At 37.5% G+C, this 72,089-nt stretch overlaps 3 protein-coding genes across 4 annotated transcripts; 2 read left to right on the top strand and 1 right to left on the bottom strand.

Moving 5' to 3' along the window:
- Window positions 1-8,422: 8,422 nt before the first annotated feature.
- On the top strand, window positions 8,423-11,620 carry LOC104098282 (tubby-like F-box protein 5). Of its 2 annotated transcripts, none has more exons than XM_009604976.4 (5): window positions 8,423-8,699; window positions 9,431-9,810; window positions 9,908-9,995; window positions 10,330-10,459; window positions 10,738-11,620. In XM_009604976.4, the coding sequence occupies exons 2-5, from the start codon at window positions 9,460-9,462 to the stop codon at window positions 11,405-11,407; spliced, it is 1,239 nt and encodes a 412-aa protein (XP_009603271.1). In that variant the 5' UTR covers window positions 8,423-8,699; window positions 9,431-9,459; the 3' UTR covers window positions 11,408-11,620. The 2 variants fall into 2 exon arrangements, with proteins under 2 accessions (XP_009603271.1, XP_009603272.1); XM_009604977.4 differs by having other exon boundaries at window positions 8,449-8,699; window positions 9,436-9,810.
- Window positions 11,621-32,025: 20,405 nt separating this feature from the next.
- LOC138904678 (uncharacterized) lies at window positions 32,026-32,933 on the bottom strand. Its single transcript, XM_070193185.1, has 2 exons — window positions 32,481-32,933; window positions 32,026-32,352 (listed from the first exon to the last, which is right to left on the bottom strand). Exons 1-2 carry the CDS (start codon window positions 32,931-32,933, stop codon window positions 32,026-32,028), a joined length of 780 nt encoding a protein of 259 aa, XP_070049286.1.
- Window positions 32,934-44,010: 11,077 nt separating this feature from the next.
- Window positions 44,011-50,397, top strand: LOC138904677 (uncharacterized). Its single transcript, XM_070193184.1, has 4 exons — window positions 44,011-44,136; window positions 44,239-44,326; window positions 49,192-49,914; window positions 50,144-50,397. The coding sequence occupies exons 1-4, from the start codon at window positions 44,011-44,013 to the stop codon at window positions 50,395-50,397; spliced, it is 1,191 nt and encodes a 396-aa protein (XP_070049285.1).
- Window positions 50,398-72,089: the final 21,692 nt, after the last annotated feature.

Raw genomic sequence — 72,089 nt, 5'->3', positions numbered from 1 at the left:
TAGTATATTTGAACAAATAAAAGGAAAAGAATTAGACCTCAGTGTCGAAAAAATATTTGAAGTACCTACAATAAAAAATTGGTTCAAAAGACAAAAAGAAGAATACTACGTAGTTAGCCAAAAAGAACATATAATTGACTGTAAATATACAAAAGGAAAAGCCAAAATACCAATAATAAACAAAAGAATAATAAACAAAGAAATACAAGATATAAAGGCAAAAAACCCAATTAAATATGTACACCTAGGAGGAACTGAAATATTAATAAAAGCATGTTTTAGAGAAGGAATAGATACCCCTATAGAAATATATTTAGCAGATGATAGAATAATCCAACCTATAGAAAAAAGCATAATAAGTGCAATAAAAGGAAATCTTATATACCAAAAATTTAAATTCATAATAAGCGCCAATTATTCAATAGCAATAAACGATAGGAATATAGATAAATCATTAGTATTATACTGGAAAATGTCAGGAATAGAATTAACACCTGGAAGTAAGATATTTACAGCTAGATGTAAAAACTTATACGTTTTAACAACAAAACATAAAATAGCAGCAAAAAATAAAATTAATAAAATAAAAATAGAAAATCCATTTGAAAGAATAGTTACAGTTATTGATAATAATGAATATAGTTATAAAGAAATTGACATGGAAGAAGACTTAGAAATAGTAAAAGAAAGATTAAGTACATCAAGTATACCAAACCAATTAACTTATGAAACACCAACATCATCAAGGATAAGTACATCAAGAAGGGAATATATAATCCCAAAAAACTTAATAAGAAACACAAAAGAAAAAATAAATCCATACCATTACTATATAACTGGAATCATGGAACAAAGAAAATATCAAATATTAATAAATACAGGTCAAGAAGAAAATTATATCACAAGAGAGTTAGTAACAGAAACTGAAATAATAACTACTGAACAACTATGCCCTGAATTACCCAAGGAATTAATAATAAATGAAGAAATAACAGAAAAAGAAATAATTATTGGAGGAATACCTTTGATAATACAATTTAAAATATATCAAGAAAACGAAAACGAAAATATTACATTAGGAATAAAATGGTTAGAAAAAGTAAAACCATACAATCTAGGAGATAAACAATTAACCATAACACACAAAGATAAGAAAATAATAATAAAAAGAACAGAAGAATGAAAATATATATACTCGCAAAAATCATAGTAGAAGGATATTATAATAGATACTATACACCAATGATAGATACAGGAGCAGAAGCTAACATATGTAAATATAATTGTTTACCAACAGATAAATGGGAAAAATTAAAAACACCTATGGTAGTAACAGGATTTAATAATGAAGGTAGTATGATTAACTACAGAGCCAAGAATATAAAAATACAAATATGGGATAAAATATTAACTATAGAAGAAATATATAACTTTGAATTCACTACAAAGGATGGTGTCCATTTTTTATTTAATCTACTATCCCATAGTGTATTATATCTATCATGTTGTTCATAATTGGCTGTATAATAATTTGGGTATAATCCTTTTGGATTTTTTACACCTGATGTACTAGGTTTTTCTTCCATTTTTACATCTCCTGTATTTACTTCTACATTTTTTGTTTTTTCTATATTTTCTAAAAGTTCTGTATATGTTTCACTTATTTCGCTTGATTCTGACTCTTGGTCATCTATATTATTATCTATTTCTTCAATTCTGAGGGTTTCTTCTGTTTGTAATATTTGTTTAAATTTATTTATTTCATCTGTTAATTCTATTTCTTTATTCTTTTCTCTTTGCTTGTTTTCATATAGTGCTTTTAACATATTTAACTCTTTTTCTAATGCCATAATCTTTGTATTTTTGGTTTCTTCCAATTCTTGTATTTCTTTGCTTGCTTGTTTCTTAATAATTTCAATTTCTTTTTTCTTATCAATTTCCTCATTTTCTCTACTTATTCTTGTCATAGCTGTTAAGCTATCTTCTAATCTTGCTGTTAGCCTTTCGTTTATGAAATAAAACAGGCTACATCTTCAGGCCAAGGGCTTCTCTCTCCTCTCTCTTCTCTTCTCACAAGAAATACTTACAGATAAAATACTTAAAGATAAAATACAGGAAAGCTATGGAAGATAAGCAAGCTATGAATCAGCAAGAAAATATGAAAGATCAACAAGAAGACACCAAGAATCTACAAAAACAGGTATGTAACACTATAAACATGACTAGCTAAACTAGTATATTCCTGATAATCTCATACATGTAGATTATAATTATCCATCATATAATAGTACTGTTATAAAAATCATCTTGAGTAAGTTTGCCATGAAAATATGCTAAGAGTAGGTAAGCCCAGACTATGCATCCTAAAGTTGAAACCGGTAGGCAGAAGGCCGTTTAGGGGAGTAAACAAGAGTTGAAGCGCTGTTAGGGTAACTGATTGAAGCAGAAAATCATGGTAGTGACTAAAAAAGATGATTAAAATAACTTATTATAATATGATGAATAAGGATAATAGACATAGAGATTAAAAAGAATATGTTTTAGCAAATCAAGCAAAGAAATACAACAATTGGAAGAAACCAAAAATACAAAGATTATGGCATTAGAAAAAGAGTTAAATATGTTAAAAGCACTATATGAAAACAAGCAAAGAGAAAAGAATAAAGAAATAGAATTAACAGATGAAATAAATAAATTTAAACAAATATTACAAACAGAAGAAACCCTCAGAATTGAAGAAATAGATAATAATATAGATGACCAAGAGTCAGAATCAAGCGAAATAAGTGAAACATATACAGAACTTTTAGAAAATATAGAAAAAACAAAAAATGTAGAAGTAAATACAGGAGATGTAAAAATGGAAGAAAAACCTAGTACATCAGGTGTAAAAAATCCAAAAGGATTATACCCAAATTATTATACAGCCAATTATGAACAACATGATAGATATAATACACTATGGGATAGTAGATTAAATAAAAAATGGACACCAAAATCAATATCAGAACAATATAACTTTTTAGATTTAGATTGCGTAGCAGATATAAATAAAACAATCCAGAATCTGACTCTTGACTCTTACTATTCATGAACGACCTTTATTGTTCATGAAACTGACTCTTGACTCTTACTATTTCATGAACGACCTTTACTGTTCATGAAACTGACTCTTACTATTTACTTTACGACTTTTACAAAAAACAAAATAACATAAAGAAAAGAAAGGAATCTAATATTTCTTTCATATTATTTTGTCTGCCATATTTCTTTGTCTAGCTTGTCGTCTTCTTCTTCAGTAATCTTCTTCTTGTTTATTCCAGTTGTACGTCTGGAACAATATTATCTTCTCCTTTGCATTTTGAGCATATGTGATCTGGATATTTGTGACTGATTAACTTGCAATATCTTGTTAATAATTCTGGAGAAATAAAATTTGTCCTTATAGCTCTTGTGGTTGTAGATTGTTCTGGCTTCAAAAGACTCAAGACCCATTGTCTTAATTCTTCCATATCTGGTTCTCGTATTTCTCTGCAGTTTGAATATATCATTGTCTGTTCTCTTGAATAATAACTCCAAATAGCATTCTGGTTTAGGTAGTTGTTTGCTAGTTCATTTAGTATAGTGGATATTCCGATAATCCTTTTATTTGCATAAAAGTCTGGAATATTTATTTTTTCTATTTCTTCTTGTTCTTCTATTTTTTCCGGTACTAGCATTTCTCTTGTAAGTCCGATCTTGATAACTTGTATGATGGGTTTTATTTCTTCATATAGTATCTCTGCTGTAGCTGAATAGAATCGTATATAGAATAGTGTTCCTTTGGTTATTCTTTTGTACTGCATAAATGCTCTGTATACTTCTGGTACTATGAACTAGATAGTGAAGATAGTGTATATGAAATATCAGATATAGAAACAAAGCAGAAATTATGAAGAATCAGATAGAATTTTTAGGTATACAAATAGATAAAAATGGAATAAAAATGCAAACACATATAGTACAAAAAATAATCAATCTTAATGAAAACATAGATACAAAAAAGAAATTACAATCATTTTTAGGACTAGTAAACCAAGTAAGAGAATATATACCGAACCATTTGGGTTTTGATGGATTTAGTATATTGATGGTTGTTTGTGGATTATAACTCTATGTTTATGTATTTGAATCGTTTTTGGAAGATTTAATTATTGTATCTATGTTCACTTGTTCTTGTAATCAAAAGAGGCATAATTTATGATATATTTGCACTATATTGTTAGTTGAGTTCATAGATTCTTCTAAGTAATCGAAAGAAGCTAGTTGAATCCTTGATTAAACCTAGTTAGGAGGATAATCGAAAGAGGTTCTCCTAAAGACCAATCCATTACGAATTCTTGCATATATTCACCGAGCTTAAATTGGTTCATATTTTGAGGTTGAAACTTAATCGAGAGAGGAGTTTTTACCAAATATTTGTACTGATAATTATGTGAATTCAAGAGACTCACTTGAACATTAGAAGTGAATTATCTAGACTTAGATCCCGAACAATTATCTTGCACCTATCCTATCAGCCTATATTTTCTCCCATTGATAACTTCCTTGCTTACCTTTGTTGAGATTGTTATTAGTCAATAGTTGTAGATTTTAGATTATTAATTATATCCTCCTGGATAGCAATCTAGCTACAAACTATGATAATACTGTTTAAATTCAATCCCTATGGACACGATATTATATTGTACTATCTTTGACTAGCGAGCACAATTTAAGTGTGTGTTTTACGCTTGTCAGTGGTGCTCACCAGCAATAGTATATTTTGATGTTTGCCACATTCCAGTTTCTCGACAACTTTACTCCGTCTCGATTTTCTAAGTCGTATGACCCTTTCTCGATGACAGCTGAAACCTGGTAGTGGCCTTCCCATGTCGGACCTAGCTTTCCTGCGTTGAGCTCCAGGGTGTTATGAGTTACTTTACTTAAAACTAAGTCTCCTACTTTGAAATAATGGAGGTTAGCTCTTGGATTATAATATCTTTCCACTCTCTGTTTTTGGGCTGCCATCCTTATATACGCCAAGTCCTTGTGTTCGTCGAGCACCTTTAAGTTGACCAATAATGCTTCGTTATTTGTTTCTTCATCCGCCCAGAAGTATCTCAGGGTAGGCTTTCCTAATTCCACCGGGATCAAGGCTTCTGCTCCATATACGAGAGAGAAAAGTGTCTCCCATGTGCTTGATTGGCCGTTGTTCAATATGACCATAGTACTCCTAGTAGCTCTTCGGGCCATTTGCCGTTGGCTGCTTCCAACCTCTTTTTGAGATTTCGGATAATCACCTTGTTTATTGATTCTGCTTGACCATTTGCGCTTGGGTGATAAGGTAATGTTGTGATTCTTTTGATTTTCAAGTCTTTAATGAATTTTTTAATCTTAGCGCCTATAAATTATGACATGTTGTCGTAGGCTATCTCTTTTGGTATCCCAAATTTGCAAATTATATTCTCCCACAAGAAATCTATCACTTCACACTTGCCAATTTTCTGGTAAGGACCTGATTCAACCCATTTAGAAAAATAGTCAGTTAAAATCAAAATAAATCTTACCTTACCGGGGATCGGGGGCGGCGGACCAGCTATATCCATTCCCCACTTCATGAATGGCCAAGGTGATAGAATCGAGTGCAATAACTTTGCCGGTTGGTGTACCAACGGTGCATGGTATTGACACTTATCGCATTTATGAACATAATCCTTGGTGTCTTGTTCCATCCGGGGCCAGTAATATCCTGCCCTAATCAACTTTAATACCAATGAGTCTGCACCCCATTAACATCCGTAGATCCCTTCGCGAACTTCTCTCATGACGTAGTTAGCCTCGGAGGCTCATAAGCATCAGGCCAACGGGCCTTGAAAAGATTTTATAAACAATTGATCTCCCATAAAGCAGTATCGAGATATTTTCGTGTGGAACACCCGAGATGCCTTAGGATCTTCATATAGCTTTCCCTGCTCGAGATAGTCAATAATCTCATTTCTCCAGTCCCAAACCAAATTGGTCACGTTTACTTCGTAATAGCCATATGCGTCCAATATCGAATGCATAAGATGCACGACCGTACCATTCTCATTGTTGTTACCAGATCTGCTACCGTTCCCCAGGTCCTATCGAAGCTGACTTCGCCCCTTGGGGTGTAGTTGTCTACCCTCTGTGTTGTTTGGTTTGCGGGAGCACCAGGAGGAACTGGACCCTGTTCATTCGCGTTGTTGAAAGCGCCTGACAACGCTTGCCTCAACTCCGTCATGACCTAATCTTGTCGTGAGAGGTGGCCCATAGTAGCCTTTTGTTGCTCCCTCAGGATCCTTACTATTTCAGCGACGTGCTCATCTTCAGCATCAGCAGGAGTTGCCTCTCGAACATATCGTAGATATTGCCCGCCATGGACCGGCGTGGCCTTATCTCCCTCGTTGCGGGTATCACTGATCGAGTCTTCGTGCTGAGGCTGATTTTCTTGGGCCTCAACGTTCTGTGATCATTATCTGTCATTCTTTATGATTTTTGCTAAGAACAAAGAATCAAATAGGTTAGTAATAGATGCAATGATCAACTCAATTACACAAATGTCTAGGCCCCACGGTAGGCGCCAAACTGTTTATCCGTAAAATATTACAGTTGAATTTATACGTGGTTTATAGACAAGTGAATCGATTTGATCCCAAAATGATAAATAAATTAAATAAGAATGTAAGACTTAGGATTTGAAGTCAAGATAAAACAACAGAAATCTTGATTTTGGGAGCAAAGCTTCCGGAGGCAATAATAGCGATCTTAATAAGTAAGAAGATAAAATATTATTGAGCTTTGACCAGTATATAGCATGAGCTTGTTAGAAAATCCGTGTCCTTTACAATGGTTGTTGAACTCATTATTTATAGTTGCTCGTAGGGAACAAGGTCCTAAGATCAAGCCCTTCTTAAATGATAATTATGGGGGCTATTGAAAAATGTGTAACGACATGCTATGAATGCCATATTCTCTGTAACGAGCTACGTACTTAATGCTATAGAATATTCTCCATTAAATATTACCGGATGACAAACATTTATTTTGTCTTTATGTGCAGCATTCTCTTCGGGAACAAACGAGATTGCTGCCCTCGGACTTGATTGCCGCCTTGGACTTGATTGCCTTTTGCCTCGCTTTACATCTGCTTTCGGCTCCACGTATCGTTTTATTATACGAGCATTTAATATGAATATATTTTACCCTATACAATTCCAGATTAGGTTCCCAAACAAACAGAAAAACATTTATTGTGTAACTCAAAATTTGAAATAGTATAATGTATATCCTATGACAAAATTCGTACCAGAAAAATAAATAATCAGGAAATGGAATATAATCTCAATTTATTATTTGGATATTACATATTCAAACCAAAACACTTTTGAGTCATGATTTTGTCACGTTGCATGCTTACATACTTTACCATTGTTGTCCTCTTAAAATACCATGACCGAATTAAGGACCATCATACCTTTTCCTCCATAAGTCACTTGTTATGTCCCCCCACCACCTCCAACGTTAAAACATTACTCTCCGTCCCACTTAAGCTTAATAATTGACATAGATGCTCCCAAAAAAAAAAAAAATTACCCATATTTAATTTCACATTAATTATCATAACAAAATCATGTACTCCTATTGAAGTAAAAATTCCTTTTTATAATCATGATAAGTGATAAAGCTTATACACCTCAGTAAGGTTTTTTTTACCTTATGCTGATCTCATCGCTTCGATTATTCTATCAGCATATCTCACCTTATCTTTCTGATGTTACTAAATACTACGTGTTGTGTTTGCTTCTTTTACCTTTATCTTGACCCAAAATTTTTCGAAAACAATCACTCTATCTATACAAGATAGGGGTAAGGTCTACGTATACTTTACCCCAAACCTTACTTTATGGAATTACACTATGTCTGTTGTTGTTGTACTCCTCACCTACGTTAGTTGACAAAGATGTGAAATTAACATATTAATTTAATTTTGCAAATGTTACTAACAACATAATAAAAAATTAAAATGATGGCTGAAAAGTTTGCTCGACATAGAAAATTACACTTCAAAGTTAAAATCTGAATAGTAAAATGAATTTGAATTCATGAGAATTATATAAAATATTATTGTCAAAATATTTTAAACGTAATTAAATAAAATTAGTGTTAATATAATTGTGAATTGGAGTAGTATCTTTTCTATAATTATAAGTCTAATCATAGCCAATAATTTTGTTTAAATTTTGACCATTTCTATTTTATTTTTTAGCTCATTAGGAAATGAAAAGGAAATAAATTTTAAAAGACTGAATAATGGGGGGGGGGGGGGGGGATAGGTGGGGCTACACTTAATATCCAAATTAAGGGCGTGAAAACATTTGGGTGTGGGAAAACTTTGATAGATACACACACAGATATAGGAGCCCCTTTTCTCTTCCTAGCTCGTGACTTTTTTCCTTTCAATTTGTTGGCGGAGTTAACGACGGTTTCATTGGTGGTACTGGTACCACTGGTGGTTCCGGCGATATGATATAAGTCTAAAGTTTTGCCGATCCAGGGTTCCGCCTGACCTCATTTAACCGCGTTTTTATCTTCATACCTTTTTCAATCTCTACATTCCGGAGCTTTATTCGATCCATTTCATCTTCTTTGTTCAGGTTTTCTTCTACCATTTCTATGTTTTTGATACATTTCTGTTTTATTTTTTGGGTTTTCTGGATGCATTCCTCTTCTTTTTCTTATTCTATTCTTCTCTCCCCTAGCTGCATGTCGGCTCTGCTTTTGGTCCTAGGCGGAGACAGTAAAAATGAAAGCTTTTGAGATCCCACATTTTTATTTTTCTTTGGAGGAAATGCGCATTTTGATTTTCGGGTTGTTATTGGTGCATCCGAATGGGAACATTTGAGTGCTAAAGTTTTGATTTTTGAATCGTGGGATGTGCTAGGAATGATTTAAATTTCAATTGTTGCTAGATTATTCGTCCCCCATTTGTGCAATTTCAGTTCTGATCATTGGATGGTTACCTGTTTATTACCTTATTGCAGATCTTCTTTTTACTCCATCAGAAAAGAAAACAAAAAGCATGTTTATTTTCAATCAAAATATAGAGGATAAACCTCCATGTTAGATTTAAAGAACATATATATTTAGTTAATATCTAGTTTATCTTAAAAGACAAATTTAGTATGGAATAAATGGGATGGAATAGAGCAGAATGGTTACAACCTAAAGGAAAATCATATAATTGAATCAGCAAATTTGGATTTGAGGCTTAGTTAATTGATTGGTTGATGTGGTTTAAAGGTGAAAATTGTTGGAAAATTCTTTCCTCATGTACATTCAGTCAATGCTCGAAATGTGGTAAAGTTCCTTTCTTTGTTTATTGAAGGAAAGGTTCAATTCATGTGATTGATAGAAATGTCATTCAAGAGCTTTGTTCGTGAGTTGAGGGAGATGAAAGATGGGATAGGGAATATATCAAGGAGGGGAGCAGAAAGAAAGCAGCATTGGAGCAACAGAACCCGGGCACATATTGTCCCTGATGTGGCCCTCTCTGATCCCATTGAACAAGGGCAATGGGCAAATTTACCACCAGAACTTCTTTTGGATATCATCCGCAGGGTTGAAGAGAGTGAGGCATCATGGCCTGCTCGTTCTGTGATTGTCTTTTGCGCATCTGTTTGCAAATCATGGAGGGAAATTACCAAGGAGATTGTTAAGACCCCTGAGGAATGTGGTAGGCTTACCTTTCCCATTTCACTGAAGCAGGTAGTCTCCTTAATCTATTTCAGTCTCCTTTTTATTGCTATTGTTGATGTTAATTTAAGCTTTTAGAATGATTTTTTTGTTTCCAATTTTAAATCAGCCGGGTCCCCGTGAATCCCCAATCCAGTGTTTTATCAAACGGGACAGAGCTAATTCAGTTTATCGCCTCTACTTTGGCATGACTCCATGTAAGTAATATCTTCTGCCTATCCTAAACTTCTCTTCTTTTAAGACTTTAAATGCGAGAGGGATATCCTCTTAAAATGATTCCTTGTCTGTGAACCAGCTTCGAGCTTTCTTTTGTATTCGATTAATTAACAGAGTTTGTCTTGTAAACATTTGAAGATCCTACTTTAACGGGGAACTTACTTTTAGGCTGATGTCTGACATTCAATTTAGTACACCGGATCGGAAATGCAAAACCTTTTATGACTTCTGGTTAATATTTGTGGTCTATGTTTTTCATTGGAAAATATTCCTAGTCAATGAAAGATGCAAAACTGATATTTTACTTCACGACAGCTGAGGATGAGAGGGATAAACTATTATTGGCTGCCAAAAAGATCAGAAGGGCAACAAGCACAGACTTTGTAATTTCATTGGTTGCAGATGATTTTTCTCGGGCTAGCAATACATATGCTGGCAAACTGAGGCAAGTTCTATCAAATTTCCAATTATATTTCCTTCACTCACTCCTCTCCACCCCTTCAAAATAGCAGGAAGCAAAGAAAAGTTTTTTTTTTTCTAAATTTTTTGTTTTATTACATTGAGGGAGGGGGAAGGGAAATGCTACGCTACTGATGGGGTTTGAACCCTCCACATCAACTGTGGAAGACAGGAAGCTCACCAAGTGAGCTGGCCCTCAACCCCAAGAAAAGCTTCTGCGTCACTTAATTTTATCTTAATAATGTCTGAAAACAATTTGACCAGGTCTAACTTTCTTGGAACCAAGTTCTCCATATATGATAGCCAACCTCCAAGTGATGCAGCTATTCAACGACATGGTCGACTTAGTCGGAGATTTCATGCGAAGCAAGTTTCTCCGAGAGTACCTGCGTGCAACTACAAAGTAGCTACCATCTCCTATGAACTCAATGTTCTTCGTACAAGAGGGCCTAGGAGAATGCATTGTCCCATGCACTCCATCCCTCTCTCTTCAATCCAGGAGGGAGGCAGTGCTCCAACACCTACATCATTCCCACAATCGTTTGACGAGAAGACATTTTCTGCACCACTCTCAAAAGCAAAGGAGTCAGCTATAGATATCAACTCCTCTGGCTTTTCAAGGTCAGCAGTGACAGTGACTTCTCAAGAGCTGCTTGTGCTGAAAAACAAGGCTCCTAGATGGCATGAGCAATTGCAATGCTGGTGCTTAAATTTTAAAGGCCGTGTTACAGTGGCTTCTGTAAAAAACTTTCAGCTAGTGGCAGCAGTTGATCCTTCTCACAATATACCAGTAGCAGAACAAGAGAAAGTAATTCTACAGTTCGGAAAAATTGGAAAAGACATCTTCACAATGGACTACCGCTACCCACTTTCTGCTTTCCAAGCTTTTGCGATCTGCTTGAGCAGCTTTGACACGAAACCAGCCTGTGAATGATTTCAGGCAGATTTTAAATCATGATAAACTTTCTTTCTTCTTTTTTGTTGCTTTATGATGTTCTGAATTCATGTTCATTCTCTGAGAAAAGTTCTCAATGCACGGCCCTTTATTTAAATGAGAATTTTAGTTGTGCCGTGTATAGTTTCTCTAATAGTATTCTCATGTTTACTGTTTCCTTGAAGTAAATTTATCCTTTAGCTTTTAAATCCATCATTCAGATTTTTGCCCCTTAAATTGAGAAAATATCGTTGATCTATATAGCCACATTCATGCGCTGAAGTGATTTATGACATACAATCTCCTTCCAATATTTTCATGAGCAGAAGCTCAGTCCAGACCCTTGAGTTTTGCATTTGTACTCTGAACAACAAGATTTCATTAGTTCAATGTTGTGCCTTGGTCATTATAATCAATTAGCTTGTTCCTACCATTTGATTCTCAGCTGTATTCCCTGGTTTGGTACTAGAAGGATGCTTGAGAAGTTGACAGGTTATTCACCTAGTTTTTTTACTATCAATCCTTCGGATTGAACTACTTTAAGAGCATATCCCACTATTTACAACTACATTTTCCTAGGTAGTGAAGCTATACGCCAAATGTCTCGTTAATTCTGTAAGACTCTTCTTTGTAAGCAAAGGTTTTAGCTGATTTAAGAGACTTAAAGAAACCCGCAAGCATAGAGGGTTTTTGTTTGTTTAATATCGAGACAGTTTTCCCTTGGACTTGCCTGGTCATATAGTCCAAATAGATGCATTGAAATTTCAGATGGTTTGTGGAGTAATGGGGTGGTATCTGGTTGAAGCTGATATTTTGGACCAGTTCCAGTTCCAGCTAAGATACATAGAGTTGGGTTACTTTGTCCCAGAGCTCTATTATAAATAAAATCAGGCAACGTTTATACTGAGGAACAGAGAAAAGTGAATAAATGAAACGAAAAATATGCTTACATATAAAACCAAAGCAGCAGTATTAATGTCAACGAAACAAAAGAAGAAAGCGCAGTAGCATTAAGGTTTGCGGAAGGGAAAAGGCCAAAACAGAGAAATTTCCTTATCATTACTGGGAATCATGCCTCGTTTGCTGCCTTCCCTGGCAGTAAGTTTACTTTTCTATGAGATAGAGCCAAAACAAAAAGGAAACAAACAAATATAGCTAACTCGACAGCAACTTTAACCTAGAAATCCCCAATTATTCGTCAATTTATTGAACAAAAAGCAAAAAATGACACGTATGTAATATGTTCTGTCAAAGTTCGGAAAACATCTTTTCCTACCTAGTTTTGTTACTACTTCTAAGTTCTAATCAAAGTTTCTCCTGTGCTTTGTTAAGCCTTGGTGTTATTCTTTTAAAATGTTTGACTACTGAGAATTACTAAATGGCAAACACTCTGCATATCCAATCTAGTATCTGAACACCAAAATGTACCTAACAACTCCATCTTTTAATCAAAGGTGAGATCCCTTTGAAAAGTTAATACTTCTTTTATTAAACACTAAATGTTCAGGATTTGTGGTGTATTCTTTCAAAAAAAATTGAGCTTTAATACATGAATACAAGAAATCGATAGAAAGTAACGGGCCGAATAGTTAGGATTAGCAAGTATGAAAACGATAAGGTTTATCATTGAATTTGTCTAGGTAAACTAGCATATAGTAATTGAAAGCTTAATAAAAATGTCATTTTTACAAAATAAAAATAAAAATAAAATAAAATTGGATATTACTTCTCTAAAAGAAAACTCAAGAACATGTCTTTAAACTAAACGCATTGCTCGACTTTGCCCATTTCCAAACTAATTTTCACTTCTACCTTTCTTGCAATTTATAATACTTCAACTTGTTTGGGTGGGCGTGATTATTGTTGTTTTTGGTATACTTTTTACAAAATTTATTGGATAATTTTTAAAATAAAATTGCTACTTTGATTGAGCCGAGAGTCTAGCAAAAATGTCCTTTCTATATTCGAAAGATAGGCGAACACACTATTCTCTCCAAATTCCACATGTGGACTTACACTAAATTTGTTGTTCTTGTTAGTATTTATAAAATAAAACTGTATAGATCTCGAATCATAGAACAAAAGAATGTGTTTGATAATAGTTGGTAATGTTGGGAACAATTCCCCTACAGAAATAATATTCACAGTAATAAAAGCGGAATAATAACGTAGCTGTAACGACCTAACTTGTCATTTTAAGAATTAACGTTCCATTCAGCGATTTAAGGTCCCGAACAACTTCGTAATATGTATTATGACTTGCGTGTGCGGTCGAATTTGGTTTCGGAAGATTCGGAATTTAATTAAAAAAACAATTCTTATTTTTGAAGTTTAAATGAAAAGAGTTGACAGGAGTTTGACTTTTGAGAAAACGACTCCGGAATGAGATTTTTACGGTGTCAATAGTTTCGTATGGTGATTTCGGACTTAGGCGTATGTCCATATTTGGATTTGGAAGTTTGTAGGACAATTTGACGTATTTTGGCGAAAGTTGAGAAAATGGAAGATTTTATGAAAAATGTTGACCGGGAGTTGACCTTGATGTATCAGGCTTGGACTTCGATTCCCGAAAATTGAATAGCTTCGTTATGTCAGTATGTGTGCAAAATTTAAGGTCATTCTGGATCGATTTATTATGTTTCAGCACAAGACTTAACTTAGGACGAGTATATATATATATATATATATATATATATATATATATATATATATATATATATATATATATATATATATAAGGAGTTATGTGATGGACAACTTATCAAATGAAAGATCTTCGAGTCTAGTTTCTAATGCTTCAAACCGTTCGTCATTTGGACATTTCTATAAGAAGTTACGACCAAATTACCAAAGGCTGGAAGACGAGACTATGGATGCGAAGCATCCGGGGCTGCATCCGAAAGAAGGGTTGGCAGTGAAGTGCTGCCATAGCATCCGGGGCAGCATCCGAAACCTAGAAATCTGGGCCTATCGATACAATTTTGGGGTTCATTTTTTCCACTTCACTTAGACGGATTTTGGAGCTCTTCTTCACTCACTCAAGACCACCAACTCCTCACTTCTTCAAGGTAAGCAATCCCCATTATCTTGATATGAAATTCCATCATTTCTACACTAGTATTGATGAAATCTACATATAAAATACTTAGATCTTCAAGAACTCAAAGGTGGATTTTGCAAGATTTCTTCCAAAAAGGTAATCCTTCACCCTTAGACTTACATGTATGGATTTATTATGAGTATGTGAGCAAGAAATAAGTATTAACACTTATTGGATGATGCTTGGAAGCCATAAATACTTAAACTAGATTATTGGGTGTTGTAGAGATTTTTGTAATGAATTAATTAGCAACAATTGGGTGGATGTGAGTTCATTGATGATTTTAATGGTGCTAAAGAAGGTTGTTTGTAGACAAAGGATGGTTTAGTATCTCTTGTTGGTGGGAAGGATGGATTGTTGGATGAACAAATACCATTACTAGAGGTAGTAAAATGCTATGTTCTCTAGGTGTTTGATAAAATGCCTAAATGACCAAAAATCTAGAAATTTATTTATTAATATTGATGCAATTGTGTTACATTATTGTAGATTGAAGTTTGTTTAGTGTGGTAGACCATCGTAGTATTATTAAGGGGCGAATTTTAGATTTGTGTCGTCCGGAGGTGGCTTCACTCGCGAAGATCATTTAAAGCATTGACTTAGTTTCGTCGAGGTAAGTATCTTGCCTAACCTTGAGTGGGGGAATTACCCCTTAGGCATTGAGTCTTGTGTGTAAATTGTGTAATTGAAAACTATGTACGCGAGGTGACGGGTACGTACTTAGTTTATATGTACAAATTACATTGGTTGAAGTTCGTAGACGCCCTTATGTGTTAAATTAAAAAATTATTGAAACATAGTAAATCCTTTATCTGTCATGCCTAAATCCTTGTTTGTTGAATTTATTTTTATATGATAATTTGGTATGATTGCCACCTTGATTTTTATGTGAATCCCGTATTTTTGTTGAGTTGATATTTCCTAGAGAAAATTTCATTATGGATTATTCATTTGCAAATAATTTATTAAGTAAATTTAAAAAGGAGGCATTAATCTATTTTCCAAAAAATTGGATTTAAAGAAGGCGTTGTTCCTTAATGAATTACTTTCCAGTTCATGTTGTTGAAATTAGTGTTGAGTTATAAAGGCCGTAAATGATATTTGAGGCAAAGTATTAAATTGTGAAATCTTATTTTGTTGAGTTGTTCACTCCCGAATATTTTTGTTAAGATTTTATGCATATTATGATCGAGCCATGGGCTCATTATTATGGAAAATAATGTATTGTTGATTTCTCTGACAAGTTGTGATATTTGAGCACTTGATGTGCAATTTGTGATATGTTATAATATTTGAGTATTTGATGTACAATTTGTGATATGTTATAATATTTGAGCACTTGAGGTGCAATTTGTGATATGTTTTGATATTTGAACACTTGATGTGCAATTTATAATGTGCTGTGATATTTGAGCACTTGAGGTGCAAGTTGTGTTATGATGTGATAATTGGACACTTGAGGTGAGAATTGTGATATATTTTGATATTGATATGCATGCGGTGGTACAAGGTTAGGGTGTTGAAACAGATGCGGTGAAATAAGGGGGGCTTGATACGCGTGGCTAGGAGGGGAACTACTAGAAGTTATGTTGTATGATAAGGGTGGCTAAAATACTGTAACGACCCGACCGACCATTTTGAGCTCTAGCGCATCTTTCAGCAGTTTGAGGCCTTGAGTAGCTTCACTTCAAGTATTATGACTTGCACGTGTGGTCGGAATTGAATTTTGGGAAGTTCGAAGTCGATTCAGATGGAAAATTCTCATTTCGGAAGCTTTAAGTTGGAAGAATCGACCAATGTTGGACTTTTGAGTAAACGATCTCAGAATCGGGATTTGAAAGTTCCAATAAGTTCGCATGATGATTTCGGACTTGGGTGTATGTCTGGATTTGATTTTGGGTGACCCGGGTGCATTTCGGTGCTCATTATGGGAAGTTGGCATTTTGGAAGAATTTCATAAATTTGGGATTGAAGTGTATTTTAATATTATCGATGCCCATTGGGATTCCGAGCCTGGGAATAGCTCCGTATGGTGATTCTGGTCTTAGGAGCGCGTCCGGATGTGGATTTGGAGGTCCGTAGGTTATTTGACGAAAGTTGGAAATTGAAGGTTTTTGGAAGTTTGACCGGGAGTGAAATTTTTGATATCGGGTTCGAATTTCGATTCCGGAAGTTGGAGTAGGTCCGTAATGTTAAATGTGAGTTGTGTGCAAAATTTGAGATTAATCGGACGTGATTTGATAGGTTTCGACATCGAATGTAGAAACTTGAAGTTCTAAAGTTCATTAAGCTTGAATTAGGATGTGATTCATGATTTCAATATTGTTTGACGTGGTTTGAGGCTTCGACTAAATTCGTATTATATTTTGGGACGTGTTGGTATATTTGGTTGAGGTTCCGAGGGCCTCGAGTGGATTCCGGATGGGTAACAGATCAATTTTCGTACAAAGGAAGTGCTGAGGCAGTTGGTATTTGGTGTAACCGCACCTGGGAGGTTTTGGACGTAGGTGCGGAGCCGCAGAAGCGGCCAAGAGGGGGCGCAGAAGCGGAATTTGCTGGAGGAGGCTGGGACTGCAGATGCGGTCAAGTTTCCCAGAAGCGGGACCGCACCTGCGCACGAAGAGTCGCAGAAGTGCTGCGGGGCTGCAAATGCAGGAAATGAGGAGCCTGAAGGAGGACCGCAGAAGCCGTAATTTGGGCCGCACCTGCGGAACTGCAAAAGCGGTCAAGTGACCGCATATGCGAGATGTCGCTAGGCAGAAGGCTTCTTTAAGAACGGGATTTTGCTCATTTTCTTTCATTCTTTCTTGGTTGGACGATTTTTGAGGAGCTTCAAGTGGAGATTTTCGTCATCTATGGCAAGGTAAGTTATCCTCACTTATTGTAAGTTAAATACATAGACTTTATAAGGATTTAAGCATGAGAATTTGTAGAAATTGGGATTTTTGTAGAAAACCTAAGAAATTGGCATTTTTGAATTTTGACCACGATTTTGGAAATGGAATTAGGAGTAAGTTATATATTTGAGTTCGTGGTGTTATGAGTAATGATTATCTTCAAAACATGTAACGACCCTACTTGTCATTTTAAGAATTTACGCCCCGTTCAGTGACTTAATATCTCGAGCATCTTCGCAATATGTATTATGACCTGCGGGTGTGGTCAAGCTTGATTTACTAAAGATTCAGAATTAAATTAAAAGAACAATCCTTATTTAGAAGTTTAAATGGAAAGAGTTGACCGGAGAGTTGACTTTTGAGTAAACGACTCAGGAATGGAATTTTGATGATGTCAATAGCTGCGTATGGTGATTTTGGACTTAGGAGCGTGTCCGGAAAATTTTTGGAGGTCCGCAGTGGAATTAAGCTTGAAATGGCAAAAGTCGAATTTTCAAAAAGTTTGACCGGGGGTTTGACTTTTTGATATCGGGGCCGGAATTCGATTCTAGAAAGTTGAATAGCTTCGTTATGTTAATTATGACTTGTGTGCAACATATGAAGTCATTACGGATTGATTTGATGTGTTTCGGCACAAGATATAGAATTTGAAAGTTCAAAGTTCATAAATTTTGATTTGGGGTGCGATTCATCGTTTTGATGTTGTTTGAGGTGATTTGAGAATTCGACTAAGTTCGTACGATATTTTAGGACCTGTTGGTATGTTTGGTTGAGGTCCCGGGGGCCTCAGGTGTGTTTCGGATGCTCAACGGATCATTTTGGACTTTGGAAAGATAGTAGATTTTTCTGGTTTTTGTTACAGAAGTTTATTCTTCATGTTCGCGAAGAAGAGCTCGTGTTCACGAATGTGTGGCTAGTGGAAGCATCGCGAACACGAGTAGGACGTGTTCGCATAGAGGAAAAAATGGAATAGCTGGGACCCCAAGTATTTGTTCTACGCGTTCGCGTAGAGGAGAACGCGTTCGCGAAGAGTCTGGTAGGTAAAGCTACGCGTTCACGAGAGGACTCTCGCGTTCGCGAAGGTTAATTTCGATCACTGGATTTTTTCTCTACGCGAACACGATGAGATGGAAGCGTTCGCAAAGAAGGCACATCTGGGCAGAATTAAAAGTCCCAAAAATGGGGGTTTGAGTTCATAACACAAATTTAAATTGTGAGCTCGGTAGAAGGCGATTTTTTGAGAGATTCTTGCGTGGGTGTTTGGGGTAAGAGATTCTTATCCAGTTTTGATTAATTTTCATGATTATGTCTTTGAATCCATCATTTAATGAGTGAATTAAGTTGAAAAATTTAGAAAACCCTCTTGGTTTAAATTTAAGATTTGGAGGTCGAGTTATTATTGGAATTCGATAAAATTGGTATGGTTGAACTCGTATCGGAATGTGTGTTTGGATTTCATAAAAAATATGTCGGATTCCGAGAGGCGGACCTCGCATTGACTTTTGTTGACTTTTTGGAATAAATTTTAAGTCAACGTATTATTATTTGGAATTGTTTCCGATGAATTTTAATGGAGTTATACAATTAATTTGGATAGATTTAAGAGGTCCGGAGATCAATTCAAGAAAGAAGACGATTTTGGAATATCGGCATAACTTCAAAAAGGTAAGTATCTTGCTTAACCTTGAGTGGAGAAATTACTCCTTAGGCATCGAGTCTTATGTGCCATTTGTGAAATGTGAAAAACCGTGTACGCGAGGTGACGAGTATGTACTCGTGCTTATATGTGCAAAATTCATTGAGTTAAAGTCTTAGGCATATTATGTAGTAAATTGGATAATTATTGGCATATATTTAATCATCTATTTGTCGTGCCTAAATCCTTGTTGTTGAATCTGTTGTTATATGACAATTTGATATGATTGTTACTTGAAATATTTATGACATTTCGTGAGTATTGTTGGTTTAATAATTCTTGAAAATTAATTTCAATATGAATTTTCCCTATGCAAATAATTTATTTAGCAAGTTTAAAAAGAAGGGTTAATATAATTATCTAAATTTGGACTAATGAAGGTTTTGCTTTATGCTGAGTAATTTCTATCTCTGTTGATTATTTTTGGGGTGTTATACACATTGTGTGGAGCCTTCGGCTATTTGTTGTGAAATTAATTAATTTGGTTGTGGCCATTGGACAAATTGTGATATGAATTGATTTTGTTATGTTGCCATGATAATTTTTCGTGTAAATTATTATGTTGTGTGAGTTATTATTTTGAGGAGATAATGGTGTCATTTTACCGTTGATATTATGTAGGTATAAGGGTGGCATTTCACTATTGTTGTGTTTGTTGGAATATTGTCTGGGCGGAGTGATAAGGGCGGCTATAGGAGCGATAATGGTGGCTATTGATATTGTCAGGGTGGAGGGATAAGGGTGGCTATAGGAGAGATAAGGGTGGATATTTTCAGTGATGATATATGATGATGTGGAGTTGAGGTGTTGGTGATTTTCATGTGATGTTGTGATTTTCTTGTGTTTAATTTTGTATACCTTGTGCAATTTGTCTTGTTGTTGGTAAATTGATAATAATCTGATTTATGTTGAAATTGGAAGCCTGTGGCTATTGCCAGGCGGATTATAAAATGAAATGTGGGCACGAGGTGCCATGAGTAAATAATGAGGATATTGGCACGTGAATTGTCTGTGCAGTTATGATATGAAATGAGGGCACGAGGTGCCGGAGAAATATGATGATTTAATTATGGGCACGAGGTGCCGTGAAAATATGAAAAATGGGATGAGACCCATATTTTTATGATTATGAAACGAGGTGTCACATGGTGACTTCTTAATTGAAAGAATTATATTCAAAATATTTATTTGGAAGGATTTTTATTTAGAAAGTATTATATGAAAGAATTATATTTGAAAGGTAATTATTTGAGAAAATTATATTTGAAAGAGAGTTATTTGAAAGAATTATATGTGAAAGATATTTATTTGAATGACTTGATTTAATTGGGTGTAATTGTATTTATTAATTGTTGAGCGATATTAATGGTATTCTTGTTGTCTGCTGTGCATGTCACTGGTTGTTTTATGTTTCCCTTATTGTTATTTGTTTCCTATTATTTTGTATATTATACTGCACAGGTTATTAGACTAGTGGGTATCTTGACTGTACCTCGTCCTTACTCCACTAAGGTTAGTCTTGATACTTACTGGGTACTGACCGTGGTGTACTCATACTACACTTCTGCACATTTTTGTGCAGAGCCAGGTATTGGAGATATCGGATTTGAGTAGAGTTAAAGCGGGATCGTAAGGATTCAAGGTAGAGCTGCTTCGTCGTCGCAGTCCCTTGGAGTCTTGTCATTTCATTGTACTGTTAATTTGTAATAAAACAGTATTGTATTTTCGGTCCTCGTGATCATTCCATGTATTCAGTTAGAGTTCGTGACTCAGTACTACCAGTCTTGGGAGGTTGTATATTCATATTTGTCCCGCTGTTAGTTTTGATTACTTATTTAAATTTTTTTTAAAATGGTTTCAAAATGTAATTGAAATCGGCTTACCTAGTCTTAAAGACTAGGTGCCATCACGACGCCTGTGGTGGGATTTTGGGTCGTGACAAGTTGGTATCAGAGATCTAGGTTCATAGGTTCTACGAGTCACAAACGAGTCTAGTAGAGTCTTGCGGATCAGTATGGAGATGTTAGTACTTGTCTTCGAGAGGCTACAGAGCTGTTAGGAAAATTTTCCACTTTTTTCATTCCTGTTGTGCGGATTTGTTGATTGTGGAATTTGAGATTTTGTATCTCTATTCTTTCACAGATGGTGAGAACACGTACTACCGGGTTAGCTTAACAGGCATCCGCACATACTGCTAGGGCTGCAAGAGGTTGGGACCGAGGTAGAGGTCGAGGAAGGGCACGTGCCACGACTAGAGCACCTGTCAGAACAACAATTGAGGAGCCACGAGTAGCTCCAGTTGGGGGACAGGTACCAGAAGCACATGTTGTTACCCCCGGACTTTTGGAGACTTTAGCACAATTCCTAAGTATGTTTGGAACATTAACTTAGGCGGGATTGATCTCTGTTGCACCAAACATTCTGCAGATTGGGGGAGTAGCTCATACTCCAACCACAACTCTAGATCAGCAGGTTCACGTTGGTCAGGTTCCGGGTGTACTACCGGTACAACCTGTTTTTCCGATTCGACCTGAGGTCAGGCCCGAGGCATCAGAAGAAGAACAAAAGAGATTTGAAAGGTTTAAGAGGTATAGTCCACCTACTTTCAGTGGCACAACTACATAGGATGCCCAAGAATTTCTAAAAAATTGTCACAATATTCTCCGCACCATGGGTATTGTGGAGGTGGGCGGAGTTGCCTTTACTACATTTCAACTGTCAGGCGCAGCGTATCGGTGGTGGCAAATCTATGAAGAAGGTAGACCAGCCGATGCAACACCACCAACTTGGGCTCAATTTTCGGAAATGTTCTTTAAAGAGTTTGTTCCCTAGACTCTCAGAGATGCGTGGCACACAGAGTTTGAACGGTTGCGTCAGGGCACTATGACAGTGTCAGAATATGCTATCAGGTTCAGTGAGTTAGCCCATCATGCACCTATCTTAGTTCCTACAATCAGAGAACGGGTCCGCAGATTCATTGAGGGGCTCAATTATGATATTAAAATATGCATGGCTCGAGAGTTGCAAATTGATACTCCATTTCAACAAGTAGTGGAGATTGCAAGGAAGATTGAGGGTGTGTTAGGCGAGAAAAAGGAGTCTAAGGAGGCCAAAAGGTCTCGAAGATCTGGAGGATTCAGTGAATTTTACTCTTCAGCTAGGACCCATTATATCGGAGGCTCGAGCAGTCGGCCAGTTCAGTCCGCACATCGAATTACTTGAAGTGCTCCAGCAAGTTCTTATAATGCACCACCGACACGAGCTTTCTATAATGATTATTTCAGTTATCCGGCATAAACTCAGTTTGAGCAACCACAATGAGTGTGGTGATACTAGGCACATCATGAGAGATTGTCCGAGACTTGGGAGGGGTGGATTTCATCAGAACACTCCAGCTACAAGCTTTATTCTAGTTGATACTCCACGTGCACAGTCAGCTGGAGGTGGAGGACATGCAGGTAGTGGGCGCCTAAGAGGTGGAGACCCGACCCATTGATATAATCGCTATGATTTGGCTGAGGCCAATACACCAGATGGTGACGTTACAGGTACGATCCTGATTTTGTTATAAAAGTATATGTTCCCTTAATTAGATTCAATTCTGAATATCGAGGTGAGTCCTCCTATTATGCTCCGCTTATGGGTGAGCTTCGTAACTTTGTGACCCACTTATATGTTATCCATGTTGGGAAATTTGATTATGATAGCCCGAGTCTATCTTTTTTATTTTTGTACACCATTGAGGGCTATAAGTCCAAAAGTAATTTTTATTATTAACTACAGTGAGTTTTGATGTGATTTCGGAATAATTGATTTTAATTTTATGAATTTTTATGCCTTACCGGGATGAGGGTTCATTATTTGTTGAGAAAATTGTTTACGACATTTATTGAAAAGAGGAAAGAAAGGAAATTGAAAATTTCAGTTGGCACAATGTGCAAACTACTTATGATTCGGAGTTGAGGACGAGATCCTCGCACTGTTATATATTATGTGAAATATTTAAACCGGTCTACGAGCCGTAGTGGAAGTTATATAAGGATGAGGTCCTTGTGATGAAAATTTTCATGAGTTTAAAATTATCCCTTTGTGAAATTAAATTTGTACAATAATATTAATAGGAAGTTATGCTTCTTAGGCTTATTTGATAATTCTTGTATATTTTATGTTCATATTCTGTCATTTTCGTGCTGTAAACATTGCGTTTTAGCCTATGAGGTGAGTGCCCAGGTGGCATTAAATGTGACTCATTAATCCGAGTAAGTAATCATGAGGTCTTCATGCCTCACATTCTATTGTCAGTGTTATGAAAATTTGAAACGAGGTGGTGGTTAATATGAGATTAATTGATAATGTTGGAATTAATTATAAACAGATTTTAAGACCAGAGATGTGGCGATGAGCATACATATGATGTGCTTCATGTCCTGATATCATTATGATAATGTAGTGCTTGTAATGCTGAGATTAGTGTTATCGATATATACCTTGCGATATTTTGCTGGGTTATTGATGTGTTGTTAGGAGTTTTTTTGGTGTTACTCTGACAGGTGGATAGGCCCAGTAACAGGGGAGACACTGCTGAAAATTTCTTAAAAATTTGGGAGTTAGTAAAAATTTGGGGGATTGAGACGTGCAAAATAAGAGATAAGTTATGTTATGTATTTGAGTGCAAATGATTCTAAGCGGGGGAGAATGTAACACCCCGGAAATTTTAAGTACTCTAACACTATCAAGAAAGTTGATGTGTGCGTAGGCACAGATTGCTATAGCCAGTTGACACTAATACTGTGTGTTGTTGTTAAAAAAACCCAGGTCTTTTGAAAATGTTTGGAGCGTAAGAAATTGGTCTTAAAGTTTATAAATATGGGTAAAAAAAAATAATCTCAATTGAGATGGAATTGTTGATCTTATCTCAAATGCGGTAACGTGGGATCAACCGTGAGTATATGTGTAAAAGTTAAATCATCAATTTGGTAACCTCAGAATAATTCTTAGCACGTTCTAGGACGAACGTTTGTTTAAGAGGTGGACAATGTAATGACCCGACTTGTCATTTTAAGAATTTACGCCCCGTTCAGTGACTTAAGGTCTTGAGCAGCTTCGCAATATGTATTATGATCCGCGGGTGTGGTCGAATTTGATTTGCTGAAGATTCAGGATCAAATTTAAAGAAGAATTCTTATTTAGAAGCTTAAATGGAAAGAGTTGACAAAAGAGTTGACTTTTGAGTAAACGACTCCGAAATGGAATTTTGATGATGTCAATAGCTCTGTATGGTAATTTTGGACTTAGAAGCGTGTCCGGAAAACTTTTTGGAGGTCGGTAGTGGAATTAAGTTTAAAATAGCAAAAGTCGAATTCTTGGAAAGTTTGATCGGGGGGGGGGGGGGGAATTTTTTATATCGGGGCCGTAATCTGATTTTGAAAATTTGAATAGCTTCGTTATGTCAATTATGACTTGTGTGCAAAATTTGAAGTCATTCCGGATTGATTTGATGTGTTTCGGCACAAGATATAGAATTTGAAAGTTCAAAGTTCATAGATTTTGATTTAGGGTGTGATTCGTCGTTTTAATGTTGTTTGAGGTGATTTGAGAATTCGACTAAGTTCGTATGATATTTTAGGACCTGTTGGTATGTCTCGTTGAGGACCCGGGGGCCTCGGGTGTGTTTCGGATGCTCAACGGATCATTTTGGACTTTGGAAAGATAGCACATTTTTTCTGGTTTTTGTTGCAGAAGTTTATTCCTCGCGTTCGCAAAGAAGAGCTCGCGTTAGCGAAGGTGTGGCTAGTGGAAGCATCGCGAACACGAGGAGTAGGATGCGTTCGCATAGAGGAAAAGATGGAACAGCTGGGACCCCAAGGATTTGATCTACGCGTTTGCATAAAGGAGAACGCGTTCGCGAAGTGTCTGGCAAGTGAAGCTACGCGTTAGCGTGAGGACTCTGACACTCGCGAAGGGTCTAGCAAGTGAAGCTACGCGCTCGCTATAGGACTCTCGTATTCGCGAAGGGTAATTTCGATCACTGGATTTTTGCTCTACGCGAACGCGAGGAGATGGACGCGTTCGCGAAGAAGGCACATCTAGGCAGAATTAAAAGTCCCAAAAACGGGGGTTTGAGTTCATAACACAAAATCAAATTGGGAGCTCGGTAGAAGGCGAATTTTGGAGAGATTCTTGCGTGGGTATTTGGGGTACGTGATTCTTATCCAGTTTTGATTAATTTCCATGATTATGTGTTTGAAACCATCATTTAATGGGTGAATTAAGTTGAAAATTTTAGAAAACCCTCTTGGTTTAAATTTAAGATTTGGAGATCGAGTTGTTATTGGAATTCAATAAAATTGGTATGGTTGAACTCGTATCGGAATGAGTGTTTGAATTTCATGAAAAATATGTCGAGTTCCAAGAGGCGGACCCCGCGTTAACTTTTGTTGACCTTTTGGCATAAATTTTAAGTCAACGTATTATTATCCAAAACTGTTTCCGATGAATTTTAATGGAGTTATACAATTATCTTGGATAGATTTGAGCGGTCCGGAGATCAATTCAAGAAAGAAGACGATTCCGGCATGACTTTAAAAAGGTAAGTGTCTTGCTTAACCTCGAGTGGAGGAATTACCCCTTAGGCATTGAGTTTTATGTGCCATTTGTAAAATGTGAAAAACCGTGTACACAAGATGACGAGTACGTACTCGAGCTTATATGTGCAAAATTCATTGAGTTAAAGTCTTACGCATATTGTGTAGTAAATTGGATAATTGTTGGCATATATTTAATCATCTATTTATCGTGCCTAAATCCTTATTGTTGAATTTGTTGTTATGTGACAATTTGATGTGATTGTTACTTGAAATATTTATGAATTTCGTGAGTATTGTTGGTTTACTATTTCTTGGAAATTAATTTCAATATGAATTTTCCCTATGCAAATAAATTATTTAGCAAGTTTAAAAAGAAGGGTTAATATAATTATCTAAATTTGGACTAATGAAGGTTTTGCTTTATGCTGAGTAATTTCTATCTCTGTTGATTATTTTTGGGGTGTTATACATATTGTGTGGAGCCTTCGGCTATTTATTCTGAAATTAATTGATTTGGTTGAGTCTTTGGAATTTTGGTTATGGCCATTGGGCAAATTTTGATATGAATCGATTTTGTTATGTTGCTTTGATAATTTCCCCTGTTAATTATTGTATTGTGTGAGTTATTATTTTGAGGAGATAAGGGTGGCATTTCACTGTTGTTGTGTTTGTTGGAATATTATCTGGGCGGAGTGATAAGGGTGGCTATAGGAGCGATAAGGATGGCTATTGATATTGTTAGGGCGGAGAGATAAGGGTGGCTATAAGAGAGATAAGGGTGGCTATAAGAGAGATAAGGGTGGCTATTGTTAGGGACTATATGTGATGATGTGGAATTGTGGTGTTGGTGATTTTCATGTGATGTTGTGATTTTCTTGTGTTTAATTTTATACCTTGTGCAATTTGTCTTGTTGTTGGTAAATTGATAATAATCTGATATATGTTGAAATTGGGAGCTTGTGGCTATTGCCAGGCGGCTTATAAAATAAAATGTGGGCACGAGGCACCGTGAGTAAATAATAAGGATATTAGCACGTGAATTGTCCGTGCAGTTATGATATGAAATGAGGGCACGAGGTGCTAGGAAAATATGATGATTGAATTATGGGCACGAGGTGCCGTGGAAATATGAAAAATGGGTTGAGACCCGTGTTTACGAAAAATATGGGAATGGGCTGAGACCTGTAGTTTTTATGATTATGAAACGAGGTGTCACATGGTGACTTCTTAATTGAAAGAATTATATTCAAAATATTTATTTGGAAGGATTTTTATTTAGAAAGTATTATATGAAAGAATTATTTCTGAAAGGTAATTATTTGAGAAAATTATATTTAAAAGAGAGTTATTTGAATGAATTATATGTGAAAGACATTTATTTGAAGGACTTGATTTAATTTGGTGTAATTGTATTTGTTAATTGTTGAGTGATATTAATGGTATTCTTGTTGTCTGCTGTGCATATCACTGGTTGTTTTATGTTGCCCTTATTGTTATTTGTTTCTTATTATTTTGTATATTATATTGCATAGGTTATTAGATTAGTGGGTGTCTTGACTGTACCTCGTCTCTACTCCACTGAGGTTAGTTTTGATACTTACTGGGTACCGACCGTGGTGTACTCATACTACACTTCTGCACATTTTTGTGCAGAGCCGGTATTGGAGTTAAAGCGAGATCGTAAGGATTCAAGGTAGAGCTGCTTGGTCATCGCAATCCCTTGGAGTCTTTTCATTTCATTGTACTGTTAATTTGTAATCAAACATTATTGTATATTTGGTCCTCTTGATCATTCCATGTATTCAGTTAGAGTTCATGACTCAGTACTACCGGTCTTGGGAGGTTGTATATTCATATTTGTTCCGCTGTTAGTTTTGATTACTTATTTAAATATTTTTTAAAAATGGCTTCAAAATATAATTGAAATCGGCTTACCTAGTCTTAGCGACTAGGTGCCATCACGACGCCTGTGGTGAAAATTTGGGTCGTGACAAAACATTTCTAGAATCAGGGCACGTGGGTCCGAGGGTGATTATCGACTTTTCTAGCGGAGCTGAGAATTTGTCTAAATCGATTTGTTATGTGTATTAGAGTATATTTTCATTGGTTTGCACATTGTTTGACTAGTTTTGGAGCAACGAGCATCAGGTTGAGTTGTTAGAAAAGCTTTGCATATGAGGTGATGAGAGTACGTACGTAGCTACTAATTATGCTTATGCCCGGGTAGTTTAGGACCCAAATCATGTTATATTTGCGATATTTGCAACCTACTTGCTAATTTAATTTCTTAAATTATATTGGAACTTGATAAAGAAATGGTAAAAGGTTAAATTTCACTTACTTGAGTTTTGGACGGGCACTTGATCGTTAATTACAATTGGTGCTTCGTTGAATATTAGCCTCTTAATAAATCTCAAATCAGTTGTTTAAAAAGTATTTTCCCTTCTCGTGGAGCGGGCCGAACGCCTCGGTAGCAGATAGATGCATCAATGGTTCATGTCGTTCGACCCTCGGCAGTGAACAACTTATATATTTGTATGTTGGATCAGGTCGTACGACCTCAACATAATTCATGCGTAAAAACACAATTCTTGGAGTCCAATTATAATCGATATTGTTTCATTGGCTTGAAAGATTAATTTGTTAAATGATGGAGATTAATTTGGGATTTACTATCAGTAAAAGAATTATTTATTTATTTCTTGTTATTAAGTTTTCATTTGTATTTACCCAATCCATGCTTAATTATAATTTCGGTATTGTATTGTTAGCCCATAGTAAGTGTCGAAGTTCACCCATCGTCACTATTTCTTCGAGGTTAGGCTGAATACTTACTGGGTACGCGTTGATTTACGTACTCATACTGCACTTGCTATACATATTGTGCAGGTATACATATATGGTTCTCTTGGCCCTCTGGGTGCAGAGACATGGCTGTTGCAGGGACTTTATGGTGAGCTGCACTTCCTTGTTATGATCCGTAGCCTGCAGAGTATCCATCAAGATTTATTTATAGTCTCTTGTCTAATTTGTATCCCAGACAGATGTTGCAATTTATTATACTTCCTAGTTGATGCTCATGCATTTGTGACACCGAGTTCTGTGGATTTCTGCTAGATGTTTGGTATGATGGTTCACATAATTACTATTTTATCACCTGGTAGATTTTATTTCATATTATTTAATTAAATGGGAGTTATGATTTTAAAAGTAATAAAATGAGTAAATTCATTGTTATAATCGACGTTAGGTTGCCTGACGGTAGCGTTAGGCGCCATCACGGCTTATAGGATAAATTGGGTCGTGACAACATGGTATCGGAGCATTAGGTTCATTTAGGTCTCACGAGTAATGAGCAAGTCTAGTAGAGTCTTTCGGATCGGTACGGAGACATCTGTACTTATCTTAAAGAGGTTACAGGGCTATTAGGAGCACTTCCCTTCTTGATTCCCCATTGTGAGATTTGACTCCTTCGAGGCTTATGCCATTATCTCCTTCATATTCAGTCTTGTACGGTGTTGAGCATTCGTGTCAATTGGGCATCGAGGAGTTACAGCGGAACTGCAGACATGGAGCAGGATGTTACTCCCTGCGCATTCGAGCAAGTTATTATCGTCTTATTGTGGAAGGATGTTCTGTCATTTCAGCTCAGTAGCTATATTTCCGATGGGATCGAGGCTATGCATAGACTGCTATGACGTTCGGACGTTGTTATTGCACAGTGTTGGTGTAATGGTGTGGTGTTTGTTTATGTTTCGAGGCAGTGAATGCCTTGAAAGGAGGATTTCTCAGCACATGATTTAGAGGTTCAACATTTATTTCCAGCAAAGGAAAGGCAACCAGACTATGAATGTTCAGGTTTGGGTTGATGGAGTAACGAGAGATGGTATTTTCGAGCGTGGTGAAATTTTCATCTGTGATGGGTGTCGTTGTCCTCGTTTGAATGTATTAAGTTATCCAATGTTATGGTCTTCATCAATTTGCCTTTGGGGCAGGGTATTGTGAAATAGTGCCGGAGAAGCGGTTGATAGAAATAGCCGAGTCTAGCGATTTCGGAATCAAATGGGCATTTCTAATGTTGATGGTTCGATAAAGATGATCTTCGAGGAGGCTTAAAGTTGGTAGCAATTGGTCATATCAGGTGCCACCGAGATGGATTTTTCTTTGAGGCAGTATTTGGGTAGCGAATGACGAGGAAGGACATAGCAAAAGGAGTCTCGCGGTGGTTGAATTACTAGTAGGTTACGTATGAAAACCAGAAGTCGAGAAGTTGCTTAAAGGAGAGGGTTTAACAAAAATGGGAGACTGGCAGAGTAGCATAGAGGTTTTGTGGTAGGATAGCCACACTCATGGAGGGAATTTTACGGCAATTTAGGAATTGTAATGGACAATGACTAGGTCTACGGACTTAATTTGGAATGTTGGCTACTATACTGGGGAAGATTGGATACGACAGAAAGGATTTTGCTTGATATGAAGAGGAATGCAATATGTCTTTGGGTTGGAATGTATTGTCGCACTTTTAGTTGATGTCAATGGGAAGTGAACAGACTTGTACATCTGGGGAATGAGCATGGGCTCAGGAGGGTTTACTGATTTCGTAGTAATTTTACCCAGTGCAGAGCCGTTGGAAGATGTCGACATGGAATTTTTACATGTGGGTTATCTCCTGTGAGAGATTCCTTGATCGTTGCAGAAATTTTCAAAAGCTCTGCTTTCAAACTTTCCTCCATTATCACTTCTGATAGTAGAGATGTAGTATCTCTTTTCTCATTGAACCTTCTTACAGAAAACTTCAAAATTCTTTAGAGCATCATCTTTATGACTAAGAAATATAACCCAGGTAAATCTAGAGAAATCATCTACAATAACAAAATCATATTTATTACCTCCTATACTAGCAGTTCTAGTAGGACAAAATAAATCCATATGCAGCAATTGAAGAGGTTTAGAGGTAGAAACAATGTTTTTGACTTTGAAAGATGAGCGAGTTTATTTTCCTAGTTGACATGCATTACAAATATGATCTTTCGAAAAATCTAGTTTTGGGAGTCTAATAACAAGATCATGTTGAGACAGTTTTTGAATAGTATGCATGCTTGCATGGCCAAGTTTTCTATGCCAAACCCAGGGATCTTCAATCATAGATGTAAGACAGATTTGATCCCCAAAATTTTTCTAAGTTCTTGATAGTGTAGACATTTCTGTCTCTATTACCTGAGAGAATGATATTACCTAATTCGTCTTCTATAAACCAGCCATATTTCTTAAAACGAACCTCATAATCGTTGTCACATAGTTGACTGATGCTGAGAAGATTATAGCCAAGTTCATCAACTAGATAGACTTCATCTACATCACATGTTGAGCTTAAAGTAACTTTTCCAACACCAATAACATTTCCTTTGGATTTGTGACCAAAAGTAACTGTTCCTCCATCTAGCTTGGTAACTGATTTGAACAGTTTTTTGTCACCCGTCATATGTCTGGAACACGCACTGTCGAGATACCATTTTCCTTTTTGATTCTTCTTTCGGTGTTCCTGCAAAACAAGATTACTCATTTTTAGGTACCCAAGCTTGCTTGGGTCCTGAATGGTTAGACTGCTGAGTGTTAGTTTGATTTGAAGATTTTGGTCTCCAGACCCATCTCCTGTTGTTTTTGAACCTGCAATGATTTGAGGTATGACCTATTTTACCACAATAGGAGCAAGATGAGTTGTTAGAGTTACCAGTACTACTTTCAGCTCTAATTCTGTTCGTGCAATTGTTAGTACTATGGCCATTTTTACCATAAAAAGAACAAGCGATTTTCTTCTTGTGATGAGCAGTCTGATTTGACTTGACTGGACTGAGACTCGTGGTATTTTGCAAGCCATTCAATTGAAGCTTGAGTTCATTTACTTCATCTTGAAGCATATCACGTTCAATTTCGCAGACTTCTAGATTCAAGGCCCAATATTTCTTCTCTCTCTCTTTTTCTCTCTTGGTTCTTCTGAGCTCATTTACTACTTTTTCTATGTCTTCAAGAGCAATATCAACAAATTCTTGAAGTTTATAACAATTAGGGCATAAAGGAGTACGTACCTCACTAGTTTCTTCATCTGACATTGAACGAGGTTCTCTTGAGTCATCTTCCTCATCATTGTTGTCTACCATTAGTCCAAGTTCTCCTAAATCTTCATTGTCACTTAGAGCCATGAAACATATGTTAGCAATTTTCTCGTGATCATATTCTTCCTCATCACTCCATGATCCGAAAACTTTCCTCTTTTGCATATTTCTGCTAAGCTTCTTCTTTAATTTCGGACAGTCAGCTTGAATATGACCAAGCTTTCCTCATTCGTAACACCTTCCATCATTTTTATCAGCTTCATTAGTCATCCTTCCTTTCCTGAAGTTGAACTTCCCTCTTCTATTTTGTATGTTTCTTCTCATCATGTTGTTTACGACTTGAGAGAGCATTGCAATGTTTTCATCTTGTTCTCTTCCTTCTTCTTCTTCCTCATTTTTTGGTTCAACCAAAGTTGCCTTGAAAGCAACAGTTTTCTTATTCTCTTGAATTTGTCTGTCAAGATGAGTTTTCTCAAAAGCAATTAGATCACCTCTGAGCTCGTCATAGGAAATTTTGTCCATATCTTGACATTCCAACGCAATGACCTTTGGCTGCCAAATTGTAGGTAAGCTTCTGAGGATCTTTCTAACCTGTTCGCCACTTTTAATAGGCCTTCCAAATGATTTGAGGTCTCCAAGTATTTTGCTGAACCTGGAAAATATTTCTTCTACAGATTCACCATCCTCCATTTGAATAACTCATAGTCCCGAACCAAGAGATTTATCCTAGTCTCTTTCACTTTGTTGGTTCCTTCGTAAGTGACTTTCAGTTTGTCCCACATTTCTTTTGCAGTTTCACAACTTGATATCTTTTCAAATTCTTGTCCACTGATAGCATTGTACAGTAGATTTTTTGTTTTTGCATTAACAGTGATGGCATCAACTTGTTCATCCGTGTAATCATCCAAGTCAAGAGGATCAGTAGATACGATGACTTGACTGTTTGCATCCTTCTTGGGAAAAATTAGAAGATTTCCCTTTTTGATCACCCGCCATACTTTGATGACATATGACATAGTATACGTATCCATGCGAACTTTCCAGTGAGAGCAATGCTGACCGTTGAAGTAAGGAGGTCGAACCTGAGAGGTTCCTTCTTGAAAGAGAGCACCAATAATAGTATTAGATCCCATGATCGTTTCCTCACTAGCGATTAATCAAGATTGTGAGCCTTGCTCTGATACCAATTGAACGTACAAAAGGACAAGAGGGGTTGAATTGTTGACTATTTAAAAATTAGTCGACTAACACAAGTATTAGTTGACTGATCACAATACAGAATGAAAGTAAGCAGTAAAGAAGAGTAAATAACACACAACGATTTATACTGGTTCGACACCGTTGTGGTACTTACATCCAGTTTCTCTTGGGTCACAAGGGTTCCCTTAAGATCTTTGAAAATGTTACAATACAGATGGTTTTAATGCGTTCACCACCAACAAACAGTATCACACCTTGAGTTCTGAGTAATTGACACAACTCACTTTTGTGTTCTAGATCTTTCTATCTTTTGAGACACTGATAACTTACAATGTTTGAACTAAGAAGTAGACAGACTTAGAATACAATGTATGTAGTTGCGCAAGCCTTCTTCTTGAAAGTATCAGCCTTCTTATAGGAGAGAAAAGAGTGGTTGAGTCTTCAGCAAAATCAGAGGCACGAGATCTTTGCAAAAGGGTTTTGACCCAAGGGGTGCCTCTTCGAATCCTACTCTTTGAAGAGTCCAGATTCGATTGTAACTTTCCTTGTCACAGCTTGAATTAAGGAGCCATTTACGCCTGGAGTGAGCTTAATTCAGGACACGGAATAATTGCTAGCGAGATTGGCAATATGAGTTCTTTTGATTGAGGACGAATAAATTTGCTTGTCTTGATTGACCATTGATGTAGCAACAGTATCTTGCTGAGCATCTCCATTCTTTCCTTTTTGTTAGTCCTGCAAATATAACATAAGATAATATTGTCATCATTGAAACTTAAACTTAAACTTATCATGGGTAAAACCAAGCTCGTCGCATGACTCGACTTCCCGGTGAGCTGAGCGGAGTGGGAAGATGATCGTAATGTATCGAAGTCAGAACGAAGAACCCTTCGTATCAGGGATCGAGCAAATACCTGCCCTCGGGGATATCGAGGCCATATCCTCGAGGTCCGATTTAAGGGTTGAGACTTCTGAGAGCATCAGCAAGCAGCTGCACACGACTAATAAAGGGCCGTGATATCCTTACCCAACCGGATAACATGGGGCGAATCTCGGCTCTTATCAGTGATTCGGCGTAACGGAAGATTTTTACTTTTTTTTAGAATTGTACTTTGAGAAACTCTCCTACTATATAATGGGGAAAGATTATTATTCACAAAGATATTGTAATATGCATATCAATGCAATATACTCTTATTTTCTCTGTTATTTAAAGTTCTTACTTTTGTTCATCAGTTCTTCATTATTGTGAGCCTGGAGGCGAAGGCAGACATTTCATTAAGCTGTTACTGAGTCCGGGATCATTCTCCTTAATTGGTTTGACAATTTATTACATCTTTTGTCCGTTTAATCTAACGTTATTTATCATTTGTATTGAATTAATCTGCATATTTTTAAAATCACATATAAATTCAATTGTTATCCGTTTTTAGGGTAAACAGTTTGGCGCCCACCGTAGGGCTAAGGACAATAGTGGCAATTTGAAATAAATTTCCATAACACACTCTATTTTACACATGTTCTTTTAACTTTTAATTTCAGGTCAAATTAAAAATGTCAAACTCCCAATCTGGCCATTTGAATGTTGATGGTGAGTCCGGCCACCACGGCGAGAACAAGAACGTGGTGCCCATCAACGAGGTGCCCCTTATTGACCCCAACGGAGTCCCAGTCACGAATCCGATCGATGCTAATTCACACATAGCTATCGAAGCAAACTTTTCTACTGACCCCAAAAAAAACATTTGAGAAGAGCCCGATCGATAGCCCGGAGTACACACGACAGCGAAGGTAATGGGATCAACTTGCGGGTGATCTTCAGAATGTTACAGGCTCAACGGGCAGCAATAGCCAGTTGCAGAAACAAAGCTGCACTCTTAGCAGAGTTGAGCCCGAATTATTCTGGGTAAACACTCGTAGAAATGAACCAGCCACAGAAATGCCGATTGAAGCAGAACCCGGTAACAACCCCGAGATAATAAAGATGCTCGAGGAACTAACAAAATGGGTGGAATAGGGAGAAAAGAAAATCGAAGCCAACGACAAAAGAGTAGAGACCTAAAACTCTGGGGTTGATCAAATCCCAGGAGCACCACTGATATTGAAGGGCCTGGATTCCAAGAAATATGTCCAAAAGCCTTTCCCTCTGAGCGCACTCTGAAGCCGATCCCAAAGAAGTTCCGTATGCCCGAAATTCCGAACTATAATGGGACAACTGATCCAAATGAACATGTGACCTCCTACACGTACACCATCAAGGGGAACGACTTGGAAGATGACGAAATCAAACTCGTGCTACTGAAAACGTTCGGAGAAACCTTGTCGAAGGGAGTTATGAGATGGTATCACAACTTACCCTCTAATTCTATTAACTCGTTTGCTATGCTTACTGATGCCTTTGTAAAAGCACACGCTGGGGCCATCAAGGTCGAGACCAGAAAGTCATACCTTTTCAAAGTAAAGCAAAGAGATAACGAGATGCCCAGGGAATTCGTATCGAGGTTTCAAATGGAACAGATGGATCTGCCTTCGGTCGTGGATGATTGGGCTTTTCAAGCATTCACCCAAGGACTCAACCCCCAAAGCTCATTGGCTTTGTAGCAGTTGAAATAAAATTTGATAGAATACCCGGCGACAACTTGGGCTGACGTCCATAACAGGTACCAATCAAAACTTAGGGTCGAAGACGATCAGCTCGGGTCCCCTTCCGCGTCCGTTTATCCTGTTAGAACTAGTGACAGATCCAAAAGAGCCATCGATCATGAACCAAGATCGAACAAAAATCGATATCATCCATACAATGGAGATCTAAGGAGTAATGGGTCCGGACGCAACTCTGCGATGAGTGAAAGAACAAGCGATCGAGCTCAAAATAACCGAGGACTCATGAGCAAAAACGTTTTCGATAGACCCATTGAGTCTAAGGAGGCACCAAGGTTATCAGAGTACAACTTCAGCGTCGATGCCGCCGGCATCGTATCAGCCATCGGACGTATCAAAGATATTAAGTGGCCTCGACCATTGTAATTTGATCCTTCCCAAAGGGACCCCAACCTATTGTGTAGGTATTATGGTACTCACGGCCACAAAATCGAAGACTGCCGACAACTAAGAGAAGAAGTAGCCCGGTTATTCAATAACGGACACCTCCAAGAATTTATGAGTGATCGAGCCAAAAATCACTTCAGAAATAGGGACTCTAACAAACAGATCGAGCAAGAGGAACCTCAGCACGTCATTAACATGATCATTGGTGGAGTTGACGTCCTCTAAGGGATGATGTTAAAACGCACTAAGGTGTCCATTACAAGGGTAAAACGGACTTGAGTGTATGTACCAGAGGGAACCGTATCTTTCAACGACGAGGACGCTAAAGGAATCGTGCAATAACATAATGATGCACTGGTAATATCTGTACTTATAAATAAATCTTAAGTTAAGCGTGTGTTAATTGATCCAGGTAGCTCGGCCAATATCATCAAATCGAGGGTCGTGGAACAACTGGGTCTACAAGACCAAATAGTGCCTGCAATCCGAGGTTTAAACGAATTTAACATGGCATGCGAGACTATAAAAGGGAGATAACTCTACCGGTAAACACTGTTGGAACCGTTTAGGAAACAAAGTTCTGCGTGATCGAAGGAGATATGTGATACAATGCTCTATTCGGAAGGCCATGGATTCACAACATGAGGGCATTACCCTCGACACTAAATCAGGCGTTGAAATTCCCCACACCGAGAGGGATCAAGACTGTTTACGAAGAACAACCAGCTGCCAAAGAAATGTTCTTTGTCGATGAGGTGACCCTAATATCCGTATTCTCGACATCAAAGAACCCGAGTTTGGCTACCAAGGAAGAAATCAAATAGCAATCACCGACACCGGCCCCGACCGAACCAGAAAAGTAGGAGACATGCGAGGATGATGACTACGGAGTCCCCAGGTCATTCATAGCCCCTAACGATTCAGATTCGACCAAGTCAACGGTTGAAGAGTTGGAGCAAGTCAGATTGATCGAGCACTTGCCCAATCAGAAGGTATACCTGGGCACAGGGCTAACTCCCGAGCTCAGGAAGAAACTCATTGAATTCCTTATAGCTAACATAGATTGTTTCGCTTGGTCCCACCTTGATATGACAGGGATCCCACCAGAAATAACCGTTCACAAGCTGAGCTTGGACCCGAATTTCCACCCGGTTAAACAGAAGAGGAGGCCTCAATTTGAAGTCAAGCATGCATTCATCATATATGAGGTATCCAAACTCCTTAAAATAGGTTCCATTCGGTAAGTTAAGTACCCATATTGGTTATCAAACGTAGTAGTAGTGCCTAAAAAGGAAATAAATAAAGAATGTGTGTAGACTACAAAGACTTGAACAAGGCATGCCCTAAGGACTCTTTTTCTTTGCCTAACATTGATCGCATGATCGATGCAACGGCTGGCCACGAGATACTCAGCTTTCTCGATGCCTATTCTGGGTACAACCAGATCCGGATGGACCCAAGCGACCAAGAAAAGACTTCCTTCATCACTAAATATGACACCTATTGTTATAACGTAATGTCATTCGAACTACAGAACACTGGTGCCATTTACCAGCGCCTAGTAAAACGGATGTTCGAACAACAAATAGGAAACTAAATGGAGGTTTACATTGACGACATGTTAGTTAAGTCCCTCCAAGCAGAGGACCATTTGAAATATTTATAGGAAACGTTCAACATACTAAAGAAGTACAGTATGAAGCTGAACCAGGAGAAATGCACATTCGGGATCGGGTCCGGGAAGTTCTTTGGATTCATGGTGTTCAACCGGGGAATCAAGATCAATCCCGACAAAATCAAAGCGATAGAAGACATCACCGTAGTGGACAATGTCAAGGCTGTTCAAAGGTTAACTGGGCGTATAGCCGTCCTGGGTCAGTTCATATCAAGGTCCTCCGATATGAGCCATCAGTTATTCTCATTGTTGAAAAAGAATAATAACTTTTTGTGGACCCGGAGTGCCAGCAAGCTTTGGAAGAACTCAAACGGTACCTTTCGTGTCTACCTTTGCTTCATACTCTAAAGGAAGACGAGCAGTTGTACCTGTACTTAGCGGTATCTGAGATAGCAGTAAGTGGAGTCTTTGTCTGCACTACTAAAAAAAATGGTTTTAGCGACATACAAATCCTGTATCTAAACAGAAAAATCCATCGCTAATCTCATTTAGCGACAGATTAGCGACATATTATCAAGAAATTCTTCTAGCTACGGGCGATTTAGCGACAGATTAGCAATGATGTTCGTAGCTAATTCTAGTTTTTTTTAGTGCTTGGGGGGGAGGATGGTACGCAATTTCATATATATTATGTTATCAGGATTCTAAGCGAGGCCGAAACAAGGTATCCTCACTTGGAGAAATTGGTGCTCGCTTTTCTAAGCGCCTCCAGGAAGTTAAAGCCATATTTTCAACGTCATCCCATATGTGTCGTAACTACTTACCAATTGAGGAACATAATTCACAAACCCGAGCTCTCGGGATGGTTGGCCAAATGGGCCGTGGAAATTAGCGGGTACGAAATCAAATATCGACCCCAAACCGCCATCAAATCTCAAATTTTGGCAGACTTCGTGGCCGACTTCACACCGGCCTTAATACCCGGAGTTGAAAAGGAATTGTTGTTAACCTCGGGGACCTCCTCAGGGATGTGGACCCTCTTTACGGACGGTGCCTCGAACCTAAAGGGGTCCGAACTCAGCATCGTGTTGAAGCCGCCCACGGGTAACGTAGTTAGGCAATCTATTAGAACTGTGAAATTGACTAACAATCAAGTTGAGTATGAGGCCGTGATTGCAGGTCTCGAATTGGGTAAGAGCCTGGGGGCCAAAGTGATCGAAGCTAAATGCGATTCCCTCCTTATGGTAAATCAAGTTCATGGGACATTAGAAGTGAAAGAGGAACGAATGCGAAGATACTTGGATAAACTAAAAGTAACGCTACATCGATTCAAGGAATGAACTCTACAACACGTGCCCCGGGATCAAAATAATGAAGCCGATGCTCTGGCTAACTTGAGGTCATCTATTGATGATGATGAATTCAGCTCGAGAATGGTCGTACAACTCATGAAATCGGTAGTGGAAGAAGGCCATGCCGAGATAAACTCTACAAGTTTAATATGGGACTAGAGAAGCAAGTATATAGATTACCAGAAGTCCGGGAAACTGCCCTCGGATCCCAAATAATCGAGAACTCTGTGTACGAAGGCGGTAAGGTTTAGCATATCTGGAGATAATACTTTGTTCAAAAGAACGTTGGACGGCCCATTCGCCATATGCTTGGGGCCAGGAGACATAAAATATGTTTTGAAGGAAGTTTACGAAGGCACATGCGGAAACCATTCGGGGGCAGAATCGTTGGTTCATAAGATAATCAGAGCCGGCTATTACTGGATCGACATCGAGAAATATGCGAAGGAGTTCGTGTGAAAATGCGACGGCTGTCAGAGGCACACACCAATGATCCGTTAGCCCGAGGAGTTACTACACTCGGTCCTATCGCCCTGGCCGTTCATAAAGTGGAAAATGGACATTGTCGGTCCCCTACCATGGGCACCAGTAAGACTCAATTTATACTATTTATGATTGACTATTTCTCGAAATGGGTTGAAGCTCAAGCGTTCAAGAAGGTCGGGGAAAAAGAAGTCATCGACTTCATTTGGGACCACATCATATGCCGGTTTGGTATACCAGACGAGATAGTATGTGATAAGGGGAAGCCGTTCATCGGCAACAAAGTACGCAAATATTTCGAGGACCACAATATCAAGAAGATCTTGTCAACACCCTATCACCCTAGTGGGAACGGGCAGGCGGAGTCGACGAACAAAACAATCCTTCAAAACCAAAAGCAAAGGTTGGCCGATATCAAAGGGAAATGGAAGGAAATCTTGCCCGAAGTCTTGTGAGAATATCGCACAACCTCAAAATCCATTACCGGGGCCACCCCATTTTCTTTGGTCTACAGCGTCGAAACACTAACACCGGTCAAGGTGGGAGAACCGAGCCTCAGGTTCCGGTATGCAATCGAAGAATCTAACGGCGAGTCCATGAGCGCGAACCTAGAACTACTGTATGAGAGACGCGAGGCCACTTTAGTCCGGTTGGCGTCCAAAAACAGCGGATAAAAATATATTACAGCCGAAGAGCCGACCTCCGACATTTCAACATCGGGGACTTGGTATTAAGAAGAGTAACACAGAACACCCAGAACCCGAACGAAGGGAAGCTAGGACTAAACTTGGAAGGTCTGTATCGAGACATCGGGATTACCGGGAAAGGTTCGTACAAACTCGAAGCGAGATACGGCACAAAGCTACCAAACAACTGGAACATGACCCACTTAAAACGATAACACTGCTAAGGTATGCCATCATTCGTTTTCTTTTATTTTGGCTAACACTTGCAGGAAACAACCGAAGGAGAATGTAGTTGATTAGGCCTTAAAGCATGCGTTGCACTCTTTTTCCCTTGAACCGGTTTTGTCCCAAATGGGTTTTCCGACAAGATTTTTAATGAGGCAACAATAAATCGTGCTAGCTTAGATTGGAAGACCGGTTTTAAATCGGAGTCAATGGTTGCATCAACAGTATCTGAGTCCACTCAAAAATCGACCTCGAATACTAAGGGCCATCACCATCGGGTCATGATTGTTAGCAAGGAAGGAAACTTTGTGCTCAAACAGTATAGGCTCGGTGGTTAGGATTCATTATAAGGGCAAAACGGTCAAACGAACCGTGCCCGAGTAGGTCACACTAGCCGCAATACGAGATTTTATACAATCTTGTACGTTACACATAGAAATGAAAGAAAGTTTCTACTTTGTAAGAAATATTTTTTTCTTCTTAAAAGTATCGAGCCTAAGGGCTACTCCTACCCGAGAACTATCGAGCCCAAGGGCCACCCCTATCCGAGCCCAAAGGGCTACCGCCACTCGGGGACTGCCATCCTGGATAAGTTCAGACGTCTTGGGTTATCGAAACCCAGAGGCACAAAACATATTAGGCGGTGCCCAAACCTAAAAGGCTACGACCAACCTAAAAATGGTTCGGAGATGTCCGAAGTCCGTTATCAAAACATAAGGCCTTCAACAAAATTCCAAACCTATTAAAAGGTTACCCTCAGTAAAATTATAGTCTAAAAACATTTAAACACACATCTTGGGGAAAGCTTTCGATCACTCTGAGCCCCCAAAAGTTTCAAGCAAAACTTGCATCGAGGACAAGTCTTGTTCGGACCTCTGAAAAACCACTTATTATAACGTTTTATTCCGTTCTAAGGCATTTGAAATCTTTGCAATTGTAAAAATGATGCTAAAGGTAATAGACTTGAAAATTGCCAAAAGGAAAAAAACTTTATATATACATTCCAGAATGTCTTTATAAAGGCCAAGGAAAATAGCCTCAACAAAATAAATGTACAAGATGCAAAACAAAGACAAAAATTCCTAAGACACTTACGCAGCCGTCAAGGCCTTCTTCATCTTCAGGTTTGTTGGATCCCTCAGAGCTTTTTTCATCCTCGGGTTCAGCCAGCTTCTTGGGCTCGACCTCGAGCCTTTTCGCCTCCTCGATCTCGACCGACAGGTCAAAGCCTCAGGCATGGATCTCTTCGAGGGTCTCCCTCGGCGGTATATTTCAGGCGAGCCTCAGCTGCTTCGATATAAGCCCTTTATTGGGCCACCATCTCTTCAGCATCGGCCCTGGTTGCTTCCGACTTGGTCCTCATTATTTCAAGCTCCTTGCCAAGGGCATCCCGTTCAGCAATGGACGAGCCCAGTTGAGCTTGAAGGTCCTCGTTTTGTCGAGCCCGTGCATCGGCCTTCTCGTTTACCACTTGGATTTGAACTTCTACCGATTCCAGCTGTGCCTGGGCGGTCTCCTTCTCCTAAGCGATCCGGTCCATTTTGCCCTTCCAAACATCGGCCATGGCTTGGACCTCATTTAATTCAGCTCAGAGTTGGTCGATCCGGTCAATCTTGTGCTGAACCTTCGAGGTTTGGTCGTTATTCACCATGGCTAAGTCTTCATTGTTAACTTCAAAAACCTTTACCTTTTCAACCAAGTCGGCATGCTCTTCTTAGCCGCATCCAGCTCGGCTTGGAAATTCATGACGACCCCTTTGTATTGCTTGCTGAGAAGCTTATACATGTCTCTTTTCTTGGCAAGCTCCTTGACCTCAGCCTCGAGTTGGTTAACCTCGGCATGGCACCAAAAAAAGCTTATGTTATGGAGTACTGAGGCCTGCAAAAGGGTAAAAGAAAGAAGACATGAGAAATATCAAGGACTAAGTCAAAGGTTAAAAGAAGGTAATGATACCTTACCCGATTCAGTGCCTGTTGTGCCTCGTTGAACAGGAACGGTACGTCCACCTCGTTCATTTTTGCCTAGTCTTCTTCGGTCACCAGGCATCGAAGGTGGATCGCTACTCCTACGGGAGCAGAAAGAACTCGGGCATCCTCTGGGGCAGTGATGATTATCGACCTCTTACGGTCGGGGTCCACACTAGAGGCGGGAAACTAGTTGACTAACTTTGGGCTCGAGTTTAGCCCCCCTGACCTCTGAAAACGGATCCTTTCTTGGCACATCTAGGTCGCCCAGCCCGGAAAAGTCTTCCAAGAAAAATGAGTCCACGCCGTCAAAAAAGGAATGAATGGGGTTATCCACGCCATGAGCCCCTTCATTATATTTCTCCATCCTTGCTTGGGCTTCTTCGAGCATACACTCGGTATAAGAGGGCGTCCCCGAGATCTCAATTGTAATGGGCACTTTCTTCGGTGCAGAACCCGCATCCTGGGAAGTTTCACCCCAGGGATCCGCATCGGCTTTTTAAGTTTGAGGTGGATCGGTCTCCCGAGTCTCCCCCTCGGATGCCTCCCAATCCCCAAGATAGGTGGTCGTCCTATGAGTTACGAAAAATGGATTCCTCCTCCGAGTAGTCCCTAAGCTGAAGGAGGGAGTCGGAGGCAAGCACACGGGAGATGGAGCTCCTCATGGGCTTGCGGAGCACCCATATTTTCGGTTTCTTTGCCTCGGAGCTCGAGGAGCCTGAGGGCTTTCTTTTTCTTTTCTTCTTTCCCTTTGTGGTGGCAACAGAGGGATCAATGGGCGGGGGCACATCTTCATCCCCTTCCGACCCTTTGAGAGTCCGCGCCATGTGCGCTCGAAGTAGGACATCTAAGTGCAGATGCCCTCGATCCATTCCTTTAACTGGAGGACCGCATTCGGAACCTGAGCAACTGCTGCACAGTCACAAACATAATTGAGAAGATCAAAATAAAAGAAGAACAAGAAATTTTGATAAAGGAGTTGAACTTACGAGACGCATTACATTCCTCCGGGAATGGAACGTATTCTAGTGGGATCAAATCCTCGGTCTTCACTCGAACGAAGCGTCCCTGCCAGCCATGGTCTTGGTCTTCGTCGATACTGGAGAAGGGAGCCTTACTGGCCGAGCGTGTAAGCTTGATCAGTCCCCCTCAAAACATCCAGGGACTGTATAATCGGAGCAGGTGGTCGATCGTGAATTGAAGAGATTCGGTCTTGTTCACGAAGTAACGAAGTAAGGTCACGATCCTCCATAGTGAGGGATGGTACTGCCTGAGGCATACTTCGTACCTCTTGCAAAATTCTAGGACGATCGGGTCCACTGGGCCCAATGTTAAGGGATAAGTATAAATACTTAAGTACCCATTCACATGGGTAGTAACGGCATCGTCGGGCCTGGGGACTACCACATCCCTGCCTTCCCAACCGCAATCTTCGGTCACGGAACATATATATCTCGAGACCCCTTCACCCCAGTCATGTTTGCACGAGGGCTTCTTGACCTTGAAGTCGTCAGCAATCGAACAACCCCCGGGGATAAACGTCGACAAAGGAGGCTCGGGGTCCGGTTCGTTAACAACTGCAACAGGAGAAGCCGCTTTAAGGGCGACCGCTTCAGTACCAGCGGCCGGCTAAGAAGATGAAGAGGAAATTTGCTGAGGAACTATTTTCGATGTTTTTGTCATTATCATTTGAGAGAAAGTTTGAAAAATTGATGAACAAACACGAAGCTTTGGGGAAATGGGTTTTAAAGATGAAGAACAAGGTATAAAGATTTGAAGAAGTTTTTGGTATAAATATGGAAATTGCTGTGAAGATTGAAAAATAGGGATGAAGGTTTTGATAATGGTTAATGGCTCGAAGATAGCGGTTTGATCGGAAAGAAGAAAAAGAACAAAGGAATGAGGCTTGTATAGGGAAACAGCCGACGCTTCGCATTCAAAGGCAACCTGCCGGTAAGCGACCCATGTCCGAAGTCAGAATGACGCGATTGATGGGATGTTTCAGTTCCCCGTCGTAACTTACAAAGGAAGGAACTGGATCCATCTATCGTTTCCCATCGTTTCGGCTAGCCTACCCTCTGAAAAATGAGGGGACTATCTGTGTACGGGTAAAACCGAGCCTGTCGCATAACTCGACTTCCCGGTGAGCCGAGAGGAGTGGGAAGATGATTGTAACGTATTGAGTCAGAACGAAGTACCCCTCGTATCAGGGATCGGGCAAACACCTTCCCTCGGGGATATCGGGGCCATATCCTCGAGGTCTGATTTAAGGGTTGAGATTTTGGAGAGCATTACCGAGTAACTGCACACGACTAACAAAGGGCCATGATATCTGTACCCAACTGGATATCACAACGCAAATCTCGGCTCGTATCAGTGATCGGCATAACGAAAGATTTTTACCTCTTTTAGAATTGTACTTAGGGTAAAACTCCCCCACTATATAAAGGGGAAAGATTATTATTCACAAACACATTGTAATACGCATATCAAGGCAATATACTCTTATTTTCTCTGTTATTCAAAGTTTTTACTTTTGTTCATCAGTTCTTCATTATTGTGAGCCTGGGGTCGAAGGCAGACATTTCATTAAGTTGCTATTGAGTCTGGGATCATTCCCCTTAATTGGTTTGACAATTTATTACATCCTTTATCCGTTTAATCTAACGTTATTTATGATTTGTATTGAATTAATCCGCATATCCTTAAAATCATATATAAATTCAATTGTTATCTGTTTTTTTTAGGGTAAACAACAATATAATTTGAAGAAAATATGTTGTACAGGAGAGGGCTAATATAGTAAGTGACCCTCAATTTCTATGGCCAGTCAAGTTAGTTTATGTGCTTTTCCTATCTTTGAGAAAATGTGCCCCGACAATCGGCATTTAGGTAAGAATATTTATATAGAGAAATGGTTACAATCACCATAAAAATCCTTTGGAAAGCATAAGCATCTGCCTGTGTATTCTTGTGGTCTGTTCTTATTATATGTGCAGGATTTGTTTGTTTTTGATCTGTGAATCTCTGCTTCATTAATTTATAAACTAGATCATCTACGACCGCCATGCATATTCCTGCATCTTTTCCCTAGAAGGCAATAAAAGATTTAAGGGTTTGTCCTTCTTATAACTTACTCTAATATTTAATGGAGCTATTTAATATTAAAAACTAATCTGTACCTTTCTCTAAAATTTTACATCTTTTGAGTCGTTCGTGTTTAAATCAACGGAAAAGGCCATATATGTCCCTCTACTATATAAAATAAGTCGTATGTGTCCCCCCGTTATGCTATTAAATAAAAAAGGTCTCTACCGTTTGTGCCCAGAAATTAAAATATTCCTCCGCCGTCTACTCATAAATTTAAAATAAAAATATTCACATGTCAGTCTTTTATTGGATGAATTAAACCCACCCCTTAGTTTTTAATTGACCCACCGACCCGACTCGTTTTATCCAACCCACCCGATCTTTTAATTAAAAAAGATGCCAAACACATCGGTCCCTCATTCCCTTCCGTCAACCAAAGAAACCAAATTAGGGTTCTTCAAGAAATCTTATTGTTAGTCGAGGGCTACTGCAGATTCAAGAATCAATTTTCTAAAAAGGTATGTTTAATCTGCGTAATTTTACTTGTTTATGCTCAATTTGTTTTGGGGCTTTAATATATTTTATATTCTTATGTCTTAGTTTAAGATGTTATTTTATGACCTTTTTGTCTTATTTTCTAGTGTGGAATGTCTTTGCATGTGTTGTTTTAGCCTTTTTCTGTTAGGATTATTGATGGTCGATGTCACGATCCGAAATTCTCACCTTCGGGACCGTGATAGTGCATAACATTTCACTTGCTAGGCAAGCCAATGTTAGAATATAATTAGTCATTTTAACATAATTTTAAATTAATTAATAACAAAAAAAATAAATGCGGAAATAAAGTTTGAAATATAGTGAATAATCCATAATAGACGCGATATCTAAATACCATCCCAGAATTTGGAGTCACAAGTGCACGAGCTTCTAGAATGATACAAATAAGGGTCTGAATAAAATAAAGTTGTGTGAAAGAAAACACACAGCTAAAATAAAGTAGACGGAGACTTCAGAACAGCGGACGTTGTGCAGTTATACCTCAAATCTCCTTTGGGTAGCTGAAATCCGAGCAAGTCTATAGTACGTCGTTGGGACCAACTCCGAAATCTGTACAAGAAGTGCAGAGCGTGGTATCAGTACAACCAACCCCATGTACCGGTAAGTGCCGAGCCTAACCTCGACGAAGTAGTGACGAGTCTAAGGCAGGTCACTTACATTAACATGTACACAATAATAGTAATAACAACAATAATAGAAATAAATCAAGTAACTCATTTTAGCAGTTGAAGCTAACTCAGCAGTCATAACTAATTATTATTTCAATAAATTTCCGTTGCGGCGTGCAACCCGATCCCACAATATATTCATATTCAATTCTGTTGCGGCGTACAACCCGATCCCAATATATCTTTTTAATCAATTCTGTTGCGGCGTGCAACTCGCTCCTCCAATATATTCATTTCAATCAATTCTATTGAGGCGTGCAACCCGTTCCTCCAATATATTTACTTCAATCAATTATGTTACGGCGTGCAACCCGTTCCTCCAATATACTCACTTTCATTTCCGTTGCGGCGTGCAACCCGCTCCTCCAATATATTCACTTTCATTTACCAATTCTTATAAAAGAAATTACTCCAATAAATACAAAAATTAATATGAAATTATAAGACAACAAGCATGCAATAATTATGATTTATTAGAAATAAGTGATGACAAGTAGTAATTAATTGTGGAAATTAAGGATGTAATAGGCCTTTTAATAATTAGTATGCTAAACGTCAAGTGGCAATTAAGCCCCATAAATTAAATAAGCATGTAGCAATTATAACATGGATTCAAGGCATGATATTGATCAAAGAACACGAGAGAAACAATTAATATAATAATTAATTCATGATTAAAAATAATTTATGTTTTTTAAGTAATTATGCAAATAATTAATTTGACGACGTATAGACAATCGTCACCTTGCCTATACGTCATTCACATGCATTTCACCATGTGCGATCGCGTAGCACAAACTTCTCAGCCTTCCGTAATCGTGGACCACCCTGTGCGATCGCGCTGCACAAATTTTGTGCTTCAGCTTCTGCCTTATTCCTTCTTAGCGAACGCGGCTATGCCCTCCAACTGTGAGATCGCGGACAATACTATGAGATCGCATAGTACAAATTTTCATCAGTACTCAACAAACCCTTGCGATCGCGGATGGAGCCACATGATCGCATAGAAGGAAACCAGAATTGGGAAATACCAGATTTCCATCCATCTGTTCTTGAACAAAAATGGTCCGAGGTTCGTCTGAAACTCACCCGAGTCCTAGGGGCTCCAAACCAAACATGCACACAAGTCCAAAAACCTCATACGAACTTGCTCGCGCGATCAAAATACCAATTTAACATCTAGAACTATGAATGGGACACCAAATCAAATGAAATTTTTAAGAAAACCTTAAAACTTCTATTTTCACAACCGAACGTCCGAATCACGTCAAAGCAACTCTGTTTCTCACCAAATTCGACAGACAAGTCATAAATGATATTACGAACCTATAAAAAATTTTAGAACTCGAATCGGACCACGATATCAATAAAAGTCAATTTGTGGTTAAACTTTAAAATCTTTAAGCCTTTAGGCTTCTAGTTTAAGCCAACTGGCGATAATTCAAGCGAGGGACCTCCAAATTAAATTCTAGGCATACACCCAAGTCCCAAATCACGATACGGACCTACCAAAACTGTCAAAATACTGATCCGAGTCCGTTTGATTAAAATGTTGACCAACGTCAACTTAGTTGAGTTTTAAGACTCTATTTCACATTTTAATCAATTTTTCATATAAAAACTTTTCGGAAAATTATACGGACTGCGCCCGAAAGTCAAGAAATAATGAATAGTACTTTTTGAGATCTTAGAATACATAATTAATTATTAAATTTAAAGATGACCTTTTGGGTCATCACAGTCGACAATATAGTAGGGATTATTTTTGTCTTTTTGTGATCCCGAATAAACTTTTGTGATATGTCTTGTGTCGTTTTTGTATGTGTTGGGTTTATGTGGTTTTTGTTTATGATGGCATATGTCTTTGAGTTTTGTAAGCATTAAAGGTGGTGAGATATGAGAATGTGGGGTTTCAATTGTTCTCTTTAGTTGTTTTCTTGTCTGGCATATGTCTGTGCCGGGTGTGTTGAATATTATTTCCTCACAACTGAAATCTGTGAATATTTTAGTGCTATGGGCCTTTACTATTTGAATTATTTGTGGTCCCCTAGTTGTTACATGTTGTTTGTGTTCCCCTAAATCCATACATGCTTTATAATTCTGAGTTTTTTAAATTGCTTAGTTATTGTTCTTTATCAGTATTGTTTATGTTATTTAAATTTTTGTTGTCCCCATTTATGATTCTTTATTGTTACCTTTACGGAATATCACGGATGCCATTGGTGGCCCTAATCTTGTATTACGGTGGGGACTGGATCACAAGCCCACATGTCTTGTATTCAAAGAAGTTGTCCCATATCAAGAGAGGTTATGATTCTGAACTTCTATCGTACAAATATCTAGTGAATTTATACATTAATGAGTTAGGAAATATAGGTGTTTAACAACAAATTGTGAATGGTCCATCTGGTAATTATTATGAGATTGAGAATGATGCTGGTATAAGACATATGTTGTATGTAATCTCTAATGAATTTAAGACTCTTCATTTCTATACTGTAGATGAGTGTGAGCAGTCTATTAATGTGACTAACATAGTCCATTATTATGAGTCTTATCTAGTATTAGATGAAATTGGTACTGATTGCAGTGATTCTGAATCTAAATCTGATTCTAATTCTGGAGAGGTAGAGTATGATAGTGATGAATTACAAATATTTGCTAGTCAAAAGAAAAGAGAGATTATGCCATGTTTGGATAATTATAAGGAACTGTATAAGGGTATGAGATTCAAGAATATACCTGAAGCAAGAAAATATCTTAACCTCTATGCGTTAGCAAACAAAAAGGAGCTTAAATTAAAGAAAAGTTCTACAAAAAAGCTAAGGTATAGATGTGTATTTGACTGCCCCTTTGTTATTCATATTACTCCAGATGAGGACCTTCCTGAAGTTAGGGTAAGGACCTTAAAAGCAAAGCATACCTGTGATGAAGCATTTAAAAATTCTAGGGTTGATTATTATACAATAGCAAATTACTTCAAGAAGAAGGTGAAAGATAACCCAAAGTTTAAAATAAAAGAGATGAGAGTAGAACTGAAAAACACATTCAATGTTAATGTTAGTTATGGAAAGTGCAAGAGGGCTAAGAGGCCGATTTTAGAGAAACTGGATGGTAGCTTCATAGATGATTACAATAGACTTGAGGCATATGCCAATGAGCTTAGAGTAAGTAATCCAGTCAGTGATGTTGTTATTAATTTGTCAAAAGATACTCTTTCTCAAGGTAAAAGGAAATTCTTGAGAAGGGCGAAAAAATGCTAGACATCTAGTTGATGAATATGAAAGTGTGGGGCAACAATCAGAAGAAGAGATACACCTAACAACACCCCAATCTAGTCAAGCAAGTCAGTCAAGTGTTCAAGGCTCAAATTTTATGTTCATGCCTACACCATTAGTGCACAGTCAATCAAGCAGTCCATTCCCTGACTTTGACCTCCTTCTACTTGATCCAGATATAGTTACAAGGCCAACAACTGTGTCAGAATCTAAAACAAGACTTTTGCAAAGGCAAAAACCACCTCAACCTTCAAGTGTAAGGGTAATTTCATTCACTGGTGATACAAATGGTGTCAGTCCTCTATCATCACTTCCTTTCAAACCACCATGCCTCAAATGGAAGGGAAAAAGTGTTGTAACTCGAAGCCAGCTGGAGATGCAAAGCAAAAAGAAAGTGGATAAGCTGAAGCCAAGAAGGGGAAGCAACTGAAGTCTATTGTAATAGAACTAAATAGGTTGTTTTTGCATAGTTTGTTGGGTTGTACTTACTGCCATGCGAAAATACATTTCCTAATATATAGTTTGTTAAGACTTCTTGCTGAATATTGGGGTTGGATGTCATATTATCACCATGTTTGTGCCAGTTTATTTGGGGGTATAATATGGCATACAAGTCTCTACAACTCTGATACTGTTTTGTGTAATGAAATAAGCAGTTACTAGCTAAATTTGTTGTTTCAGTTTTGAATATGCAGTTTTGCAGTTAATTTGCAGTATGTTCACTATGTTGAAATATGTTATTTTGCAGCTAATATTTAATACTCAGTTTGTGCAGTATGTTGAATCTGCAGAGTTTATTTCATGTGCAGTATGTGTAGAGTTTGTTGAATCTCTAGTATGTGCAGTTTGTGCAATTATTGAATCTGCAATTTGTGTAGTTTGTTGAATATGTTATTTGTATTAATATTGAATTGGTAGTTTGTATTCAATTTGTAGTTTGAGACTTACTATATGAACAACCAACTCATATGCAGCATCTTAAACTTCAAGTTAAAACATCAAGAACAACTTAAAACTTCAACTTAAATCTATAGTAGAACTAACAAGAGCAATTAATATTAGAACTTAAACATCAACTTAAAACATCAAGGTTACAAGATTTGTAATATAAACAAAAGTAAACTCATCTCATATATGAGCCTACATAATGTTTGAAGTTACAAAACATCAAAAAAAGAGGTAACATTCCCTACCAATACATCAAGTATCAAAATCAACTTCAATTCATTACCCTAACAACTAAAATTCCTACAAAAATGGTACATAAAATGATAATGAAAATCTTCATCTTGAGGATTTTCTCTTCTAATTTAGTCACTTGAACATGGGTTCTTGCCTTCACGGCGATCATTTTCTCCTTCAATTTATCCCTTTCAATTTTAACATTGCCCAACGACGACTTCAAAGTACTGATTTTAACATTTGTTGCATCCAACTGAGACCTTAAATTGTTGATTACAACGAGCGCTCTATCGGGAATAGGATCATCTGACCATTCTCAATAACCACATGAAACATCCTGTAACACCAAAATACAATTCAAACAAATCAAAGGGAAATAATTCGTTAAATTATAAAAAATTTAAACATGACAAAATTTAATAATAATCACTTACTTCTGGTTTTGGACACTTGTAGAATCTACGTCCAGGGTTAAAAAGAGTAGTCGAAGTGAAGTGGTTAGTAAATTTCCCACAGTGGCACTTCCTTTTGGATGAAGAACTATTTTTTGACATGCCAAACCACCTTTTGGACAATATTTACAGCCTAATAAGATCAAATAACTGATAATGAAAGAAACTGGAGTAGCCCTCGACTAACAGTAAGCTTTCTTGAAGAACCCTAATTTTGTTTCTTTGGTTGAAGGAAGGGAATGAGGGACCGATGTGTTTGGTGTCTTTTTTAATTAAAAGATCGGGTGGGTCAGATAAAATAAGTCGGGTCGGTGGGTCTATTAAACACTAAGGGGTGGGTTTAATTCATCCAATAAAAGACTGACAAGTGAATATTTTTATTTTAAATTTATGAGTAGACGGTGGAGGGACATTTTAATTTCTGAGCACAAACGGTAGGGACCTTTTTAATTTAATAGTATAACGGGAGACACATATGACCTATTTTAGATAGTATAGGGACATATATGGCCCTTTTTTTCGTTAAACCATGATTTTATTTTAACTGTTAACCATTGAAGTAAGTTATGGTACACGCTTATATAAATTGATTAAAACCTCACAAGTAAGCCCCTCGTGAAGCGGCCACCTGCCTCACACCCCCTCCCCTATAATATGAGTGCCCTTATAATTATAAACCAAATATTTAATGTTCTGTGTGCTATGAAATTTTTTATACAAACACTTAAATGAGAAGGCCGCTAAAATGTGGTTATATGAGTGGCAAAATTAGTACATAAATATATGATCGCCCATCTAAAAGTTGAATTGATTTGGCTAAATGCGTATACCAAATTGATCCATAAGAAAACTTGTCGAAATAGTTTAATTTTTTATTATAAAGGAATAGTTTTATTATGTAATTAGAAAAATATACTTGTAAAACAATTAAAACTCAATGGGAGTTGGACGTACGAGATGAGCAATGACCCATGTTTAGTGTATCTCAACCAAGCGCATCTCAACCTTAGTAATCTTTTGACGTGCGAAAAATTACATTGGACGAACCTTTTTAGGATCATCGTTAATAATTTGTTCTTGGTAAGAAAAGTTTTGTGAAAATAACTTCCGGCTAGAATCTTGGGTAGCGCTTCTAGCAATCGCCAAAATGTTTCTATATGAAAAATTCTGTTATTGCTATATTTTGTGGCAATCCTAGCGATTGTCATGTTTTGCGACAAATTCTGACAATCACCATATGAAAAAATTCTAGCAATTATCATATTAATGTTGTGGCAAATTCTACTGATAACCAAATGAAAAAATTCTTACTACTGTTATGTTTTGTGGCAAATTCTAGTGATCACCATACGAAATTGTGGTGATTACCAAAAGTGCTTCCCAAAAATCTATAGAAATGGCGTGGGGTAGTCACTTTTTAATATGGTATTTAATTTTTATCCAGCATTTTTAATACTGAGCAAAAATAGCCACTACTCCATTAAAATTAATACGAAAAGATAGTTTTACCCTTTCTTCAAATGTCCTTAATATTTATACAACACTCATGAAGTTAAGGACATGATGTCCGAAAGTTTAACAACAGAAGGTGCAAATACAGGACACTTTGTCCTTAATATTTACATAGCACTCATGAAGTTAAGGACATGCACCATGTCCTTAATATTTACACAACACTCATGAAGTTAATGACATTGTGTCCTTAATATTTACACCGCATACTTGAAGTTAAGGACACCACATCCTTAACATTTATATTGCACATATGAAGTTAAGGACATGATATCCTAAAATTTAACAACAGAAGGTGCAAATACAGGACACTTTGTCCTTAATATTTACACATCACTCATGAAGTTAAGGACACCATGCCCTTAATATTTACACATCACTTATGAAGTTAAGGACACCATCTCCTTAACATTTACACTGCACATATGAAGTTAAAGACATGATATCCTAAAGTTTAAAATAGAAGGTGTTAATACAAGACACTTTGTCCTTAATATTTACACAACATTCATAAAGTTAAGGATATCATGTCGTTAATATTTACACATCACTCATGAAGTTAAGGACACCATGTCCTTAACATTTACATTGCACATATGAAGTTAAGGACAATATGTCCTAAAGCTTAAAATAGAAGTTGCTAATTTAGGATACTTTGTCCTTAATATTTACACAGTACTCATGAAGTTAAGGACACCATATCTAGTATAGGGGTATTTTTCGTACGGGCGGATAAAAATTTATTAAAACACTCACTAAAGAATAAATACATTTTAAACAGTGGCTTAAGAGTAAATACAGGTTTAATTAATGGCTAACTGTGCCCTTCCTAAAAAAAATCCGGCGGAGGCAATTTTCTTAAGACTTTCTTATTAGGGTCAAAATATCAACAGGTGGCAATGGATGATTCTATTTGTGTAAATAACCCTTTGACGTGTCAATTCACCGCCCATTTATTGATTCAGTCTAACCAGCCCTTTTAATACCCTAAACGTGCTACCTATAATAGTGTGTATCCATTAAATGGCCTACGTCGCGAACGAAATGATCCTGGCCAAACGGGATTGTTACATAAATAGCTCGTCAGATTCAATCTTTTTTTACTTTTTCTAGCCGGTATACATAAATTTTATATTAATTATACATAATTATGCATATATAATAAGTGAATTGTATATATATTATACATTCGCCGGTTATTTATAGTTTGAGAGATTATGTGAGCGGCTATTTGAATTAATTTGTATACTACTACTACTGAGGCCCAGAACTTAAGCATTAACTTGTCTCCACATCCAATAGAATCAGAACTTGTCTACGACCAGGCCCAGCTTGCAGTTCTAACTCTGTGCTCCATATATGGGTCGTATGTTTCTGAGCCCAGATGAATAATAGCCTGTTTGACCAAGTTTCTCAAAAGGTTAAAAGTGTTTTTCTTTTCAAAAGTACTTTTTTCTTAACTTGAGGTATTTGACCAATCTTTTTTGGAAGAAAAAGTATTTTTGGAAAGAAACAGAAGCAGTTTCTGAGAAGCAGAAAAAAATAGTTTCTTCCCAAAAGCAGAAGCAGAAGCAGTTTTGACTTTTTTTCTTACCAAAAATACCCTTAATAAAATATAGTATATACCAAAATAACCGTTAAACCTAATACTTAGGATATTAATGTATAAATATTTTATATTATTTTTAGGATAACTTTCTAATATATAGTGACTTTAGGGGTAAATGATTTTATAATTGTCGAATGAATTTTAATATATTTAACTTATATTAAAAGAATTAGGTACTTTTAAATTTTATTTTCATATTTTTCTTAAATAAAATGAAAAGATTTAATTATTGCTTGTAATAACAAATTTTTGAGATTATTTATTTACTTATAATATTAACTATTAAGTAAATCTATTCATGTCCTTATTCGTAATTTGATACTTAAAAGCACTTTCTGAAAAGTTTGGCCAAACACAAATTATATTATTGCTCAAAAGTGCTTTTCGGAGTGATTAGCCAAACACAAATTGCTTCTCTCCAAAATAACTTTTTTCAAAAGCACTTCTCAAAATAAGCTGATTTCTTCGTGTTGGCCAAACATGCTATAAATTGCAGTCCAATATAAGCGTAGGGGAAGCTCATTGTATGATTAGAGTTGCTACTTAGTAGAAACATTCCATCGGTAACATTGGGGATTCTGAAATTTATATTCGATTTTAAAATTAAAGTTCTTAAAATATGAAAAAAAATTCCAACACTATTAAAAAAGTGGAATATTTAACATGCAGATGCCTGCACTAATCCACGGTCAGAGGCGGATCCTAAATTTAAAGTTAATGAGCTCCTACAATTATCTTAAGTTATTATACAATAGCTTATGAGTTTACAATATAATACTTATAGATATTTAACGAATTCAATAATATTTGTACAAGGTAAAACAAAAGCTACTAGATCTGGTAAATCCGGTCTTCATGATCCGCCCTTGAATCCACGAGAACCCAGAAGTATGAAGGTAGGTTAGCAAATCTTATCAGCACTTGTCCACAAATGGTTGGGTTTTTTTCTTATTCTTTTCTTACCCTTTGGATCAAGAATTACCCTACAATATTTTCTTAAATGTTAGGTCTTAGATTAACATGCAATCATATTTCCAATAAGTACTTTGATTGCCTCCATGCAATAGTTGACAGCTATCGTATTTCCAGGCTTGGACTCACTTTTCTGTCTATATTTCCAAATTTACAATCTTGGAATAGCAACTTTATTTCTATCTTTATATATTTAATGACTGATGATTGAAAACATTTAAAAAGACGTAATAAGAAAACATTGCTTAATCATTTTATTATCCGATAGCAGCAACCAAAAAAAAAAGGCAACTTGATTAATTGATGAGCCAGGCTTGATGGAAACAGTTTAGAGGCTTGGATTAGTGATAAGAGACCTTCACTTCCAATTACAGGTGAAAAGTTGGTAAATACTTACTGTAACGATCCGGCCGGTCGTTTTGAGTATTATAACTCCGTTCCCTAATTTACTATTCAATTTATGCCTTACAATTGATTTATGACTTATCAGGTTAGTTGGTTCGGGTCCGGAAGGATTTCGGAGTGAAATGAGACACTTAGTCTCATAATTGAAAACTTAAGTTGGAAAAGTTGACCGGATATTGACTTATGTGTAAACGATCTCGAAATTTAATTCTGATGATTCCAATAGCTCCGTATGGTGATATAGGACTTAGGAGCGTGTCCGAAAAATTATTTAGAGGTCCGTAGTGAAATTAAGCTTGAAATGCCGAAAATTAAATTTTTGAGAAGTTTGACCGGGGGTTAACTTTTTGATATTGAGGTCGGAATCCGATTTTGGAGATTGGAATAGCTTCGTTATGTCATTTATGACTTGTGTACAAAATTTGAAGTCATTCCGGATTGATTTGATGAATTTCGGCACAAGATATAGAATTTGAAAGTTCAAAGTTCATTAGACTTGAATTGAGGTGCGATTTGTGGTTTTAGCGTTGTTTGATGTGATTCGAGGCTTCGACTAAGTTCGTATGATGTTTTAGGACTTATTGTATATTTGGTTGAGGTCCCGACGGGCTCGAGTGAGTTTCGGGATGGTTTCAGACCATTTCTAGGCCATTTTTAATTGTTGATTTCTGCCTACAGAGGTGTGCATCGCGATCGCAAACATTTGGAGCAAACAACAGTTTGGGGCCTTGTGAATCGCGATCGCAGAAGCTCTTTCGCGATCGCGTAGAACAAATCTCTGTTGCACTAACCCAATTTTAGAATCTTATATCTCACAATCTATAAAGAATTTGGAGATGATTCAAAAATAAAAATTGTAGCCCTTGATGTCTAGTTTTCAGAAAGGTAAGCCATTTGTGATTTGGAGTTGTGTACAAAATGTTATGGTAGATATACTATAGGCTGTCTGGGAAGAGTTTGGAAATCTCTGTTGCACATGGCTGACTTTGAAAGCTTATATCTAGAAATGTACAATGAATTGGGAGATGAGAAACATATGCAAGTTATAGCCCTTGGTGTCTAGTGTTCATAAAGTTAAACCATTTGCAATTTGGAGTTTTGTACAAAACGTTATGACCATTATACTAGAGGTTGTCTGGAAAAGTTGGGCGAGTTTATTCTTTGCGATCGCGGTTGATTTTCCACGATCGCGAAGAGCAATTTTGGGGCTGAAAAATTTTGTGCTTCGCGATCGCGAAGAATAAATGCCTGGACAGAAGATATATATATTGAAGTTTCGGCCATTTTAACACATTTGGAGCTATAGAGCTCGGATTGAAACGATTTTTGAGATGATTTTTACCATATGGATTGGGGTAAGTGTTTTATATCCGAAAGTGAATATACTTCATGATTATATAGTTATATTCATCATTTATTTTGGATTTAAATGGAAGATAATCAATATTTTTGCAAAATCTTCCAAAAATAAAAATTTAAGATTTGGAGGTAGAGTTGTTATCGAAATTTGATAAAATTGGTATGGTTGAACTCGTATCGGAATGAGTATTCGAATTTTATAACTTTTGTCGGGTTCCGAGACGTGGGTCCCACGGGCAATTTTGAGCTCAATTTTGGAATTTTATGAAAAATTAGTATTTTCTTATGGATATAATTTCAATAAATTTTATTGACTAAATCGAATTAATTGTGGTTAGATTCGAGGTGTTTGGAGACCAATTCACAAGGCAAAGGCATAGCGGAGTAAAGAATTACACGGTTTGAGGTAAGTAACACTTCTAAACTTGGTTCTGAGGATATGAATACCTGAATTTGTGTTATACAAACTGTTTGGAGGTGACTCACGCGATAGTTGACGAGAGTGTAGACGTGCACCATAGAAATGGTGACTTGAATAAATCCTGTGAAGTTGTAAAGATTAAAGAATCATGTTATTATCTGAACATGTTAGAGAAATTGAGTTGAGGCTTTTATTAAAGATCATGTGTAGGCTACGTGCCGATATTTTGGGACTCATGGGGTCGCGTTGCTGTTGAATTAATTGTTTTAAAAATGTACATTTCTCACTCAGTCATAGACGTCCATCGTGAGGATATTTATGGGATCGAGTTGCGCGCCGCAACTGGCCATATTGGCTTTATATATGTTATTATTAAATGGATCGGGGCTGCCCGCCTACAGCAGGCCAGGATGGCTTTATACATTATTATTGTTCTGGATCGGGGTTGCCCACCTGCAGCAGGCCTTATTGGCTTCACTATTTTATGGATCGGGGCTGCCCTCCTGTAGCAGGCCGTATAGGCTTTATTATTATACGGATCGAGACTGCCCGCCTGTAGTAGGCCATAAAGGCTTTATATCATGCTTGGGCTGAAGGAGCCCCTCCGAAGTCTGTACACACTCCCAGTGAGCGTAGATGATTATATATATTCTGGATGAACTTCCCAGGGCATGAACTTGCCTTACTTACGATAATTATATATATTCGGGATGGATTTTCCCAGGGCACGGACTTGCCTTACTTATTTGAATTGTAATGAATTTACTAGACATGGATCTTGTCCGTATCATTTAAATTTGGGGATAAATTACCTCAGGGATGGATTGGCCTTATACGGTACTGAGTGACTGACTGTCAATCGATGTGTATATATATACAGGTTGGAACACCCCTGGGCTGGATTGGCCATGAACTGTACCGAGTGACCGAATAATTTGTGACTAGTATTTACATGAGGTCTTTCTTCTGGGATGTCATATTCCTCATATCATGAAGTATTGATTTATTTCACTTATACTGAGTCTAACTATTGAACTTGAAAGCATGCCTACATTTTGTACCATTATTTATACTGGACTGTACCTGCGGAGCTCGTCACTATTTTCAGCCCAAAGGTTAGTCTTGTTACTTATTGAGTTGGTTGTACTCATACTACACTTTGCACCTTGTGTGCAGATCCAGGTGCTTCCGGACACGGCGGATGTTAGACCTCAATGTGTTACCAGTTGGAGACTATTAGGGTAGCTATCTAGCGTCCGCTGACCTTGTCTCTCTTTCCTTAAGTTATTGTATTGTCCTTACTTTCAGATAGTGGTTTTTATCAGTCAGACATTGTATTCATATTAGATGCTCATGTACTCAGTGACACCGGGTTTTGGGAGTTTTATATTTGTATTTGTGAGATTTCTTCCGCTGAATTTAATTATTTTGTTTTCAAATTTAAAAGATATGGTGGTTTATTAAGCTTTTGGGCTTGCATAGTATTGAGATAGGTGCCATCACGACTGGTGAGATTTTGGGTCGTGACAAGTTGATATTAGAGCTTTAGGTTACATAGGTCTCACGAGTCATAAGCAGGTTTAGTAAGGTCTTGCGGATCGGTACAGAGACGTCTGTACTTATCTTCAAGAGGCTGCTGAACCCTTAGGAAAAACTTCACTTTCTTGTATTCTATCGTGCAGAATTGATTCAGCTTGAAACATAACTCTTTGAATTTCTTCCACGCATTTGTGTGCGCATGTGAGCACTTAGTATCAGTTGTGCATCGATGGCTTGTGATTCAATGAACGAGGTTCGAGATATGTATTCTGTGATTTGGTAATGGGCTAGTCTGGAGGACTTGAGGCCAGGTTTAGACCGCAACTTAGGTTTGGTAGCTTCAGTTGTAACATGTATATTTAGGCTCATATGTCCGATAATGTCCCTACGAGTGGAATTTGTGGCTCGATGAGCGGTAGAATGGCTTTGTGATGAGTATGATGTAACTGCGGGATGTATTAAGACGACTTGAATGTGATGAAAAGTGTTTCCTTGAAATGTAAAGGAAGGCCATTGGGTGTTTTATTTTCATTTTGATGTGAAGCACAATCTCGAGTGTGAATGTTTTGAAAGATCTTTCACGTTGTTAAATACTCGTGTCTGGTTAATGAGTTTGGACTCAGAAAGATTAATTGATTTAATAGTAATTGTGGTTGTGAAATGGTATAACAAGATGCCAATTTGAGACTAAGCAGTCGGGTTATCTCATGCGGAGTAATCTATATAGGTGTGTTGCTTATGATGTGAATAGAGAGATTCTTTTCTGCCAGCGGGGCATATGTGTTGAGACTTGAATTTGAATCTGGTTGAGAAAGTTGACTTGAGTGTTAAGAGAATTAATGCGAGATTAGCGGATGATTGGGGTATTTTATGGTTGGTGTGTCTTGAGCTTGAGAAGAATTTTTGTTGAACTGACTGCGATATTGAGGCAGTAATAAAGCATGGGTATTGTGAGTTATCAAATATTTTAATCTATAGCTTTGAGCCAAGTGAGGGAGCCTACTATTGATAATTTAATTCATGGTTATGTGTCAAATATTTTTTGTTTAGTCTGAAGTATACTTGGGAATCAGAGATGTCTTGCAGAGGTGGAGTTCGAGAATTACTCGAGTGAAGATATTTCTGGATACACATTATATTGTGCTTTATGAGTATATGAAAATCGTGGGATGAGTGAGTTGTTATTTGTGAATGATGTAGTGCGCACAAAGTATGAATTTGATAGGTGGTATTAAAGTAGAATTACTTCTTTGAGTGTTGTTGCGCTGATGGGGCACGTGTCTTTTTGTAACACCCCGAAAAATTTTGAAGTACTTAAGCGCTATTAAGAAAGTCGATGTGCACTAATTATATTATTTTGTGTGAAGACGAGGTCTATTAATGGAATGGATATCAATTAGATATGATAATAAGTGTACGAGTCAAATTATAAGTGATGTGGGGTCTAGGGAGAGCCCTCAGTGCAAGTCAAGTTGAGAATTTCATGATAGACTAAAGTTGCAAATGAGTACGCACAAGACCAAACTTTGGACGAGCATATATACATACATACATATATATATACATACATACATATATATATACATACATACATATATATAAGGATTTATGTGGTGGATGACCTATCAAATTAATGGTATTTGAGTATAGTTTCTAACGCTTCAAACCATTTGTCATTTGGACATTCCTACAAGAAGTTATGACCAAATTACCAAAGGCTGGCGGAGGAGCCTGCGGATGCGAAGTATCCGAGGCCGCGTCCGAAAGAGAGGCTGGCAGTGAAGTGTTGCCATAGCATCCAGGTCCGCATCCGAACTTCAAAAAGGAGTGAAGTGGGGATGCGAAGCATCCAGGGCCACATCCGAAACCCATAAATCTGGGCCTATAAATACAAGGTCGGGTAAAGAGGGTATTTTGTGTATTTGGGGGTTAGGGTTCTTGAAGTGAAGGGGCGATTTTGAGCTCAAGGCAAGTCCAATCAACCAAGGTAAGTTGTTAATGATGTTTTGGGTTGATTATCCCTCAATATACATGAGTTCTAATATCATTTTTACATCCAAATACAAGATTTCATCATCAAATCCTCAAGAACACGAAAATCACCAAAGTTGTAATTTTTCAAGATTGATCTACTAGAGGTAATTCCAATGCTTCAAACTCGTTTATTATGAGTAGTTAGAAGTATTTGAAGCATTTGTTACAAGTTTTAATGGTTGAAAGATTGGATTATAAAACTCTAGTTCATGGCATGAATAGTACTTTTGAGAAAATAAGAGAGAAGGTGAATGGTAATCTTGGCGATGAAATTTATGAATACAATGAACCTATGGGATTTGTTACTAAATTGGTCCCAATGGATGTTGATATTGTAGATTCAAGTTGCTTAGTATAGTAGATCGTTGTATTATCATTAAGGGGTGAATTTCAGTTTCGGATCATTGGCATTGAATTGAGGAGACAAGAGGGCATTCAGAGGTGGATACGCACGGAGTGGAAATTTCCTGAGTATTGATTAGCTTGCTCGACGTTGGGTTCATCTTGTTGAGGTAAATAACAGTTTTAACTCTGGCTTTGAGGATATAAACCCGGAGATTTGACATCACATGATTGCTTGGAAGTGTTACCCAAGCTAGGTGATGAGCGTGTGGGTGTGCACCGCGGGGGATTGAGACTTGGTCCGTCCCGTGAGGCTATGAGGCCTAATGACTATTATCTGTGGTTATGTGTTTAATTGTTGTTGAACTTGTTTGCCTTCATGTTAGAGATCATGCTTAGGCTTTATTCATGCTCACATTATTTGTACTCAGTCATAGAAATCATTGTACCTGTTTATCTCAGTCTCTATTATTTGCTAATATGCGGTGATACTTGATGTGGGTTGTGTTCCCTTATTGTTGGTGATGGTGAGGCTAGTGAGGTACATGATTGAGTGAGGCTGAGGGCCTGGTTGTGAGAATATTAATACCATAGCGCGTGAGTTGTCCGCGTAGCACGTGAGTTGACCGTGCGGATCCAGGTATTGATACCATAGCGCGTGAGTTGTTCGCGTAGCACGTGAGTTGACCATGCGGATCCAGGTATTGATATTGATTGAGTGAGGCCGAGGGCATGGTTGTAAGGATAATAATACCATAGCGCGTGAGTTGTCCGCGTAGCACGTGAGTTGACCGTGCGGGTTCAGGTATTGCCATAGCGCGTGAGTTGTCTGCGTAGCATGTGAGTTGACCGTGCGGATCCAGGTATTGATATGATGGCACATGATTTGTCCGTGCTTAGCGTTTGGGCTTTGGGAGCTCCTCCAGAGTCTGTACACACCCCAGTGAGCGCAGAGTGTTGAGTGTTATGAGTATTGAGTGCCAAGTGTCGAGTGATGAGTGATGGAGTGACACTGTTGTGAGTTTGTATTTATTTGTGTTGTTGCTGCATTTATTTGTTAAACTTCTTTGTGGCATTTACTATGTTATGGAATTTACCTATTTATTTATGCTTATTTTTAAATTATGAAAATAAATAATTGGACTGTTTTACCTAGCTCGTCACTATTGCTCAGTTCCTTAGTTATTTCTGTTACTTGCTGAGGTGGTTGTACTCACGCTACGCCCTGTACTTTATGTGCAGATTCAGGTGAGTTAGAGCGCGGCGATCGTTGAGTTCAGGCCGGGTATCTGTGGAGATTGCAAGGTAGCTGCTAGCGTCCGCAGGAACTTGTTACTCCTTTTATCTCTTCTTTTGGATTGTATTGACAGTTAGACAGTTTCATTTCTTAGTTGATAGATTTAGACGCTCATGACTTAGTGACACCCCGATGTTTGGGGCTCGTTTCTGTATTTTTTATAATTATATTTAGAGTTGATTTAGTTTATGAAAAATTCAAATATTGAAATATTTTATTAAATTCTTATAATCGATTTAGTAGAAATATTTTGGAAAGTAGGCTTGCCTTGTAACACGATAGGCGTCATCACGACCATGGTTAGATTTTGGGTCGTGACACTTTTGGCCCATTTTGGCGGTGTAATGTGGATTTGAACAAAGGGGGTGACTCTCGAGAAAGTTCTAATGGATTCGAGATTAATATGTAACAATTGAGAATTTTTGGCAGATTTGTTTATGGCTAAAATATGAGATTTAAGTTGGATGGTGTCGAGACATATGACATTTTTCTATATCATTATGGATTTTATATTTCGGTATCAGGAAGGTGAATGAAATGGCCTTAGACTTAAATAAGGTATTTTCAGAGTGGGTATTTCGGTTGTGGTATTTATAGGGGTAATTATGATGTGGTGAGACCCTATAGATGTTTTGGTGGCAATATTCTTGGGTTTTGGTGACCTACGTGGTTTGGTCGAGTTAGAGGAATTTAGTTCTAATAGCTTGGTTATGTGTAGATGAATTTCAAAGTGTTCTTGATGGTTTCTACCATGGTTTGAACTGGATATTTTCTACTGGTGTGGGAAACGTGTTGTGTATTGTGATTTCCTCCTGGAAGGAAGCAAGAGGAAGGTTTCTAACTAACTGAGTATGTAATTTGCTAGTGACTCAGAGTTGATAATTGGACTCTTGTGCTTGTCACATGATGGCATAATAGATGTGGTGTGTTGTACGGGATTAGGATTTACATGTACAAGGTGACAGTTCAGTCTTGAAGAGAAGGTAACGAATGTTGGATAGCATGGTCAGTTTCAGATATATCGATGAATGTTATAATTGCTCGGTAATTCCTGAGAAGGGTGCGCATTTCAGAAGACACGTTATGTTTTGACTTATGGATGTTCATCGGTATTGCAGTACTCACCTGCTTGATAGACTGCTGATATTCAAATTATTTCTATGTGGCATGGAAGAATTATGAAAGTATTCCTTATGGGATTATGGTGCATGAAAAATGTGTTAGTCATTCGAGTACTAGAGTTGGGATCAATTACGGTGATTCATGTGTTCGATAAATTTGGAGACTGGGAGTTCTCAGAAGTATATTGTTTCGGGGTTGCGACCTATTTGAGGTGACTATTTTAATTAAAACTCGGTGGAGGCACTAGTTGCGCTAATTATTTATGATAGCTATGCACTATGAATGCGCCTATATATAAGGTTTGAGCCCATGTGCGGGCATTAGAGCAAGTATTCATACTCGGAAGAATGCTTAGGCTATTATATGCCTAGAGTTGACTGTTAAGCGTAAAGTTATAACGTTTCCCGTATTCATACCTTTGTTGAGAACTATCTGGGCTATACTTGAGGTTAGAAAGAAGATAATTCCCTAAATAAACGGGACAATTACTAATTCTGCGTTAAAAAATTTACCGATTTGAAGTGTGATAGCAGACTTTGTACATGCTTACACAATGGCGTGCTATTTATACCAGTACAGGAGTATGTGAATCTTATTTCATTTATCATATACATGTGTACTTATTTGATTGCTCCTCTATGATATGCTTGGACTGGAGGCCTGTGACCATGCCAGGCGGATTATGTTATTGGCACGTGAGTTGTCCGTGTGGATCCATATACTAACATTATTGGCACGTGAGTTGTCTGTGCGGATCCATATACTGATATTATTGGCACGTGAGTTATCCGTACGGGTCCAGATATTGATACTATAGCACGTGAGTTGTCCATGCGAATGATGTTAATGTGAGATCTAGAAGAGCTGGTTACTGTTATTAAATTTGTGTGTCTTGGTTCTACTATATATAATGAGCTTATAGCATTACAGTTGTGGTGGTGCTTGCTGAACTTACAATACGGGTCTCTACTTTGAGACATCTTCCATTTTGGGTACAAGGTTGTGCAGCTGTGGATTGAGTTGTATTGGTGTGGCATGTCAATAGGATAGTTGTGTTTAATAATATAAGGTCATTGGACCTAGAATGGATACTATCAGGTTTGATCCCGGTATATTGGGAGGATAATATTGAAAGTCAGCTTAGGAGAGGATTGTGGTTCTAGTTGGGGCGAGAGAGCTCCATCGCTAGTTGATCTGATGAGTGGTTATGAGTTTTTGATTGTTCTTTCATCATCGACAGTGTACGAATGTTTTGGAATGAGGTTCTGATGAATGCAGAGTTTTATACTAGTACTTGGTTGGTTTTGAGTGGTTACTGTAATTATAAATAGTGTTACGAGTATGCGAGTTGTGTAGTATGTTATGCGATTGTTTCTGGGATTATGGTTATAGCCGGGTACAGTTTGTTCAGGCTTATACAGTGGGTAGATGTGAGATTCAGGTCTTGAAAATAATTCTGTATGTTAGAAATTTGGTTCCAAGGTTTTTGGGCTAAGATTAAATTAATGATTTTCAGTTATGTTGTGTTGTCAGGTCTATACAATTTACACAGAATAGGGTGACATGGGATCACCCCGGGTACGTGCGTGATAAGATGGAATAGTGATTTGGTGACTTGGAAACAACTCTTGGCACGTTCGAGGACGAACGTATGTTTAAGTAAGGGAGAATGTAACGACCCGGTCGGTCGTTTTGAGTATTATAACCCCGTTCCCTAATTTACTACTCACTTTATACCTTATAGTTGATTTATGACTTATCGGGTTAGTTGGTTCGGGTCCGGAAGGATTTCGGAGTGAAATGAGACACTTAGTCTCATAATTGAAAACTTAAGTTGGAAAAATTAAACAGATATTTACTTATATGTAAACGATCTCAGAATTTAATTCTGATGATTATAATAGCTCCGTATGGTGATTTGGGACTTAGGAGCGTGTCCGGAAAATTATTTGGAGGTCCGTAGTGAAATTAGACTTGAAATGCCGAAAGTTGAATTTTTGGGAAGTTTGATCGGGGGGTTGACTTTTTAATATCGAGGCCGGAATCCGATTCTGGAAATTAGAATAGCTTCGTTATGTCATTTATGACTTGTGTGCAAAATTTAAAGTCATTCCGGATTGATTTGATGTATTTCGGCACAAGATATAGAATTTGAAAGTTCAAAGTTCATTAAGCTTGAATTGAGGTGTGATTCATGGTTTTAGCGTTGTTTGATGTGATTCGAGGCTTCGACTAAGCTCGTATGATGTTTTAGGACTTGTTGATATATTTGGTTGAGGTTCCGAGGGGCTCGGGTGAGTTTCAGAGTGATTTCGGACAATTTCTAGACCATTTTTAATTGCTGGTGTCTGCCTACAGAGGTGTGCATCGCGATCGTGAACATTTGGAGCAAACAACAGTTTGGGGACTTGTGTATCGCGATCGCGTAGAATAAATCTCTGCTGCACTGACCCTACTTTGGAAGCTTATATCTCGCAATCTATAAGAAATTTGGAGATGATCCAAAAATAAAAGTTGTAACCCTTGATGTCTAGTTTTCCGAAAGGTAAACCATTAGTAATTTGGAGTTGTGTACAAAGAGTTATGGTAGATATACTATAGGTTATCTGGGAAGAGTTTGGAAATCTCTGTTGCATAGGGTTGGCTTTGGAAGCTTATATCTAGAAATCTATAATGAATTGGGAGATGAGAAACAAATGCAAGTTATAGCCCTTGGTGTTTAGTGTTCATAAAGTTAAACCATTTGCGATTTGGAGTTTTGTACAAAACATCATGACCATTATACTAGAGGCTGTCTGGAAGAGTTAGGGGAGTTTGTTCTTCGCGGCCGCGATTGGTTTTCCGCGATCGCGAAAAGCAATTTTGGGGCTGAAAAATTTTGTGCTTCGTGATCACGAAGAGTAAATGCCTGGATAGAAGATATATTTTGAGGTTTCGGCCATTTTAACACATTTGGAGCTATGGAGCTAGGATTGAAGCGATATTTTAGGCGATTTTCACCATATGGATTGGGGTAAGTGTTCTATATCCGAAAGTGAATATACTTCATGATTATATGGTTATATTCATCATTTATTTCGGATTTAAATGGAAGAAATCAAGATTTTTGCAAAATCTTCCAAAAACAAAATTTTAAGATTTGGAGGTCGAGTTGTTATCGGAATTTGATAAAATTAGTATGGTTGAACTCGTATAGGAATGGGTGTTCGGATTTTATAACCTTTGCTGAGTTCCGAGACGTGGGCCCCACGGGCGATTTTTGAGCTAAATTTCGGTTTTTTATGGAAAATTAGTATTTTCTTATGGAATTATATCAATAAATTTTATTGAGTAAATCGAATTAATTGTGGCTAGATTCGAGGCGCTTGGAGGCCAATTCACAAGGCAAAGGCATAGCGGAGTAAAGAATTACACGGTTTGAGGTAAGTAACACTTCTAAACTTGGTTCTTAGGGTATGAATTCCTGAATTTGTGTTATACAAACTATTTGGAGGTGACGCACACGATAGTTGACGAGTGTGTGGACGTGTACCATAGAAATGATGACTTGAATAAATTTTATGAAGTTGTAAAGATTAAAGAATCATGTTATTATTTGAACATGTTAGAGAAATTGAGCTGAGACTTTTATTAAAGATCATGTGTAGGCTACGTGCCAATATTTTGAGACCCATGGAGTCGTGTTGCTGTTGAATTAATTGTTTAAAAAATATACATTTCTCACTCAGTGATATACGTTCATTGTGAGGATATTTATGGGATCGAGTTGCGCACCGCAGCAGGCCATATTGGCTTTATATATGTTATTATTAAATGGATCGGGGTTGCCCTCCTACAGCAGGCCAGGATGGCTTTATACATTATTATTGTTCTGGATCGGGGTTGCCCGCCTGCAACAGGCCTTATTGGCTTTACTATTTTATGGATCGGGGCTGCCCGCCTGCAGTAGGCCTTATAAGCTTTATTATTATACGGATCGGGACTGCCCACCTGCAGTAGGCCATAAAGGCTTTATATCACGCTTGGGCTGAACGAGCCCCTCCGGAGTTTGTACACACCCCCAGTGAGCGTAGATGATTATATATATTATGGATGGACTTCCCAGGGCATGGACTTGCCTTACTTACGATGATTATATATATTCGGGATGGATTTTCCCAAGGCATGGACTTGCCTTACTTATTTGTATTGTAATGAATTTACATGGAAATTGATCTTATCCATATCATATAAATTTGGGGATAAATTACCCCAGGGCTGGATTGGCCTTATACGGTACTGAGTGACTGACTGTCAATCGATGTGTGTATATATATACAGTTTGGAACACCCCTAGGCTGGATTGGCCATAAACTGTACCGAGTGACCGAATAATTTGTGACCAGTATTTACCTGAGGTCTTTCTACTAGGATGTCATATTTCTAATATCATGCAGTATTGATGTATTTCACTTATACTGAGTTTAACTGTTGAACTTAAAAGCATGCTTACATTTTGTACTATTATTTATACTGGACTGTACCTGCGGAGCTCGTCACTACTTTCAGCCCAGAGGTTAGTCTTGTTACTTATTGAGTTGGTTGTACTCATACTACACTTTGCACCTTGTGTGCAGATCTAGGTGCTTCCGGACACGGCGGCTGTTAAACCTCAATGTGTTACCAGTTGGAGACTATCAGGGTAGCTGCCTGTCGTCCGCTGACCTTGTCTCTCTTTCCTTCAGTTATTGTACTGTTCTATACTTTCGGACAGTGATTTTTATCAGTCAGACATTGTATTCATATTAGATGCTCATGTATTCAGTGATACCGGGTTTTGCGAGTATTATATTTGTATTTGTGAGATTTCTTCCGCTGAATTTAATTATTTTGTTTTCAAATTTAAAAGATATGGTGGTTTATTAAGATTTTGGGCTTGCCTAGTATTGAGATAGGCGCCATCACGACTGGTGAGATTTTGGGTCGTGACACTTACTCGGGGTATTATATCAACCCAATAAATACCTGACACGTGTCTTCACAAACATAATTATCATAAAATTATAATTAATTACTATACATTCTCACATTAACTTATCATTTATATTTAATCATAATAAATTAATACTTATAATTTGGTATATCATATATGCGAGTATGCACTATTAACGTGTAAACGCATCCCTCGTATGGTCACTCACTCTTCTCGTCTTACCCCAAAAAGTCTGCATATGAAAGGGATGTGGGTCTGAAGTAGGCAGTATGGTTGATCAAAATTTAAACAACCTTTGCATGGGAAGACAAATTGTTGTGTTAATCATTCAATTAATCGTGTAAAAGTAAACTGGCCCCTTCAAGGACATAAACAATGTTAGTTGACGTGCAAGAAATCGCCAAATAAATTATGACTATGAAATTATTAATTTGTCCAAGTTTAAAATGTCCCTTAGTTTTTGCTTAATAACTCTGCCGATGTCTTCTCTACAACTAAACCAAAAAATTGAAGTACTTCTAATTGGTACATGGCCAATAGTTTTCAGGTTTCTTCCCTGGCTTAAACATATCTCTTAGAAAGGGATTCTTCCGCACCAAAGCAAATGATCTAGCCAATCATTCCTCTACCGATTATCCAAGTTAAAATAACAAATTTTTTTATTTCTATGTTGTATATCTTATGGGTTGTAAGTTATAGGAGCATAGGTAATTACATTTTAATTTATATGCATTGGTTGAGACAGTGTCATCCAAAAAGATATTCTCAGTCATACACACACATAATTAAAGTAATTCAAAAATATCAATTTGGGACAAGAATTATAAACTTCAAAATTTCTAATGATTGCACAAAATTTTACATTCCATTGCGTTAAGGTGTGCATAAGCTTTAGTCAAGTGTATACGCTATATATAGTTCTTTAACAGGTGAACTAAATATATTTCTCCAACAAATTTTAGTTTCTCTTTATGTTTTAGAGTTTACCTGCAATAGAAAGACGGAAGTCTCTTTCAACATTTGCATGTCGCACTCAACTAGATGTAGCTATAGATTTAATTACGATATACTACAAAGTTCAGCTTTTAATTGACTCAAACAATGGGAGCAAGTCCCCAAATTGCATAAGTTCCATGATAATGGCGCCGTAACAATATTATTCGTATGTCAATTTGGTATAATATAATTTGTGTACCCTTCGAACTCTACTCTACGGTCTACATAACAAAGTAGAGTAGAGTAATTGTTAAATTCTAAGGTAGATTTAATTTTTATCATGAAGTAGTTCATCTTATTTAATAGAAGACAACTTGCTAGTATGAATGAGATAATGAAAGTCAGAAGGGTCGTCATTGATCGAAATATGATGTCAATGTCATATTTAGTTTTATGATTAAATGTGACTTGCGGCCACAGCATTATTACAAGACAATTCCAACAGAATTAAATACTTTCTCATTAGCAAGACAAATTTGCAATGTTCTCTGTTTTCTTTTTTTCTTCCTCCGGGCTTGTGGGGTACAGCATTAGCACCCCCCCCCCCCCCCCCCCCCCCCCCCCACACACACACACACACAATTATAGCATGCTAACATGAACCCTGATAAAACATGATTGAAATCGTATTTTATTTTTCAAATTAGTATTATTATTTATATAATTGACACTTAAAAAGACAACATGCAGAACTTATTGTTTATTTTGAAGCCTCATACAGTAGGAGCCAACTATGCAGACATTAGTGTTAGAGTAGTTTGTAAGTATGCGGACGTCCCACATCGATGGCTTTGTAAATATGTAGGAGTCTCACATCGATGGCCCCAAGCCATTTAGTTGGCTTTGATCTTATTTTTGTATTTTATTTTGGAATAGCTTTTTGTTATTTAAAATTTAAATTTTGAATTAATAGAAAAGTTGTAGCTATTCGTGAAAAGGGCAACTCTTCAGAAAAAAGTCTCATTTTCTTATCTATAAATACGGAAGACATCCAGAAGAAGCGAATTCAATCTGCACGTATGTTTCACGCTTTGTTGTATCCTGATAGAGAATTGCTTGTAATCCCTAAAGTGTATACATGCAATAACTCTTGAAAGATAGTAATCTTTCACGGCTCAAAACCTTTAATTCTCTGTTACTTACCTATTTTTTCTAAAAATTTCAAGAGTTATTTCTGCTATGGAGAAATTATTGGCTACTGTTGAGAATCCGAAAGACTTAATCAAATTGGATCGCTTTGATGGATCAAACTTCACTCGTTGGAAGGACAAGATGATCTTCTTACTCACTGTGCTAAAAATCTTTTATGTCCTTGATCCATTGTTGGTTGCACTACCAGAACCTACCCCGGAGGATACTGATGCGATCAAAGTATAGAGGAAGAAACGAGAAGAAGATGAACTGCTTTGCTGAGGTCATATTCTAAATACTTTGACTGATCGATTGTATGATTTGTACTCCAATCTAAAATATCTAAGGGAAATCTGGACGGCGTTGCAGACTGCATATGAAAACGAGAAATGAGGTATCGATAAATTCTTATCTTTACGGTTTTTCGAATTTAAGATGGTAGATACAAAGCTTATAATGGATCAAATATAAGAGTTACAAATCTTAGTTTCAAAACTAAGTGATCTTGAAGTGAAAATTCCTGATGCACTTCAAATAGGTGTGATTCTCTCGAAATTGCCTTCTTCCTGGAATAACTAAAGAAAGAAAATTCTGCATTCTACTGACAAATTAACTATAGAACAATTTCGAACTCATCTTCAAATTGAAAGTGAGATTCGTGCTCGTGATGAAATTGTTCATGCCTCTAGTTCTATAGTTAATACTGTTAGTCAGAATAAGTCGGGAAACGAAAATAAAAATATGAAAGTTTCAAAGAAGTCTCTTAATAAAAAGAGA

The sequence above is a fragment of the Nicotiana tomentosiformis genome, chromosome 2, assembly GCF_000390325.3.
Source record: "Nicotiana tomentosiformis chromosome 2, ASM39032v3, whole genome shotgun sequence".
NCBI lineage: Eukaryota > Viridiplantae > Streptophyta > Magnoliopsida > Solanales > Solanaceae > Nicotiana > Nicotiana tomentosiformis.
Note: the sequence above shows the minus strand (reverse complement) of the source record. Positions and strands in the feature narration are given on the sequence as shown.

Excerpts from the sequence above, each read along its gene's own strand:
- LOC138904677 (XM_070193184.1), top strand. The coding sequence starts at position 44,011 with ATGAAGAGGAAATTTGCTGAGGAACTATTTTCGATGTTTTTGTCATTA. Across the intron at positions 44,137-44,238 it reads TTTTAAAGATGAAGAACAAG|CGGTTTGATCGGAAAGAAGA; the intron begins GTATAAAGATTT and ends GCTCGAAGATAG. Across the intron at positions 49,915-50,143 it reads AAAAGATACTCTTTCTCAAG|ATATAGTTACAAGGCCAACA; the intron begins GTAAAAGGAAAT and ends TACTTGATCCAG.
- LOC138904678 (XM_070193185.1), bottom strand. The coding sequence starts at position 32,933 with ATGGGATCTAATACTATTATTGGTGCTCTCTTTCAAGAAGGAACCTCT. Across the intron at positions 32,353-32,480 it reads AGTTATTCAAATGGAGGATG|CCAAAGGTCATTGCGTTGGA; the intron begins GTGAATCTGTAG and ends ACAATTTGGCAG.
- LOC104098282 (XM_009604976.4), top strand. The coding sequence starts at position 9,460 with ATGTCATTCAAGAGCTTTGTTCGTGAGTTGAGGGAGATGAAAGATGGG. Across the intron at positions 9,811-9,907 it reads TTCCCATTTCACTGAAGCAG|CCGGGTCCCCGTGAATCCCC; the intron begins GTAGTCTCCTTA and ends ATTTTAAATCAG. Across the intron at positions 10,460-10,737 it reads ACATATGCTGGCAAACTGAG|GTCTAACTTTCTTGGAACCA; the intron begins GCAAGTTCTATC and ends CAATTTGACCAG.